Genomic DNA, 59,243 nt, shown 5'->3' with positions numbered 1-59,243 from the left:
GTTCCTGTGTACGTGTCTGTCTCCAGATTTGCCCTTTTTATGAAAACAGTGGTCACACTGGATTAGGGTCTTCCCTCCGGTATGTTCCTGCTTTAACTAGTTGTATCCACAATGATCCCATTTCCAAATAAGGTCACGTTCTGAGATCCTGGGGTTAGGACTTCAGTGTGACTTCGGGGAAGGGGGAGACACAATCCAGCCCACGCCACCAGATAATTCTGAGGTGCTGCTATCATTCCTGGTTCACAGATGAGTCAATACAAACTCGAGTTAGCTTGTTCCCAATTCATTGGAAGCAGGATTCAGACCCAAGCTTCTGCTCCCAGGGTAGGTGTCCTCTGCATGACAGCCTGTAAAGTTCATAGCCTAGGATTCTGGACTGGGAGTGACCATTGGTAGTGAAACCTCAAGCAATGAAAACCATGGTCTTCTTGTTCCCAGAAGACTGGCAACGTTGGCTCGGCTCAGTTGAGAGAAACCAGGGGGGCTGTGGAATCAACAGTGGCTGAATCAGAAAGCCAGCCACCAGGCATGTGTTTTCTATTGGTCTATCAGGTCCCATCAGCAGGCAGGAAGACTGGGTACATGAATGCAAGGCCCTTTGCTCTTTGTCACCCACTTCATTGTCACTGTAAGAGGCACTGCTACCACAAACCCAATGAAAGAGTTGCAGGGTCTTACGATTGCTCTGCAGGGGTAGATGCATCTGCATACCCAGGAACAGGAAATGCAATAAAATCATTTAATCATACCTTACACGAAAAAAAACTGTTGGGACTCTTTGTTTCTAAACAGTTTGCCTTTTGGATTGATCTGCCAAAAGAAAAGAGAAAAATATGAATCCCGAAGGCCAAGGAAGTGGAAAATTCCAAATAAGCCAGATTCTTTGTACATTTACCCCCACCCACCTGTGCACTCTTGCCCAAGGATTCCACTAAGGGGAAGGCTGTGAACCCACTCACTTCAAACATTTGTCTAAAAGAGAAACACTGCTCTACTTGGTATATTTTATATATAAAATCGTATCATAAATAAGACAAAGGGAAGTAATGGAATTGAGACCTATGGGGAGGCTGTACGTCTGTTCAGTACTCACCAAATATTTTGAGGGAGCCCCCCACTCATTGACCCACACCTGACCAAGGCACCTCGCTAATCAGAAGGTCACCTTGCCCCTGGGTTCAGAAACCTTCCTGGGTGATGTAGCTCAGATCCCAGGCTCTTCCCATGCAGAAGTGGCCAGTGAGGTTACCGGCGCTGGAGGGCTCCTCCAGAAGATAGGAGCGCCGACCCGCTTGGTCCTTTCTCACCCTCCCTGGCTGGCTGGGCAGACAGGTGGGCTACGTCTCTACCTCGTCACGGATGTTCAGAGACCCCACATCTGAAAATCATGTGTCCCCCCTGTTCCTCTGATCCCTTGTCATTGTTCCCATAAACTCACAGGTGCATAATAAAAAACTTGACTCGATGAATTAAAAAAAATTAAAAAATTAAAAAATAAAAAATAAAAAAAAAATAAAATAAAAAAACCCCCAACCTTTCATTTTAGAAAACCATAAGAGGAGGGGTACGAGCTGGAGGAGTCCTAAGTAACCTCCCAGCCCTGTAATTTTGTTACCTTAAATTTACAGTGGCTCAGATTTGCTCCATTAGTGGACTTTCTCCAGCAGCACCCCAGAACAGAAAACTGTAACAAAGCTCAGGCTGAAGCGGAGAAATGGTATGGGGCAATGGGCCAAGCTGACCAGGGTAAAACTGAGCTTGTACCACCTATGGGTGTCAGGAAGCCCACCTGGCAGAAAGACTATGACTACTGATACTGAGTGAGATGAAGCTGAGATCTGTGGAGTCTAAATATCAAGCAGTGATGAAATGAAAGGTTACTGGTGGGTCATTATTGCTGTTACAAAAATTGTACTCTAATATTGCAATGGTTGGAAGTCAAAATTTGTGATGCTGACAGCATGTATAAGCAAGGTACTACTGAATTCCCTCAGTGAGGGAACTGAGGGAGCGTACATTGTCAAGTATCTGACTTTCATTCCCAGAAAGAACAATAATCAGATTGTAATCCTCAGAGGTAAGCATAGCTAAGAAGGAAGAAATTCCCTCCTGCTGCATGAATGTCATCTTTCACACAAAAATCAATGCAAAAAAAAAAATCAATGCAAAGAACTGCTTTTAAGTTCAGCCTCCATCATACACAATATGTGACAACTAGTGAAATGACTTAAATGATTCCTACATAGACCCCAGTGCCACTTTTCTTTACCTATATGTACGGGAGCCAACTACTGTCAAAACAGGATCCCATGGCTACAAATTCTTCCATTTTTTTTCCAACTACATAACTGCATACGCTTGGCTCCAGTAATCGAGACCAAGAATTTTATAGAATTTAAGAAGCTGACATAACTTTTAGGGAGAAGTAACTCATAGTACCCTCCTTGTCTCTTTTGCAAGTCAGGAAATACTTGTCAAGCACTTATATCCATTTATTATACATTGCAATTCTCAAAGAGGGTGCTGGCATACAGGAATTAATAATGCGCTCTGTAATAACAGATGTCCCCACCAATTTCCTTCTGAGTATTTTTGGTAATAATATTCCTTCCTGAACTTGTCATTGCCTGTCCCAATCCTACCCAACCTGCAAGCTTAGCTCAAGTCCCCTCCAAAAAGCTCCAGTCCACAGTGGCCTCTGCTGCGTGGACCCTGCTCTATCCCAGAGCACCACTCCTGCTGGTACTTCATCAGACATGCTCTGCTTTTATACACTAACAGCTAGCATCTCCCATATGTCAGAACTGTTACAAGCACTTTTCTTTTATGAATTTATTAGTTCTCACCTTAACCCTATAAGGGTTATATAATAACCCTATAAGGGTATATAATAACCCTATTATAATCTGCATTTTGCAGAAAAGGAAACTGAAGCCTAGAGAGGTTAAAAAAAAAAAACAAAAAACTTTTCCAGCATCATCAAGGTTATTAAGCAGTGGAGCCACAATTAAACTGATGAATCTGCTTTCCCAACTTGTTTGTGAGCATCCAGAGGACAAGAACTCAGTTGTAAAATTCTTTTGCGTTCTCACAGTGCTCAGCCTAGTGCTAGAATCTTAGGAGCTGGTGTTTATAGTTTTATTACAGTTTACTAATTTTCCAGGAAGTCAGAAGACCAAAGGAAGAGGATTGTTTGGTCCTACTAATCAACTTGATTTAAAACAAGTCTGACAAGATACTACAAAGAACTTGTACTGAGGATGTACACTGTGCTAAGTTTTTAAAAATATATTAATATATTTAATCCTTTTAATAAGTCATTTCAGAGGAGTACTAGTAGACCTATTTTATCAATGAGGAAACAAGCACAGAGAGGTGAAGTAACTTGCTTGAGGTCACACAGACTCCAGCCTGTGCCTAACCTACATGCAATCGTCTCACACTTACTGTAAAGGAATGCTTATCTGCCAGGAGATTTAGAAACTGTGGAGAACATACAGTGATGAAGACGGCCTTCCCCATAGAACACCAACTCTAACCTCGTAGGAGTGACGCCGGAGGGAGAATCTCCCCACAGGACTGCACAGTCCCCTGGGGATCCCACTGGTTACTGCTGCCAGCACTGAGCCGGCCTCAGGGGGGCACTGCTCCCCTTTTAACACCTCAGCTTTTACATGCTTATTTTTAAAAACTACAGCAACCCTGGAGCAAGGCTGGAACATTTAAGTCAGGATTTACCAAAGTCCGGGGTAATAACACAAATAAAGAAAGGGCATAAGGGAGAGAGAGGACCGTAATCTGGTTACAAGATGTGGCCCCTATCTAAGGCTCGAACAAAGTGGAGACTCCTGACCTTCCTTCCTGCAGAGGTGCCATTCTTGTGTCTACCACACAAAAGCACTCAGCCGGCACCTCTCCTCTTCAGAGTCAGGCCCTTGGAGGGCTGGGTCCAGGAGGAGGTGGGACTTCCTGTGGGGTAAGACCCAACTCAGCATTCCTAATTCCTGTATGGGGGCCTGCCTTTTCCACAGAGGATGCACGTTGGAGATGAGCGCTCTCTTGGGGCCATGCCTCCCCTCCAGCTGCTTCTCCAGGAATGAGACTTGTTCTTAAGCCTGTACAGGACAACATCACAAATCTAACTAACGTCTGTATAAGATAAATACGCGTATGGTCGCAGGTGGCCACAAACCAGCCCCTCTGGTTAGGGCATCTAGAAATGAAAGGAATCCTCACAACAGGACGCCTGAGAGACCAGAGAAGACAACAAAATGAATGGAGTCGGACCAGAAGCACATCCTGACAATCAAGTATGCACGAGTACATGCACCCAAGAGCACAGACTAGGGGGCGGTGATGTGCGTTTTTGCTTCCAGATACTGTAATCTGAAGTGCTAATGACTGGGAGATCACCGAGAAGACTGCATGTGGAGACAAAATCAAGGACAGCGCACTCCTGATGATGCTGCCTCCAAACCTGTGTGTCCACTGCTGCCAGGAGCCTGACTACCTCGAGGAGAAGGGGACTCATAATTGTAGATGCTCAAAAAGCTATTTGTTAATTTCACTAAGTGCTTATTTAATGCTCTTATTTTTTTAAAACCAACCACTTCTTTTTAAAAATTTTTTGCACAAAGAAGCATAAAGATAGATATAAATGTGCTTACATAGGCATAGAAAAATTCTAAAAGGACACCCAGAAAACTCTTCATAGTGGAACAAAGATATTGACTTTTCCCTTTACATGTCTCCATATTTAAATTTTGGACATGAGCGTGATTACTTTTATAATTTAAAATGCAAAAGAATAAAGAAGATAAAATGGCAATAATAATTTGAAGCGACTTATACGTAAAAGTAAGGGAAGGTTTAAGTAAAATACAATCCACTGACTAGGGATACCATGATGTGGTTATTAAAATTCCTATTTAGAACACTGGGTAATAGCACAGGGAAAAGTTTATGTCATAATATGAAGCAAAAAAAAGGGATAAAGAATTATACTTCTATACTTCTGAAAAAATAAAAGCCACTACTTAAGAAAACAACTTAAAACCAACTATTTCTGAAACTGGCAACAACGCTTTACCTAGAAGTTTTTTTTTGGAGCTTGCCTCTGGCATCAGTTTGGTCTTTGCCTCTACAATCCACCCCTTCTAGCCCCAGGATAAACAGACACACAGAGGCTCATGCATTCCAGCCATTCCCTCTGATACGGAGCATACCCAGGGCACAAGGCGCTGCAGAGCCAGCGATCACTGATGAGAACAGATGAAACAGTTTCTTCTACTTGAGAAGCATTTCCTTCCTGATCATGTAGAAATAATGTTATCAGTCATGTCTATTTTTAAGATGCAACTGTTTTCTAAGAAAATCTTCTGCAGACATAGTTATCTGTGAAGACTTCACATAAAGATCTGCAAATGACAGGCTACAGGCCAAGTCCATCCCCCTGCCTGTCTTTGTACAGCTTGCAAGCTAAGAATGAGTTTTAGACTTTCTTAAACAGTTGAAAAAAGCAAAGAGCAATAACATTTTGTGACATGGGAAATTAAGTGAAATTCACATTTCAGTGTCCCTAATGAAGTTTGATTGGAACATAGCCCCGTTCATCCTTCATGTTGCCTAAGGCTGCTTTTGCTCTAAGACAGTGGACTTAAGTCATTGCAACAGAGATGGAAGGGCCTGTGACACCTAAATATTCATATCTGGTCCTTGACAGAAAAAGTTTAGCAACCCCTGACATAGCGTAACAGGCACTCTGATGCACAAACTATGTCGTCATTCTTTCTCAAATCCTCTCTGTGACCTTACTTCATAGATGAAGAAATCAGAGGCCCAGAGAGGTTATAAACAGTTTGAATAACACAGAGCCTGAACTAAGACACTTGGCCAAATCATTTAAGCTAGCTAAACCTTAGTTACACCACTTATCAAAAAATTGTGCTGACCTCATATAGTTGTGGTGGAGGTGAAAGGAAATAATGCATATATGGGGTTTAGCACTGTGTCTGGCATAAGTGCTTACTAAACACAGCTATTTTTCTTAGCTAATAATATCATTATTACTATTAAAACTCAGATCATCTTCTGGTTCAGCCTAGCACCTTTTTCACTACAATAAACTGTATCCTCCTCAAAGAAAAAAGGTTATATAATCATTGATTTTAAAATGTCACTCGTGTTTTATCAAGACTCGAGATAGTTTCCACTCACTCCCATATACCTGATCCACTTATATCCTTGAGTTTCTACCAAGGTGACATTATGATGGCCACAGAACGTCTTGGGGAGATGGCTATCACTTATTCAGGAAGCCCCTATGACCGTTTTACCTCTTCTGGTCTGTAAAAGGAGGAGAATGCTTGTTTGGCACAATTGAACGCTCAAAGGAGATAAGAGATACAAAGGCGCTTTGAAAAGTTAAATGTCTTTGCAGTACCTTTATACATCAATGAAATCTTTTGCGAAAGCAGGCAATTCCTAAGATCATTATCCATTCACAAGCCATCAAGAATTTTGCCATCACGTGAACTATGACCTAAATATAACCCTTAAGGTCCTCTTTATTCCTTGGTTTGAAGAGGAACAAGCAGTACCCAGCTCAAAACTTTGGACAGGGTGCCAGCAATGGAAGGAGAGAGAAAGCTGTCAGCAGACAGAAGTGAACAGATCAAGGATCTTCTGAAGTTTCCTGTCATCTGTGCACCTAAGTGTTACTTACCTCCTCACTGTGTCTCTCTCCTAAGCACCCTCTACCTCCATCAATCTGCTGTCTTTTCTTCCTCAGCTTTCTTTCTCCTCCTGTCTTCTCTGTTTCTTTCTCCCACCTCCCAGCCCCCACTCCATCCTGTCTTTACTTCGCTCTCACTTTGTCTGAAGAATGCTATTTATCGCTAGTTTTTATATGATAAAACACTTGTAACCCATGTCCTCAATGTTATATTACTCTTCCACTCATGTAAATTGTTGTTCTATGTTCCTTGAGAAGAAAAAATTAAATAAATAGAACTTTATTGTTGGCAAAGCCCTTTCACATGCGTTATTTTGTTAATCCTTAGGTCCTCTCAAAACCCCATTAGAAAACAGGATTCTGAGTTACAAAAGGAATAATGACAGCAAAAGCTTTCCCTCTACTTTTTTCTAAATAGGAAAGTGTCTCTTGACTGAACAAAAGAGCCTCCTGCAGTATGAGCTTCAAGCATCACTTGGTTGATTTAGCTCTTTACTTTCTGATTTTACTGTGGACATCTTTCTCTGATCCATTTTGAAGATGTTCACAATCAGGTTATGGTAAATAAATTCTGAATTCTCTAGTATGGTGTTAGAGAGCATCCGTGATTAATCCTGGCCTCTCTTTTCAGCCTCATGTCTCACAACCACTACTTCATGTACCATAGGAGATTTACGTTTTTCCGACTGTACCTTTCCTCCTAAACTTCACTCTTAGATAAAGGCTTAGATTAGCCAACTTCTCACCAAATCTGCCAGTTGAGGTTGGACTGCCCCATAAAGGCCCACATCAAAACTAGCCATTACAAAGCAACCTAAATGTCCATTGACAGATGACTGGATAAAGAAATTGTGGTATATTTATACAATGGAATCTACTCAGCCATAAAAAAGAATAAAATGCCATTTGCAGCAACATGGCTGGATCTGGAGATCATCAATCTATATGAAGTAAGACAGAAAGAGAAAGAAAAATATCATATGATGTCTCTCATATGTGAAATCTTAAAAAGAAAAAGAAAAAAAGAGGACAATAATGAACTCATCTACAAAAGAAACAGACTTGCAGACATAGTAAACAATTTTACAGTTACTGGGAAAAGGAATAAATTGAGTTTGAGATTTGCAAATGCTAACCACTATATATAAAAATAGATTTAAAAAAACTAATTTTTTTTCTGTATAGCACAGGGAACTATATTAAATATCTTGTAATAACCTTTAATGAAAAAGAATATATGTACATATATGCATGACTAGGATATTATGCTGTATACCAGAAATTGACACATTGTAACAGACTATACTTCAATTAAAAAATAAATAAAAATTTAAAAAACTAGCCATTACATTTCTCTGAACTCCTACCCTCCCTTTGTCAGTGCCTCCATTGGGGCACTCCCCAGATTTGGAATTATGTTGTATCATGGTTTAGGAACCCATCGTCTCCCACTACTGTCTGATACATCTCTGTAATCCCCACAAACTTAGCACAATGACTACATGCAATAGATTTTCCATGAATACTTACTGAATGATCAAACCTACTCTGTCCAGCCCAGATTCCCTATTAAGATCTGAAAAAGATTCAATTAAAAAATCATTTATTTATATGTTCATTCCATTTGGGAACCAAATCACTTTATTTAATACCCAATTTTAACCTTAGCAATTATGACATGAAGTTCAATATGCCACTGCTAAGAGTTTCTCTCTCTAAACTCCTAGTTCTGGGGAAAATAAAAACATCTGCCACAGGCACTTTTTCAGGCCCCACAAGCACAGGACAACTAGGCAAACATGACTATGAATCTGATGCTGACCTTTAGGATGGCTTTAGGTTTGGCAAAACTGTTACATGACTTCAAAGCTGGCTTTACTTTTAAATTCTAGTAATTCAAAAAACACTCTGAATTATTTATTTGTCTGCAATGGGTCTTAAAATGTGACATTAACATCCTGGAAAAAATTACATTCGAATCCATTTATAATTGAAAGAGAATATGGTTGATGCTTTTTGGAAGCTCCACTCTCTACGAAGAAAGTAGGAATAGGCTATATAATCGTTTATTTAAAAATGCTAGGGTGCTTTATTAAGTAAGATTCAAGACATCTGATCCACGAATGTCTTCAAGTTTCTGCCAAGGTGACATCATAACGACCACAGATGGTCCTTTGAGAGATGGATATCACTGACTCAGGAAGGAAAGGAAGTATGTTTTTGGCTCAGATTTCTTAGCAACATAGGAAATTAATTTTGTTAAAATAGAAAGTCATTCTCTCTGAAAGCTACTGTGTTTTTTCTTTTCAGGTTCAGCAATTTCCCCCAAAACCCAGTCTTTTTCATGTTTCCTTTTAAAGATTTTTATAACCTATCCTGATGACCTTTTATAAATAGACAATCTTTTTTCTTATAAGACTCTATATTTAAATAGAAATAAATGTATATGGTAGCAGAAATACTATATTAAGTCTATGTGAAATAGGGACCAGTGAAGCCAGCTAGGTGGTCTTGGCGCTGGGCTCATGGAGGGTGGGATGTGTCCCATCTTCCTTTGCAGAAAACCTCAGCATGTCCCTGAGAGCGCCCCTAGTGGTGACTAAGCAGGAATGCAAGCATTCCTAAATCAGGGTCCCTGATGCTATTCTTTGAGATTAAAGAAGGCTAAATACTCAATAATATTCCTCAAGTTCAGTTCCTGGTCTCAATAATATTCAAGCTCAGTACCTATGCCTCATTGGTTGAATCTTCAGAAATATAGCTTAGGAGTAAAAGCTGGCTGATTTGTTATGCGTTAAAAACCCCCAAATCTGTCCTCTCCTCTCGGCAACATCCCCAGCCCTCCCGGACCCTCTCTCAACTCCTGTCCTGCTCCTGGCCCACGTAAATATAGCTAAGTGCTCATTTAAGGTTTATCACAGTCTGAGGGGCAAACATAAAAGGCTATCCTCCATCTGATTTATTTAAACATTCTCAAATGGCTTCTAATACTTCAGCAGTTTTGTTTTTCCTTCGTTTTTTGTTTTTACTTTTAGCCCTTTGATCCACTTGGAATATATTTTGATATATTACAAGATAGGATTCAATCATTTCTGACCTTAATGACTATCTAGTTACCTCCAAACCATTAATTAAATAAGGTATCTTTTTTTCACTACTTCAAAATGCCATTTTTGCCATGTGCTAAATTAGTAAGTGACATTAAAGAGATTTGTATCGAATATTCTATATTTTGAAACAGTGTCCCAAAGTTTTCCCTATTACATTTTATTCTCAAATTCTATTCTGTGCCACTGATTCTTGTGTTTATTCATGCCCCAGGACTGCTATTTCACGTTTCTTACGGCACAGAGTGAAAAGGTTAGTGCCCACCATTGCATTTATTGTCAGAATTTCCCTGAAAATTCTTGCTGCTTATTTTTCCACCTGAAATTTAGAATCAGCTTGCTACTCCCTCTCAAACAATGCTAAGACCACGATCTAAAACAACAGTAACAGCAGACCTGTGGTCTCTCTGTGGGTTCCTATTACATTCCTAGTCTCCAGTTCCAACCTTAGCTATTGCCTTCAGCATAACAAAATCACTGAAAAACAAAGTCTTTTCCTGTTTCGTCTCTAAGCTAATTCTTTCTGAATTTCTGGTGGCAGGGGCAAGCATCATTTCATCTTGATGACGGCCTTGGGCTGTTGTTCTGGGCTCTGAGCCCCAGCAATCCTGATATCCCCCTGTGCTTTTTTTTCTTACCAGTTCATGCTATAGCATAATTTAAAGCGGTGTGTTTGAAATCACAAGGACTTACCTTAATACGTCTTTTATGAACTTCTTTTACATAAAGTCTTATAATCCTGAAACAATCTTGCAGTCATTCCAATTCAATCTGAAGTTGTGATCCTGCCCTTTAAACTTGTAAGCATACTGTCCACTTGAGTTCTTAAATAGTCAGACACACGACCGGTTTCCATGCAACCACTCAGGTGAAGTACATACTCTATCTTGAAGCTTTCTGTTCCTCAGCAAAGTGTTTAACATCTGTAATCAATAAACATACTCCACGGGGGCATCAAGAGAAAAAATGAACTGAATAAAACACTTTTAAAATAAATGGCAGCAGGCATCTCATAAAATTAAATTTTTAAAAGCTAAAATAAAGTCCTGCCCACCATTTTGACTAAATATATTTCAAAATCTATAAGCAGTGGATAAACTACTTCACATCCATATATATATATGAACCCATAAAAAGACTGAAGACATAAAAATTAATGAAACTGGTACATTCTAAAGATTACAGTCCATGGCTCTAGGATCTGCATGAGAAATACAGAGCCATTTATGACTTGTCGTCTCATTTTTGTAGGGATGAAAAATAATAACAACTGACAGTCGAAGTACTTTGTCTCAGGTGCCAGGCTAAGCATTCTACTGAATCTTCACCAAGACCCTATGGTCCGGGTATAATTATCATCTCCATTTTGTAGATGAAAAAAAATCTGAGGCTGAATAAACCAAAGCCAGCCAGTTACCAACTGGTAGACTAGGACTCATCCCCTAGGAAGTTGGACTTAGCCCACAAAGCTGCTACCATGCACACATGAGAAGCTAGAATGGGAGCACATGTAGGGCAGTTCAATAGAACATGAATTAGGAAATGAGCTGTGAGCCTATTACTGCTGCTTCTCCAGTTCTCGACAGTATTAACACATGTACTCACTATCTTTCTGTTCACTTCGCTAACGTTTTAATGGAGGTACTGGGGACTGAATCAAGGGCCTCGTGCATACTAAGCATGCACTCTGCCACTGAGCTACACCCACTGAGTTTTCTAAGAGAAAGGACCACTACCTGTTTCACGTACCAAGAACCTGAGCATCTAACACAGGCACCAGATATACAGCAGGTTGCTTCCTGGTGCATGCTGAATAAACAAAATCAGTAATTAATATCCCGTATAGCTCTATGACTTTTAGAGATACAGGTTCTTTAGAACAGATTGTAGAGCTTCTAGAGATGCGTAGACTTCTAGTTGAAATGTACAACTCTATGGATAATTTTATTTTGTAATTAAATAAAATTCCTTCAAACGGGCCAATGACACAAATAGGCCTCCTTGGAACACTGAGTTGGTGGGTGAGTGGATGAGAAATACTTGCGCATAGAGCGGTATGTCAAGGACACTACCTGGTCCTGGAGTTTGTTATGGGTGCAGCAGAGAAAGTTCTCTATGGTCTTAAAGTCCAGCAGTGGAAAATAGACATCTAAAGCAGGTAAGAGGGGAAAAAATGCTACGAAAAATAGGAAATACCACATATGGCTAAAAGTAAGGACAAGCAGACCAATAACCTTGGATCCTTGCTAACTTCAGCACCTAACACGCACTTGCTATGTATAGAAGGAAAATTTTAATTTCATTCAATTCAATATGAAAGTGTTTCTATTTAGAACTAGAGTAAAAACACTTATTTTCAATCCTGATTTGGAATCAGAGAGCAATGGGTTGATTGTGTCTGCACTTTTCAAATGGAATGACTTGATGAGAATACCTAACCTCAAGTGCCTGAATTTCTTTACCTGCTTGCTGTGAGGCAGGAATAACGCAGGCGAGGTGCTCACACATTGCCTGGCTTCTGATAACTAGACAGCAAACGGCAAGTTATTTGTTACCTCCTCTGTGATCTCAGCTAAGCAAACAGGAGAGTTTATTAGAGGCAGCAAATGCCAAAATTCTCTGTTCTGTAAACAAACTTACGTTTTGCCAAACAGTGTCTACGTGGTTTCAGTGGAAGTAAGGTCCCCAAAGCTAGAATACGGAGGCTTTAAATAGGTCAAATGGAATCAAAGTCCGAGAAAGACAATACTGGAGTGACTCCTTTGCAATGTAAAGGTCCACTGATTATTAAATAGCATGACATCTGTGCTTTGTGACTGTTGTGGGGGTGAGGGTAGCTTCTCCATCTCTCCTACGGATGCTCAGCACCTCTTTCCCAGCCCATAGGTCTATTTTCCCTAAAAGCAAGGTTCTTTTTTTGGTGGGATGACTTCTAGAAACTTAAACTGCAATAATTTCTTAGAGTCCTCAAATTAAGTTCCCAGATGGCCTGTAAGAATTAACATAGTTTCCTAAATACCAGAAACCATGGGAACTGCATGCACTCCTCCAGTGTACAGGGAGCATCTAAGACAACCAAGAAAAACGCACTCTTTAAGCTCTTTTTAAAGTAACTCTCCAAAATGTTTACAATTTTAGTAACTTATATGGGGCTTAGTATCTGAGGCCCATAGTGGCTTCTCCAGGTATTGTACTCAAAATAATTGGTACCAGGAGAGTTACTAAGAGTTCTCAAGTCAAGTTATACTAAAAATTGGTTCACTCAGTGAATCTTTCTTTTTGAAAACAGCCTGATTTAGCTTCAAACAGGTTTTGCTAAAAAAAACTGGAGTAAGGGTCCCACTGAGATTTCACAAACATACCTCACTTTCAATTTTCACTTGACCCTGCAATTCTCATCTTTGAGCTACAGGCTTTTGATCCCTCTCCCAAACCCTGAGGAGGAGTCTGTCCTTCTTGACACTGGAATGGTGAGGGGGAGCTCCAGGGGCGCCCCTCCATACATTTATCCCTGGGGCTCCGCATGGGGAGGCACCTTCAGCCACATTCAGGGAAGCGTGATTAATTCTTGGCTCCCGCAGCCCATGTCCACCGGAAGAGTTTGTGTTCTACACAGTCATTCAGAATTGCCTGCTACAGTTCCAATACATTTTGGAAGCAGTGCACCCCTGACGCCTACTCAGTGTTTACACAGGCACCACATGAGGCTGACGTGCTGCACTCGTAGAAAACACCCAGGCTTCGCAGTCAAATGGTCTTGTGACTTTTCAACATGTGATTTTACTCCTCTGAGTCCGTTTTCTAATTCTCAAAATGTGGATAACAGGAGGCATGTTATGGGGTTGCTGTGAGATTTCGATGAGACAAGGTTTAGTAAGGAACTTGGAATAATACCTGAGATATAGCAGAGGCTCAATAAATGGTCACTGCTACATTTTCCATTGTTTCTTTTTTTATCCACAAGGATCATCCTTACTCAGGGCCACAGAACAAGAAACTGTGCAGACGCTCCATAGATGGGATACTGGAAATATGAGTGAGGTCGTATTTTTAGTTTACCATCAGCTTTTTCTACTCTTTGATGCAAATTATCCATCCACTTTAAACTTTAATTCTCAGGGGTATATTACCTGGGAGACATTCAAGCTAGAAAGAACTGTGGGTTGAGGGGATCAGATCAAAGTGAAGGATTTGGGTAAGAACAGAGATGCTGTTTCTTCACTTTGGCCTTAGGACAGGTAGAGCTGACTGAGAAGAGAGGACTGGAGAAGTCCCTCCCCGCATGGCTGGTACTGACTCTAGGCTGTAAGGTGAGAGGCAAATGGGGGTCTGGGATCAGGTCAGTCTGTCCTCATAGGATCCCCTGTGATCACCCCTACAATGTGAGGGCTGATTAGCACGTTGGGGGAGTGGGTGGGGAGCCCTCTGGTGGGCAGGGAGCTGTCTGGGGAGGTCAAGCTGGGATCAGGACAGTAGTAAGATCCCTAACTCTTCCCTTCTCAGAAGCATGCAGATTACTTTAAAAATCCTAAGGAAGGTGTTGTTTGAGTTTGGGGTGGGAGCAGAGGGTGGAGTATAAACAAGGAAAATACTAAAAACATGCATAATTTAATTTATTCCAATCTGGCTGAAGACTGAGAAGCTAGGTGCCTTTTTCCAAACCAAAAATAAGTTGCCTGCTTCCTTTTTGTTACTCACTGTGTCACTGATGCCAAAAGAAACACCTCAACTGTGGCCAGGAAGTGAACTGTTCAGAAGACAGTTTCTTTTCGCTCCCATATGTTGTGTGCTCAACTGTGAATGTAGTGGACGACTCCAATAACTCAGACACCACAATTCTAGATACAACTTCCTTTCACTTCTACAAGAGAAAAAAACGATGCTTGACATGGACATACCATGTCTTTCCAGTCCTCATCACAGAACCCATGAAGACACACATATGCAGTCAACAAACCAGGCACCAAGGCCTTTACATCCAGCTGAACAAAATAATGATGAAAGACATGGGCTGAAGACTCACTTTATGGATTTGAAACTGGCTCTGATGCCTACTTGCTGTGTAACACTGAGAAAGTGACTTAACCTGTCTGTGCCAATGTTAATGGTTCCTAGCTTTCACAGAATGCTGTGAAAATGACTGAGTCCACTTGTGTACGTGTGCCTGGCACACGCTAGCACTCCCCAGTGTCAGCTGCTATTCTTATCTATTCAATTCTGAAAAACCCAGGTCTCTCTCATGCATCCATCTGCCCATGCCTTGCAATATTTTGAATTCCGACTCTGTGTGCCTGGGGAAAGTTATTGAATCTTCCTGAGCCTCGGTTTCCCACCCCCATAAATTTGGGACAATGATAATAACTTTCAAAAGGTGCTGTGAGGATTAGAAATTAACATTTTTAAAGTGCTTCACGTGTAGAGAAAAGAGATCTCTCCTAAACTGTTGGTGGGAATGTAAATTGGTGCAGCCACTATGGCAAACGGTATGGAGCTTCCCTAAAAAACTAAAAACAGACTTACCACATGATTCAGCAACTCCACTCTTGGGCATATGTCCGGAGAAAACTCTAATTCAAAAAAGATATATGCACCCTAATGTTCATAGCAGCATTATTTACAACAGCCAAGACATGGAAGCAATCCAAGTGCCCATCAATAGATGACTGGCTTAAAAAGATGTGGTGTACATACACAATGGAATACTACTCAGCCATAAAAAAGAATGAAATAATGCAGCACCATGGATGGACCTAGAGATTATCATCCTAAGTCAGCCACACAGAGAAAGACAAGTATTATATGACATTACTTATAAGTGGAATCTAAAAAGTAATACAAATGAATCTATTTACAAAACAGAAACAGATTCATAGACACTGAAAACAAATTTATGGTTACCAAAGAGAAGAAGAGTGGGGGAGAGATAAATTAGGAGTATAAGGTTAACAGATACACACTACTATTATAAAACAGATAAACAGCAAGGATTTACTGTATAGCACAGGGAACTATATTCAATATCTTACAAGCTATATTGGAAAATGATCTAAAAAATTATATATATATATATGCACAAAACTGAATGACTTCACTGTGTATCTGAAACTAACACAATATTGTAAATCAACTATACTTCAATTTTAAAAAAGTGCTTCACCCATGTAAATACTTTAGTACCTAGTAGTTTTTATCATTTGTCAAAAATGCAGTAACAACCACCCCTCCCTGCCTCTCCCGCTGACTGCTGTGAGAAAAATGTACTGGAAAGAGCAGGGTAAAGCACTGGGTTAAACGCTCTTACTTCCGGCCCAGAGGCAATCGAGGAGTATGGACGGCAACAGTCCTGCAGCACCAGGAACCCTAGGAGAGTGCGGACCATTCTGCAACTGTAAACAAACTGCTGACCTTCCCACCAGGAAACCCCAGACCTGGCAGTGTAAACAAACTCCCTCAGGCTTACCTGGGAACAGCACTTTTTAATATAGTGAAAACTGCTTCCCCAGTACTTCATTTTAAAGCCAATTTTAAAGTGATTAATAACTTAAGGATGCTACATTAAAGTGGATAGATTTTTTGGAGAGGTCTTTTACAAACTTGAGTCTTCTTCCATTTTAATTTAGTAGATGTTGACATGTGTTGGTCCTGAGCACTGTGGTACATAACAATTTTCTGTATTTTGACCCAAAGGAGATGAGTTCAAAGCACTCCCAGGCCTGGGTATAAACACAAGAGGACTCCCCATCCCTCAGGCAGGGAACCTGACTTCTAAAGACATATTTTTCTTTCACAGATGGCAAATATAAGTGAACCTTTTCTGAATTATATTATACAGGGTTCCCAGATTTTAAGTTTTATCCTATTAAAATTTGAGCAACATTGCTTTTTTCCCTCCAATGCTATTGCCGTTCACCAAATAACAATTTCTAGACTGGATTCCTATAAGTCCTGGAAGTTGGCACACCTCTCCACAATGGGAACAATCTAAGATCATGTCCCTGTACTCGTTTTCAACTGCAACAAATACTAAACTACGTCTGATGTAAACATGAATAAAGCCAGATATGGAAGTTTGCTTAAACTTCTTCCAAGGGCCCTTCCTCCCTCCTAATCAAACAGCCTCCCCACTGTTATCTCTCCTCAGTTAGACTTGGAACTCATTGTTGCCTGGAATGTACTTTCAAATGTTTTGGTTTTCCACCAAAATGTTTACAGCTCAACAGTTCCTGTATATAACCCGGGGGTCAACAAATGGTCTTTGAGTGAATTTATTTAGTCTTTAGAACAATGTCTTTTGTAGTGAAATTTCAGATGAAGACTTCTAGTCAAGAGTTGTTTCATTCTCCTGAGGGATAAGACTGGAAGGTGTTTTCTTTCTTTCGGGCAGAAGGAAATCTGCATGCCCCGGGGAGAGCTTAGGAAATGTATAATTGATGTATTTTTGAAATGCTGCCCTCGTTTCCTGTAACTCTTCCTCCAGGAAATCTTTCCAATTTGTCATAATTCCCAGCTGTTTCGCTATGGACAGCAGCTCCCCCTGCGTGCTGACCAGTTTATCCGTCACGTTTCCAAGCGCGACCTGATGTGTCTTCTCGGCCTCCTGAAGCATTGCCTGCACCTCCTCGTGCTCCTGCCTCTGAGCCATGCAGTAGTAGACGTTCATTTCATGCTCCTTCCGCTTTATCCATTGGCTCACACTCTTCTGATCCTTAACAACCGTGACACCAGTATTCACAAGCTCCTCCAAGGCCTTTCTACAAAAAACCCATATGGGTTGAATATTAATATTAGATGGATTAGCTGCTGAAAACAGAAAGATTTTGTCTCTCACCACAGACGTATGAGAAATGACTCCGCTGTTTACATGAGTCACCAGTCTGAGTCAGGCTGGTAGAGATAAACTTTTGGCTTAGATGGTAACAATCAAAAAGACGCTTTCCAGAGCAGGGAAGTAGCACATGGACTTCCCCACTGAGGGCTAGGGTGAGGCCGCTGGTCTAGTGTCTGACACTAACTTCAGGGATCTGAGTTGGAAGAGTATGAATGTACAGTTCTTAAAAAATGAAGAAACAGGGTTCCAAACCCCTAGGGAAGGTATTTCTATATATCAACACAGCTGCTTACCTTTGGCCAGAGGGGAGGAAACCCTACTCACAGGGTGAGTTTAACTCTTATCTTGATTCTGCCTGAGCGATACTCTGGCAGCAGTCTCAAACTTTTTGGTCTAAGAACCACTTTTCACTCTTAAAATGAACCAAGAAGCCCAAAGATCTTTTGTTTATATGGGTTATTTCTAGTGACCCTAACAGTTTTAGAAATTAAAAAGTCGGACATTTAAAATACACTTGTAAATTCACATGAGGTATCAATAAATCTACTCAATGTTAATGTGAAAAACTTACCTTTTCTGAAAAGTATATTTTCTAAATCAAAAAAACTTTTGGTGAGAAAAGTGGCATCATTTTACATTTCTGGCAAAACTCTTTACTGTCTGGCTTAACAGGAAAAAGCTAGATTTTTGTATTGTTTCCATCTGTTGAGCTATCTATCACATATCATAAAAACCCTGGAAAATGCCACTATATACTCAAGAGATAATGAAAGTGAAAAGGCAAATAACATATTATTATTAAGAAAATAGCTTTGACTTCAGGGACCCCCTGAAAGGGTCTCAGGAACTCTGAGGGGTTCTAGGGCCATCCTTTGAGAACCACTGCATTCACAGACCTCTGTTATAATGTATATAATCATATATAATTTACAGCAGCCAATCACAGTAAATTCTCACCATGCGCCAGGCAGACTGATGAGATTCCATGCATATCCTAACCCAATGATTCCTCAAACAAGTCTATGAGGCAGTGCTATTATTAGGTCTATTTTACAGATGAGGAAACTGAGGCTCAGAGAGGTTAAGTAACTAGCTCAGCTTCACTTAATCAGAAAAAAATGGCAGAACGAGTAGAGCACTACAACCCAGGCAGTCTGGGTCCCTGGCGAAAGCTCGTGGCCCCAGGGTACGTGCCTGGTGGGTGTCTCCTGACAACCTCGTTTGAGCAGAGCCTCTAAAGATTTGAGAATTTAAAACCTACAAATGTGGAATTCAAGTATGTATGGTTATAAGAATCCTTCCTTCTCCGCCCCCTAGTCTAACATAGTCTTTCCAAGACTGACCACCTGCCCTCACGCCTGTCCTCCAAGACTGCCTCTGGTTCTTTGAACTTGACTTTCAAATCCGATAAACCTCCCCAACCTTCGGGTAAACACCATCGGTCGTCAGCCTCCCCAGCTGCTGTGCCACTTTTCCTCATTCCCCTTCCCGCCAGCTAGGCCATAACCACTATTAATAACAAGGGTTAACATTTGCTGAGCATGAACTGTGTCTTAGGGACTGTGCTAAGCAATTCACATGCAGTCTATCTCATTTAGTTTTCACCACTGAAGCTGGTACTATTTCTTTTTTATTACCTCTTATTATTCCCATGTATCAGGTGAGGACAGTGAGGCTCAGGGATTTAGTTCTTGTTCAATGTCACACAACTGAGCAAGTGGGAGAGTGCCTGCCCTTCAACAGAAAACAGTACCAGCTTCTATAGTGTAAGAGAGCACTAGACATTTTTTATCAGGAGGGCAACACAATGAAAATAACATTTTAGAACTGTTATTCTGACAATATCTGAATCTGAGTTGGTTGGGTGAAGTAGAGAGATCAATTTGTACAATTTTGTAATATTCTGAGCATACAATGATTAGGGTCTAAATTAATGATGAAAGAGAAAGGGATAGGAAGAGGGAGAGAAAGGAATAAATCCAAGAAACAGTACAAAGTCACACGTGCCAGGATTTGTTACTGCTAGGATTTAGGGGCTGCAGAAAGAAGAGGAATCAGAACCAACTTTCCGATTCTCAGCCTGCGTCACAGGAGAACAGAGGCATAGACAGAGTTCACAAGGTGCATCTACACACAGTCTTAGGATTCAGTCCTATGTTTTATAAAATCTTCAGGCTGTTGGTGAGACTGTTAAGGTATTGATCAGAGCCCCAGGGCTTAGATCAGAAAGAACTGGAAGGAGCTTCCTTGAGGCAGCCCCAAATCCCCAAAGAGGAAGCTACACTCCTCCAGAGTCACAGCTCTGTCACCAGCAGGTGGGGGCTGCCTTCCAGGGCGTCCTGGCTTTCTCTGGACCCATACAGAGGTGCCCATCTGGGGGGCTGACTAGGAAGCCCCACCAGAGCTGATCTCAGGTACATCTGCCAAACAAAGTGTACCTTGAATGACCAGCTCCCACCCTCCATGACAGCCCCCTTTAAACTCCTTACTATCAAAATCTCTTCTTGCTAAAAGGATCTGGTATTTTTTGGAGTGTCCTTTCCAACTTTCCCCAGTTATCTGCCCCAGTGTTGGTTCAGTAAAAATCATCACTTCATTTCTCCAGGGGTGATTCCTAAATTATGAAGGGATCTGTTCCCCAAATTCACTTGTACATCAAATGTTCGGAGCAACGTTGGACACAGTCAATCGTTTGCCTGGTGAGCAAATCTGTTTTTCACTTAAACTACAGGATACTTAGCACTATTTTAGCCAGCTAAAACCATTTTGTTTATAAGGAAAATATATCCTGATGTCCTACCTGAGACACTGGGAACCTATTGCACCTGGTCACAGGAGGAGGATCAGTGATACCCTGAGCTGGGGCTGCAGGCATCATACAGGTCAGGGGGAGCATCCCCAGGAGCCAACCTTCAGCGGCAGATTTTTATCTCAGGGGTATTAATACACCCAACTTCCCCAGGCTCTGCCTCATTCTTCTCCCACCTTCCCCCTCCATGTGTTTGCTCATGCTGTTCCCACTCTTTTCAGTCTTTCCCAAATGAGACCTCCACCCTTCTCTCTAAGATCCAACCCAACACCAACTTCCTCCAAGACACCCACCTCACCACACAGTCCACACACTCTTAGCTTGATCCTCCCAGGACTGAGAACTCCTCCAGCCCCCATGTGTTCTTTGCACAAACCCATCTAGCCTTGCTCACATGGACTGCCCTGCTTTAGTTACTTCACATAATATTGAGAAAAGAGCCTTATTCTTCTGTGCTCGAGCTCAGGACCACATCCACAGAGGGTACTGGGTAGCATAATGGAAGGTCACAGCTTTGGCATCATACAGACCAAGGTCACATGGTCTGTGACCTCCTCTCCCCATGAATTTGGGGCAGGTTGCTTAGTCTCTCTCTAAGACTCAAAGTATTCATCTGAAGCTATTGAGGATGACTGAATCCCCTAGGAAGCAATGTGAGGATTCAATGGGAAGCACACAAAGGGCCTTGCATGTGCTGGTGTTGAATACAGGGTCACTGTCATCAGGAATTACAGCCACGACCACCAACTCCTGAGCAGCCACTCCACTTACGCCTCTGCCTTGGGCTAGAAAACACTTAGAACCTTTCCAGGCAAAGAATTCATTTCTTTTTTAACTTTAAGAGTACAAGGTCTCCTAGATAACCTGTTTAGAATTTAATCACCTCAATCTACAAAAAAAGTTTTCTGAGCATTTAACAAATGTGTCATAGATATGTCAGTGTTCTGAATTCTTAAGTCTTGAGTGCAAGTTCATAGCCGAATAAGAGATCTACAGTGGAATTCTAAACAGTGGCCCTTCTCCAAATATTAGTTTCTGCAAAGGCTCTAAAGAGTACTCAAATCTAGCAAGGTCTAGAAATGAGATCTGGTGTGCTGCAGCGTGGTTTCAGCTGACTGGAACAAATCTGAACCTTTGATAAATATTTAAAGATCGCCTACCATGGGCCAGGCTCTCTTCCAGGCACTTGGGACACAACAATGAACAAAATGGACATTCTAGTTGGATAAACTCAAACAACAAGCATGGCATCCCCCTAATCTTAAGTCAACCAGTTCAGTGAAAGGTGGCCACCGAAAATCTTCCAACTGGAACCTCATGGAGGGAAGGGCCCAAGGGGGAAAAAAGCAAAAGGGCGAAGGAGGGGGCAGGAGGCTGCAGGTGTGTGTGGGCCCGGAGGTTCCTTCAAAACAAACAATGCTCCTGCAGACAAAGGGTAGGGAGCAGAGGGAGAGGGAGTCCCACCTTCCACTGCTTTGGACCACAACTCACTAGGGAGTTACTGCCTTCTTGAACCTTCTCCTTGACCTCGACAATGACTGACAGCCTGTGCAAGAACAGAGGTACCACCGAAATGGCCCCATTCCGATCTACCCGCACCTCCTACAGGCTTTTACCTTTGGCCCTGTTCTAAACAGCTCTGACGAGGATGAGTTTATCCATTAACTATATACCAATAGATTTGCTTGTTAACTCAGGCAGCAAAGCAAGAGACAAGACCTAGGCCAGGACGCTCAACACAGAGGTTTCAGTCTGGGCTCTGCTGCAGCAGCTCCCTGAGCTTGGGCAGGTCACTCACTTCATAACTGGCAGCTGAGGTTTTCTCCTGGTCCTGATAATCACTAGGGTCCTGACTGCCGTCCTGTTAAAACTAGCCAATTCCATCAAATGTTCATTACACATATAAAATGGTTGGTATTTTTCACACACACACATATAAATATGATCCAATTTATGTAAAAATTATTTATGATTATGCACATATATAAGGCTGTAAACACATCAACAGGGCATAGAAGGATATAGACCCCATTATTTAAAGTGATTGGTGGGGGAGGGTATAGCTCAGTGGTACAGCGTGTACTTAGCATGCACGAGGTCCTGGGTTCAATCCTGAGTACCTCCATTAAAAACAGAATAATAAAAATAAAGTGATTGTCTTCCGGATGCAGGGAGTGGGTAGGAAGCAGTGACTTAGCAATTTGTACTGTATATGTTTCCATATGTCAACTTCATTCAGAGCATTATGACTGTGTAATAAGAAAAAGACCCAAATAACACACCCACAATAGTGTACGATATGGGCTACAGCATGTGGAGATTAACTTTTATGTGTCTGTGGAAAAATATTTCTTGATTCCTCTCCTCACCTAAAGCTGGAGACAGAGTAAAACACAATTTTGAGGACAACAGTTATTACTTGGGAGAGGAGAGAGGAAAGAACTGTGATTGAGGATGAACACATAGCATATCAGAAGTGTTAGCAATTTGCTGTCCTTTCAGAGGGCTGGGAAATCCTTGAGTATTAGTGCTATTATTTTTTTTAAACACACACACATACACACATTCTACAACATATTGCATATGGCTTTCTATGTTTAATATATGCCATAATAAAAATGCAGAAACACAAAAACTGAGAAATATCCACCTATGTGCCTCGATCTTACGCCTTTCCCCAGGGGGACCTGGACAGAGAGAGATGCTGCTTTGCAGACATGCTGCCTCGAGTACCTTCTCTGGGCCTGGATCTCCTCCTGGGCCGCCCGCCTCTCCTCCGCCCGGGCCTCCTGCACGGCCTGGACCTTCTCACAGTGGCATTCCATCATGATCCGCTGGATCCTGTGCACCATGCGCTGCTCGGCAGCCAAGTGTTCCCGCTGCAGCTCGTCCTCCATGTTCTGATGCAACTCGATCTTGGTCTTAGCTGCCATTTTCTATAGCAACAGGCAAACTAGGTTTAGATGTTACAGCTCTGAGGGTTTGAAAAAGCACACTAAAAGGTTACTCAAGTCATAATTAACCTACCCGATGGAAGGTACACTGGTTAAGCCTGATGATTTGAAAAAAGAGTGTGCAAAAACAGCAGACTCACAGATCTAGAGATCAAACCTGAAGGGTTCCTGGTGGGGAGAGGGGAGGGAAAGGGACAAGATGGGTGGAAGAAAGAGTTATGGGATCATATGAAATCATGTGTGTGAAACTTTTGAAAATAGTAAAGCACTATAGAATTTAAAGAACCCTGCATTCAATAAAAATTAATTTTTTAAAAGTGAAGGAATACAGAGAAAATGTGAAAAAAAATTGGAATGGAAATCTGTAACATGGAATACTATATGACTATTGAAAAGAAAAAGAAGAAGAGTGTACACTGTATGGAAAGGTTTCATTTATGACGATGCTAGGTAAGCCAGAGACAATCTAGCCTAAGTATGTGTACAGATACTACTGGAAAGGAATGTGCAAGAAGAAAAGGAATTAGGTTACAGGTATTTTTTTCTTGATTGCCCAAATATTCTTGAGTGTCCTATTATCTTTATCTGTGATTGGAAATACATAAAATGGTGCTGCTTTAGGAAGTCAGTCCTGGAAGATGGCCAAAATAATGGCTATGCCTCATGAGAGTCTCCTGGGTAGGAGGGGGCCTGAGGCTCGGGCAGCACAGGACTGCAGTCACAGGAGCCTGCCTGCCAGTCCCCACTGTCATTCTTGACCATTCCAGCTCGTTCACATTGAGGGGCCCTTCCTTATTCCCAGAGGTGACAGGAACAGGGCTCCCCCACTCCAGGATATAAGGACCTGTGGAGGCTTCAGCCAAGTAAAGAGAGGTGGCACTTGCCAAACCAGGACTTGAGGGAAACAGGCTCACAAGAAATACCCTGCATCCTTGGAAATGCCCACTGACAGCTCGGCTTGCAGGCACAGTGCTCGGACCAGCGCTACAAGCAGGAAGAGGCTGGAATCCCTGTCTTCGGACCCACTGACTAGCGGAGGAGACCAACAACCTAATCCTGCCACAGAAACACGTGCCAGAAAGGAGGAGTGATTAATGCCGTCCAGGAGTTTCAGAACTCTCATGTAAAGGTAAATTTGTATCTCTATTTTAGAAATAATGGGAGAATATAAAGAAACTAAGTTATTTCACATGGGGGAAGAATGGCATAGGGAACTATATTCAATAGCTTGTAATAAACTATAATGGAGAAGAATCTGAAAAAGAACATATATATTTTTCATATATATTTCATATAATATACATATATATCACTTTGCTACATGCTTGAAACTAACACAATATTGTAAATCAACTATAACTGCAATAAAACAAAATTAAAAAAAAAAAAAGATCCAGGAACTGAAAGCAGGATTCTCGCCCACCAGCTTCTCACTTCATTGCTGGCTGTGATGCGAGGGTCTTTCCAGAGATTCATCAGTTTATTTTCATTCCAGAAACCCCATACAATCTTACAAGACAGTATGGTGAGGTTCCTCCCTCTTTTCCTGACTCACGGCTTCCCACCTGCTCCCCGTCTCCCGGAGACCATCACTGACTGGGGAAAAGAGAGGGTCTGCTATGGGTAATAAGCCAGAGTCCCTATCTTGTAGTCAGAGGCTGTTACTTAACTTCTTAGTGGGTATTTTAACTTCTTACAGATTATTTCAAGTACATTTTCAGCAACTGAGATTGCCACATGGTTGAGCCCTAGATAGATGAAGTATTATCATAATACATTTCTATTTGAATCACAGATTTTAAAAATGACAGCCCAGCCCTTTTAATCTGACTGGCAGCTGAACTAGGATTCAGAGACTTAAACCCAATCCCTCTTTTATGTAATGATTCCATAAAACCGAAATCACTTTACTGCCTCACATAGTATGTCCAACACATATTTAAAGCTACAGAAATCATTCAACGACCTACTGTTTGGCAGTTTTCTTCTTCAATGGAAAGTCTTCCAGTTAAATTACTTTAACTGAAATGCATTTTGAGTGAATCAGCCCCTAGATGGAAATGAGAGACAGCCTCGGGAAATCCATCCTGTGTACTGTGTGGATGTTTGATAGGCATTTACTACACAATGTCTCCCTCAGGAGAAGCTTCCCTCAGGTCTCAGATGCAGGAAGGTCTGGGCCATCTGAGTGCCTGATTTGTTTTGACCTTATGGACGTGGTGATTCGTGGCATTTTCCTTACTGTGCTGACTGCCAGAAAGCTCAGGGCCCAACTAATGATAACTGCACAGGACCTTGTGGTATACATAAATTTTTAAGTTTTAGATTCACATCTGACTTCATTGTACCTCTTACTCTAGTTTTCCCTTAGATTCCATTTTATCATTTACTATTTATATTACTGTATTTGAACAAGGAAATATGAGCACCTTTTCAAAATACTAGCTCTCCACTGGATGAGACCTTGTAACTTTATTTAACAGCAAGTACCTGAGACTTACCCCAAAATCTTAACATCACAGAAGAGCCATGCCTGGTGATATCTGTGTATCAGAGTGTAATGCTATTTGGTCTAGAAGAACTTGGCTTTTTGCTCTCTATAATCTCAAATTTTAACGGGTGTAAGAATCACATGGGCTGCTGGTTACAAACACTGCCATTGACTCTGTAGGTCAGGTGGGACCCAGGAACCTGCAGCTAAGTAGATGCTAAGATAGGAGGTTCAAGACACCCCTTGAGGAACTACTCATGTCTATGTCCTGGTACCCTACAGCTGAAATAACCCTACGCATCTCTCTTTGACAAATCTTTGACAAATCACTCCACTACATAGAAAAAGTTTCTGAGACTTTTCCCTCTAACTTTTCCCCTTTAAATTTTCTTAGGACTTCTATTTTAACACTATGTGCATCAACTGTACCCAAAGACTATATGAGGTAAGTCAAATTACTTAAAATAAGACTAGGATGTGACATTCTTGAAACGGGCATCATATCTAAGTTGTCCTTGTATCACTACACCCTAATGACAGGAGTGACATTCAAACTGTGTCACCTCTGGCTGAAGCTTTGAGCAGGGTCCCAGAGCCCCACACCAATGGAAATGGTTGACCCTTCAAAGTGCTGGGTTGGGGGAGGTCTACGGTAACGAAGGTGTTCGGGGGCTTAGGGAGTGGTTATTTATGAACTGATAGAGAAATATTTTACTATTCAAGAACCAGAATGGCCATTCTGGTACCTGCTAGCTGACTGGCAGGCCTGTCCAATGTGCTGTAAATGTCTCTCACATCTGGAACTGAAAGCAGGGACGGGCAGTGGGCCACCGCAGCCGCCCTCAGGGACCATGGTCACTGGAGCCAAGCAAGGAGGGCCCCACCATCCTGTAGGAGCCCTGGGGTGGACTCCCTTTCCTGCCAGCAAGTTTTCCAAGGACAAGGACAGTCCCTTTAATCTCATCTAGTACAGATCTGAGAAATGGCAGGTGCTCATGGCTGAAACAAGGGACAGATGGGCCTGTAGTCCCTGAACTGTTTGTTAGTTATGTTCTTATTAAATGAGGCCAAACCTGGGGTCAGACGTCTGCCACTTTCCCTCCAGCTTCTGCCCATGAATCATCACGCCGGCACTGTGTCTTGTCCTGTCCCTCCCAAGGCCCACACGTGAAGAGTTCTGCATCTTTTTCTTTGAGGAGATTTTGAACTCAGCTGTTTAAAGGCCTGGGCCTCTGCCTGGCCTAATTTTGCTAATTACCTAGAGCCATGTACTTAAACAGGTTACAGGTTAGAAAGTGTTCCCCTCATTTGATGACCTCTGGTCCTGCAGGAAATACTTGAGAAACAGCTCGGGGGTCCCTCTCGGCACTGTTTAGGAAATTTAAGAAAAAGGATACAATCAGAGAGCCCAGGAGAAGGGAGAGAGGAGCCTGCTTCCTCTGTTCAGCCTCCGCTTTTGCAGTTACGAACTCAAGGCACCGTACTGGCACTGGGACAAGGGTGCCTTGTAGCCAGACAGACATGTCTTTTGGAGGCTGCAGGCGTGTGGCCATCAGACATAATGAGTCATCCTCCAGTCTGTTTACTGATCCCAGTGATGGGTGGTGACTGCAGGAAAGAGGATGAGGTGACAAGAACAGGGCATGGGGGCAGGGCTGTTGGGTAAGGCTTCCCTTGACCAGAGATGTTTGATGTCTGATAACATGCAGGAAGAACATTCCGGCAAAGCCCCCGAGGCAGGAAAGAGTATGGTGCGGACAGGTTCGAGGACCCAGAAGGGTGGTGAGAAGAGGGAAGAGTCAGTGGCAGGAGATGTGGGGTCCGCCAGGTACAGGTGGCTCCTTCATGCCTTGGAACCTCATAAAGATTTGGGTTCATCATGTCAAAGGGATTCTCCTGCATCCATGCATCACTGCCACCATGGAGCCCAGCATCTCTTCCGAGAAAATCACAGACCTCCCAACCTACCTCCATAAAATACCCACCTAGATTTTAAGTATGACTGTCTTCTTCTCCCATTCCCCTGCCAGAGCTTTCTACTATCATAAGCACGTCTAAAAAGACAACGAACAGCCACTATAAAAACCTGTAAATCTTTTTGATGTTCTTCTTCCAGGACCTGAATTCTCTTTTTGTACATGTCCTTTGCTTCTTTGAGGGCTTTCTTCACTGCTTGTCTTTGGCGTTCATCAGCCTTGGAAAGAAAGAGGAGTCCATTTATTTATTAATATGTCAAGTTTTTTATGTTTAATGAAAATGAACAACCGCTGTGGAGCCCCTGATTACTGGCTCCGTTCCATCTCAAACCTCCCTTTGCAAACTGGCTAACTCGGCCAGAGATGCTGTAACTCAGCCCAAGCCTTGGCTAATATCAATGTTTCAGGAATTGCTAATGAGAGCTTTACTGTAGGCTGCTGGGTTGTCTTTTTCTTTGGCACTTTATTTCTTGCTTGATTGACTATCAAAGTAACGTATGCTAATTGCAGAAAATCTGGAAAATACAGAGAAGTGGAAAAATGCCAAAGCTAGAAATTGCTGCGAAGGGAGGCTTAGTACCATTCCAGATCCCCTGTACCATGTCTTCAGAAAGACGTTTCATTATCTTATTTGAAGAGAAAGCATTCGATATACTTAAGTGGCAGATTATTCACAAAAGCATCCCATTGTATTAGGGTACATAAGTAACAGTTCACAATCAATTTCCATTTTATCATTATTGATAAGGAGAAATGACTACTAAGATTTTATATGTATTACCCTTTGCCTTGGAGCATTTTGTACCTTCAAAGTACTTTCATACCAAGCTCTTGCTGGGACTAATACCAGATAATTCCAACACTCTTTGCTATGGTGTCTGTTTTATAGAGAGACCAAGAAATAATGTTTAAGCGCTGTGGCTTGTCCTGCTCTCAGGGGATGCTGATTCTCTTTAGGAAGTCATGTATGGTGTTCTCCCTCCGGCTGGACGAAATAGGGGTTGGAGGATGAAGATTCTGCTTCTCTTCAGTGTCTGGGATCTGACCGTGAGCCCCAACACACTCGAATTGCCTTATGGCCCTCAGTAGTCATGTGGACCAGGTGTAAAGGACTTTGGAGTAAAGGGGAGCAGGCAGAGAGGGTGAAAAGGAGTCAGCTATGATGCAGCATTTGGGGACAACATGCAGTTAAGGGTACTACACACTGCACAAATGGATGGTCTACATGTTAAATATGAAGCAATAATAAACAATTAACAAGAGTATCTTTTTAGAAAAGTTTTAATCCAATGAGAATAAAGGCACAGGAGTCATCCACATATAGGGGCAATTTAGAAGGAAGCTCATAGCGAGGAGGGTATAGCTCAGTGGCAGAGTGCATAACTAGCATGCACAAAGTCCTGGGTTCAATCCCCAGTGCCTCCATTGAAATAGATAGATAAACCTAATTACATCCTCCCTCAAAACAAATAAACAAACCAAAAAAAAAAAAAAAGGAAAGAAAGAAAAGAAAAAGAAACAGAAGCTCCTGACAATGCCTGCTTCATCTTAAGCACCTGCTCTCTGTGGCACGTTATTCCATCAAACCCTCTCAACAATTTCATAGCGTGAGTATTACTGTTTCTGTTTTACATCTGAAGAAGCCAAGACAACGGAATTGAAGAACTTTCCCAGGGTCCCACAGAGAGCCGGCATTCAAAGTCAGTTCTGCCTGACTTGACCATTTCTGACAACTCTGAAAAGTCAAAGAATTGGAAAGATGCATTTAGGTCGACTTTCAACCTCTTTTACCTGAGCCCATATTTCAGCTTCTGCTTTTGCAATACGTTCTTTGAGCATAGCCTCCTGAAACTGCTCTTCCTTACTCAGGATATCTGTCCCGATATCTGTGTATTTGAAGAAAACAAATGATAAATATCCACAGACTGTTTCTTGGCTTTCCTTTTCAGTTACTGAGTTTTTTTTTATTGGAGTCATCTGAGATATACCCTTTTAGGAGATGTCAATCTTCAAAGATTCAGGCAGAGGGGTAGGCTTTTCCCTAATGGTTAGGAAGGAACTCATGGCACTGTTAGGCCCAGATTCATCACCTCCGGTCCACATGGAGGCGGCTGGGGGAGTAAAGTGGCAGAAAGGAGTACATACTGTACCCACAGAGTGGTGAGTCCAGCTCCTCTCTCCCTGCTCCGCTCTTGGCGTTGGTGTTAACCACCACCAGGAAGGCAGCAGCTGAATGCTTTCTTTAATAGGCTGTGTGTCTCTTCAGTGTGTAGGTCTTCACGGAGTTAGCTGCTTCAGTTGTGGAATGAATTAAGGGGCAAGAGTTCAGCACTTCTTTATCAATGATCTCATTTAATTTCCAACTAATAATATCCTCATATTACCCTCTCCACCCAGGCAAGAAAATAAAAGCCTGAGGAGGTTCAAGGACCACACGCTATCAAAGAGCTGGGGACAGAGCTGGACTGAGCTCACTAAGCTGGGCCCAGGCCTTTCTCCAACTTCTCCTGCCGGAGTGGATTGTGAGAGGCGGCTCACGACCTGCGTGGGGATGCGAGCCCTCTGAGTGCTGAAATCACACACACCGTAATCTTTATCTCCAATTCAAATTATGACAGTAATTAGTCTTTGCTCCATTCATTGCTCACATCTTAGATGCACTGAATTATTAACTGTCTGTGTGATTAGGCCTTGATGACCAACTTCGTAAAATTAAAATTACAAATCACATCTCAAACTGTAGTACATCTCTTGTGGTGCCTCACTTGGTAATAAACACAGATAAGACACTGGGGACATACATGTTTGTCTGACCAATACTTTTTCTGCCCCTCTGGGAACAGGACCCATCTTCCTCAAGAACTCTCTCTCACCTGCTCTGGGACTGCCAATTGCAACAGCCAACCTGCTTCGTCCAGCACATTATCCCCATCCTCCGGGCCCCATTAAATGACCCAGGATTGGGCACATGCTGGAGGATTTTAGAGATGGCTATAAGGAGAACATGGCTCTTTTTCCTCTAAGGTCTCTAAGCTGGAGGTGTTAGGTGATGAGAGCTGTTGGAAGCTACTTCTACTCCTTTCTCAGCTGCTGGAGCAAGCCTGGCCGCAGTAGTAAAGGATTAAGCCAGCTCACTAAGAGAGCGGGTGTGGACAGATTTACAGCCCTGATGCCAGGTCCCCCTGGGGTTTCTCTGTTAAAAGGATCGAGAAATTCCCTTTTATACAGTCTAGTCTGAGTGGTGTTCTTATCACCTGCAACTGAAAGTCCACGTTTGGTGCCACTGATTGAGAGTCTTTGCTACTAGATTATCAATGAGTCTAAAAACATAAGGCAGTGAATACCATGAGAGGGGTGGACACGTATTGCACAGGCTGAGTTGTGTGGGCATAATTATGAAAGATCTGGGAAGAAATGTGACAAAGCAGGGACCATTAACGTGTTGAGTTTCGTAAAAACGTGATACAAGTGTAGGCTGCTATTACCTTTTTTTTATACTGAAGTCCCACTACTTTATACTAGTTGTGCTCAACCCTGATTGTACAGCAGGATCCCTGCACAGCTTTCTAAAAATGCACATGCTGAAAAAGGAACAAACTATGCACACAAAGAACAACACAGATGGATCTCAAGGGTAGTATGCTGAGTGAAAAAAGACAGTTTCAAAGCGTTACATCTGTTGGATTCTATTTCTGTGACATTCTCAAAGGGCTACAGTTACAGTGATGGAGAACCGAGCAGAGTTTCGAGTTATGGGGCGTTAAGAGGTAACATGAGGCAACTTCTTTATAGTGAAGAAACATTTCTATGTTCTGGTTGTGGGTGACAGTTACATGAATCCACATGTGTGATACATTTCATAAAACTATACACCAAGGAGAAAAAGTGCATGTAAGGTCTGCACCTGAATTAATATAATAGTATTGTTCCAAACCCAGTCTCCTGGTTTTGACAATGTACCAGCGTCATGTAAGATGTCAATGAGAGAAGCTGGATGAGGGGTACCTGGGAACTCTGTTCTATTTTTAAAACTTGTCAGCCTTCATCTATTTCCAAATAAAAATCTATTAAAATATGTTTTAAAATATTTAAAAATTAAAACACACACACATGTGCTAAGGCCTGATTGTGAACATTCTAATTTAGTGGGTCTGCATTAGATTAGTATTACAGCCAATGAGACTGTGGATTTAAAAGCTCTGTAGGACACTGCTGGGTTGAGAACTATTGCCCTACGCAAAACTCGTTAGCATTTATACAATATGCTTTAATTTACCCACTTAATGTTTGGATTCAGATATCCTAGAAGGCATAAGGAATCAATCGACAGAAGTATATCTAAAAACTGAGATCCGTTGTTCTGGGTGTAAAAAGTTCATTTAGAGGTTATAATGAATAAGTCATACTGAGCATCTGTTAAAAGTTAAAAATCAGTAATCAGCTTTGGTACTGGTATTTTTAAGGGATGATCCCAATTTGATCTCCTCTGCATTTTAGTTTTTCCAAAACTAAAGTTCTCTACTCTCTAGCTTATGTTTTCAAAGATCAGAAGTGAAATTTAATCACCACTCACTTAACACAGCAGAGGAAGAAAGGATCAGAGAAGCATTTTGGAAGTCCTTAGAAAGCACTTCTAAGGCTTAAAGTCAGACTGAAAATATCTGACAGGAATGAGGAGAGAAGGAAATGTGTAATCACAACTTGATCTGCTTATTAGAAGTGTACTAATAGTACCTAGTCTCATGTCATCTGTAGCTATCTACTTTCATGTCACCAGCTACTAATAAAGACTATAGTTTCTTTCAACCATTTATTAAGGTGTTACTTAGAGATACTTCCTCTCCCATGTGTATGGGCAAGGGCAAAAACAACTCCCAGTTACTATTATGTGCCAGGCTTTAGACTAGGGACAAATACTTCATTAAAGCCTCATAACATAGCTGCAAGATAAGTATTAACGTCCTTATTTACATATAAGGAAACTCATATGCAAAGAGGCTAAGTATCCTGTCCAGGGCACATAACTGGTAAGAAAAGCCAGATTTCAACCCATATCCTTCTCTTGTCAAACAGGCACCCCTGCAGGACAGGCAGCTTTAATCAGGAGAGACAATAAAAGTCTATCTAACAGGAAGAAAGACATACAAAGCTATGAAAATTTAGAACAAAGGGAAACAGCAAAGTCACTTACCCAGTATATCTTTGTGAGTGTAAAAGCGTGTCTTAAATGGCTTATATTCATGGATCCGTTTGAAGGTTTCCCCAAAAGGGGCTGGTGGAATTATTTTATTACAAACAGCACAGCAAACAAAGCTTGTGTAATTCGGAGTTCTGATCATAATTAGATTTGAAGTATCTTTTACTATGTACAGTTAAAACACTCTTAAGAACAGAAAAAGGAGTTTGAAGAAAAGCTAGAAGTTTAAGAAAGCTGGAAGAGGTTCAAGGTTTTAGGACAATGCTAGAGGCTTACAAGGATGAAGTGATTCTCCATGATGAGGGAATGGTTACGTGCCTAACATCAGAGAGCGGTACCGAAAGCCTCTGCCATATGAGGTGTGGGCACTGGGTTTGGGAAGATCTGAGCAGGTGCTCCCTCCAAGACTCTAGATTACACTGTTAACTTACTTAGCAACTGTTGCTAGGCAAGACAAGCTTTGCTCATAAAAGCAACCAGAAATAACAAAAGGGAGCATGGTACAGCTGTTCATTTCCCAGACACATGCTGTATTAGTTTCCTATTGCTGCTTTAACAAATGACCACATAGTGATTTAAAACAATACAAGTTCATTCTCTTGGAGTTCTAGAGGTCAGAAGTCCAAAATGAGTCTTACCGGGCTAAAATTTAGGTGTATGCAGCACTGGTTCCTTCTGGAGGCTTCAGGGGAGAATCTGTTTCCTTGCCTTCTCCAGCTTCCAGAGGCTGCTCACATTCCTTGGTCCATGGGCTCCCATCAATGTTGCCTTTCTCCCACTCACGGTGACATCATTTCTTCCTCTGATCATCTGTCACCCTCTTATAAGGGCCTTTGCGATTATATGAGGCTCACCCAGATAAAGGATAATCTCCCCATCTCAAAATCCGTCACTTTATCACATCTCTCAAGTCACTCTTGCCATCAAATGTAACACATTCCCAGGCTCTAGGGATCAGGAACCAAATGTCTCCAGGTGGTGTGGGGAGAGAGTAGTGTTATTCAGCCTACTACACTTTCTGTTAAATGGTTTATTTAACAGATTGGTTTCCTTTAGGCCAGGAAAAGAGGGAGTTTAACTTTTTTCAAGTTATCTATAAGTGTGATGCTTTTGTGTCATGGCAATAAAACTGGGAAATATCACAATATCTTAAAGGAAAAATTACTTTCATTAAGTCAGCACTCAAAATTACAAAGCTTTGTTTTTAAAATCACAGTTAACTCATTTGTTGTCCCTGCTTTAAAATGGGAAGTCCTGAACCATTTTAAATCTCAAGAACCCTCTTGGTGCCTGGGATAGGTGGGTAATCCTACAGAAGGTAAGGCTATATAACAATAAATAATTTCACTGTTTACATCAGGAAATTCTTGAAAACTAACTTATCTACTGACCTGCTTTCTCCTCTGGGCAAATAGCTCTTCTATGAGAAAAGATTACTTCCCTGGGCAGAGGTCACTTGCTGCTTATCAATAGTTTACTTATCAAAACTTGCTTCAAGACCTCATCTGCTACGTTACTAAATTTGCCCAATTTCAGTCAGATTCTTGCATCGAAAGACACTCCTTCTACCCCTTAAACCCAGATTCCAAACACGCTGTCACTATCCCGCCCTGAGCACCCCCTTCTTAGACAACTGACTCCGTCAGTGGCCTTTTCCTTTAGAGAGCACACAGCCAGGCAGCCGGTGACACTGCACACAGGAAGACTGTGCTGTGTGACTTGTAACCACCTCATAAACAGTATCGCAGTCAGGTTACCTGTTTCTAAAATTCAATGTGATTCTTCCCCTGTGCAATTTTTCCCAGCTGGGTGCCCTGCTGAATCTTCTGCTACCCTGGACCAGTCACATGTGTTCACGTGGCTTAAGGCTGCCCTCTGTCCAGTTCCTGCTGCCCTTCTTTGCTGCAATAATCTCTGATAGTTTCCCTAAAATCTCCCCCACCAAATAGCAACTTATTTTGTTAACTAGTAGAACTCTAAGGATGACAATGTGACATTAAATGCACAAGTTGAAAACAGAAGAATTCTAGTTCTGTAACAGCCAACGGCAAAAGATAGTATTTTAAAAGGCATTTTATACCACCTGAGTGCATTTTAAACTATATGAAGTGCACTATATAGAGAAACATAGCAAAGAAATTTAGGGTTCAGTAGTAAAGATTTAATTTAGTTGCATGTAGATAACTCAGTTAGCTAAGCTCTTCTATTTACAAATCAGACATAATTACATTTTCGTGTTTCTTGCAAAACCACCATAAAGCACTAGAAATTAAAAACTTACATCATGATAAACTCTGCCTGTACAGTTATTACTACTTGTTAAAAATATATGAAACAAAACTTCAAAGGTGAGATTTATTACTGACCTCTAATCCCAATGATTTGGAGAATGGGGCAAATATCTAGAAGTGAAACAGGTCTAGAACCCTTATCAGGAAGAGTTAAATTATATGAGGTAAACCCAGGACAGTAAGGAGACCTTCTTTTCTTATCTACTGAGTAGTTCTAGTTTTTAAATAACTACAAGAACTCTTGGTCTTATGTTTATAATATCATTTTAACATTAATTTACAAAAACCAAAATAGGTAACATTTAGTTATAGTCAAATAAAAACATCAAGCCTCGGTATAACATACTTAGAAAAAAAAGAAAAGAAAAGCTCCAATTACTTTAGGTTATTCGCTCATTTAATCTTTAACAGGTGTGTGGGAGTATCAGCATCTCTTCAATTATAATAAAATTCTGGGCCAAAATTAGTTGAAATGAAAAATCAAACTATATGAATGATTTGTTACCCTGTAAAAATGATTTGCTTTTAAATGAAGGCTTTACAATAATTTACCATTATTTTTTCTTAAAATATAGGTCCCATGCCAGGTGTAAAATGAACACTGTCTTTGCAAATAGCAAAACAAACTAAAACCCTCAAGACAGTTGTAAATGCATAATTCCCCTTAAAATATTGAAAATACTATGCAAATTTAATTCATGAAAATGACTTCCATTCTCCTGGCACTTTTATAAGAGGGTTTAATAAAAGAAAATATTGTGAAGCTCTTTCTGTGGAAAAAGAATGAGGTAACAACTATAGGACGACACTCACTCCAGTTGTCTGGCTGTAAGTGCCACCCTGCTCCCTTACTAGCTAATCCCAGAACAAGAAACATCCTATTGTGCGGGTATAACCTTGAGTGGAAGATTTCAGAGCCCTGCCATGCAGCTCCGTCCGCAGTCACCAGCACTGCTAATCCCACTTAGACGTTCTCCTCCTCATGTAACTGTGCCCCTCACTGTCAACAGCTTCACAGAGGTCCTTCTTATTCTCCTGTGTTGCATGTAGATAACCAATATAAGCCACGCAAAGGGAAAGGGTTATCAATCCAAAAGCCATTACAGGTTTGTTCTGTCAAAGAAAACAAACGATAAGGCCTCATTAAGACTAAACATTTGAGGAGACTCAAATATCTGTCTTGGTTCCCTGTTCATCTGCCATGTCTTTATTACCACACTGGCATTCCTATGACAATATTTTCATTTGTAATAATTTACTCAGTTCTCTATTCAATTAATTCGACTCCTGATAAAGACCATACAAGACTCTTGCCCCTCCTCTCCAAAGCCAGGACATCGCCCACCTTCACCTTCAGGAAGGGGAGCCTGGGAGAAGCACAGGGGGAACTAGAGGCCTGGAAATTGGTCCAGCGCTCAGTTTTCACTGCTATCTGTGTGATGTGGAAAAGTTACTTAACTTCTCTGGGCCCAAGGTTCCCATTTGCAAATCTTAAATTAGGTAATTTTATTAGGAAGTGAGGAACGAAGTATACATGCTATTCTCACCTGAGTTACACAGATAATTAGCAGAAAGCCTCATAAACAGGTACAGCAAAACGGATACACTCTTCTCTGGGAACTTATTCTATTCAAGAAATTTAGTGATTACAACAGATATGCTGTTATGATAACCTTGATTTGCTGCTGAAAAATCCAAGACCCTAAGAGGTACAGTGATGTAGCTTTGAATATTTTTTTAAAAGCTTTTTAAGTTTGTCTTTTTTTTTTTTGCTTCTGTCACCATACCTGTTGTATTACTATTATTTCAGATCTTAATCATCAAAAAAATAAAGGTCAAATTTTTTCACTTGGATGGACATCTGAGAAAGGCCACAAACACAGAGCAGTTTAAATCTGAAATCCCTGTAATGTATTTGGCAACTGAAAAAACACATTAGTTCAAAGTTTTTAAAACATTCTACCTTGATTTAATGATTTGATTGTTAAATTGAACTATTTAACTCACAAATAGTTTATACTGGCAACTATGTTACTAAAATTCTAATCAAATTCAGTATATTTAAGTACATTTTATAATGATTTGATTTGATTTAATTTATTTAAAAATAAAGTATGTCAAGTCAAATATACTCAATAATTTGCTCCAAAAATATCGGTAACTCCCTAACAGTGTACAAAAGCATGTTCTGAAATTTTTCAAGAAATGTTTGCAATATCCCATAGGTTAAAATATTAATAAAGCCTGGAATTGTAGACTATAAGAATGTTCAGATTTTCATTGTTTTGTTTCAATGGAAGGTCCTGTTTACTCAATAGCACATGAGGAAATGATAAAAATTTCATCAAAATTAATGCAGCTATTAAAATAAAATTTTAAACAGGTATTTGAGAAGCTGATCCATTAAAATCCAAACATTTTCCATTAAAATTCTCAAATACTCTCAAAATAATTAGTTTTACATGTATATTTAGTTAAACAGTATTTAAGATTTTCCTTGGGGGAGGATATAGCTCAAGTGGTAGAGTGTGTGCTTAGCATGCACAAGGTCCTGGGTTCAATCCCCAGCACCTCCTCTAAAAATAAATAAACCTAATTATCTCCCCCACCCCCACCAAAATAAAACAATTAAATAATACAATAATTAAATATATATATATAAAAGATTTTCTTTCCACCTGCCTTTTATTCACAAAGAGGTCTTTTAGTCAACATAAAGTTTCCATTATAAAATCCAATGATATAGGAAAATAAGATTTCTGACAGCCTAGTTAAATTAAACATAAATTCTCATCCTAGATGTATTTCTTACAGGTTTAATAAAGAGCTCTGGATTCACAGCTCGAAATAAGGTTGTGGTGCGGACCCCTCTGAGCCCTGGGTTTCCAAAGTCTTTCTCCTTGGGTGTCTCCTTTTTAAAGGCTGGAGGCTCAGGTGCCGAAGACATCTTGATTTATTTAGTACCTAAAAATAAAATAAGAGACTCTTTTTCCCTTCAAGATTATTATTATTTTTTTTGGATAACGCTTTTTAAAAAATCATCCTGTATTCATTCCTTTTTAAAATTCCAGTCCAGATATACACCAAAAGAAACTGTCAATTATTTTATTACTTTGTATAACACAAACCTTCTAAGTGGCGCTTTAAGTTTTGTTGGGGGAAATGGTTATTTTTACTTTTCATCTCTTAGAACAAGCTAGTGAGGTACCCAAATGTTGCTTTCCTACTGCGCCCAGAGCCTGGAGCACTTATTTTTTGGTCTGAGTCACAATGCATCTTGTTCTATGAAGAGGGTACTGTGGGTGGGAGTGGCCAGAGGGTTATCCACACTTTTATTTCCTTCCATTCTTTCCATCCTCACCTTCCAACAGCCCCACCAGGACACCCATCTGAGAGAAGTGCGAGTGTTCCTTTGCTCAATTTCTCCTACAGATCCACTCCTGTCTCACCTCCCCTTCCCACTCCGCTGCCGCCCCCTCAGCACTGGAACCAGGCAGGAAGGGGCAGCAGCTGTCTGTCCTCACTCCCCTCTTGCCTGTCGGCCACTCTGGGAACAAGTGCTCTGCTACCTCCTTAATCCTAATATCCTTCTTTCTCTTAATTACTCTAAATCTATCCTATCCAAGTATGTCTTTGGCTTCTCGTCCTCCCAGCTGCAATATCAACATTTTATGAATATTTTTCTCTTCCAGATACTATTAGACAAAAGCATATTCCTGGAGAGGGGTGTGAGAGAGGGGAAGGTTGGAAGAGAGCAGGTGGGGAAAGAAATCTTCCAAAGAAAGGCTGAAATCGACAATAAAATTCTTCAGGGGAAATGCTGAACCCTATGGTACAGTAAGGTCAAACACATTTAAACACTCTTTGGGGCTTTGTTCATTCAAGTATTCTTTAAGTCTTCCATTTTACATAGTCTTTATAAGAGCAATTATTTTTGTAACACTATTTCTTATGGAGAAAATCAGTTTAGTTTTTCTCAAGTTTTTGAAAAAGACTAAAAAATCAATGGGAAAAACTCAGCATATGCACTACCTGAGCACAGGAGTGTGTTGTGGGCAGAGCAGCTGTCCCTCAGGGAGAGGATATTGCATTTCACTCCTTCCATCCCCTGGCCAACCATTTTCAGCCCTTCATTAAATAACCTCGCCTCCTCTGGGTATGTGTATTGGCTTCATAATCACAGGGAGCAAATGAGGGTTTCTGAAGCCCTGGGGGTCAGCAGACTTGCCAATGACAATGTTCTCATCTTTTCCCTCCAAGCATGCATCACAGCACAACAGAGCAGTAGTCAATCTCTGTTTACCTCCTTTACAAAGTCCACCCTGGACACAAAGTATATGAAGTAACAACTGGTAAAATACTCATTTCATCAGCATTTAAAACATCATTCAAGCTGTAACTAGAATTGTTCTTTTTTGTTTGTAATTTCAACTATATTCAAGTCACTAATTTTCTGTGCTGGAACAGTGATTTTTTTTTTTTCACTACTGACAACTTCTGAAACAATTCCATAATATGCCTAAAATTTGTTCAGCAGGCATACACTTGTTTGAAACTTATCACGCCTAAGGTTGGCCAAAAAAAAAAAATCCAATGTTTTCTGCTGAATCAGCAGTCCATTCATATGCCCATATGTTGCACAAACTTCTTGAAACTGTTGACTGAAGAAACACACACAACCTAAACGTTGTGAGGTAAATTTTATTTGGGGACCTTACTAAGAACTACACCCTGGAAGACATCCTCTCAGACAACTCCGAGGAACTGCTCTGAAGAGGTAAAGGAGGAGCCAGAATATAAAGGATTTTTTGCTGGGGGAAAAAAATGTAGTTAGTTGAGCATCAAAAGATTACTGCTAATCGCAAAAAAACAGACATCTCAAGTTATTTATTTTTGCGCTTTTCCACGTATGGAAAGATGCAAGAGTCTGGGCTCACTTAAATGATTCTTTAGATATGCGTCTTAACTACCTAGGGCCAGAATCCAGAGCACAGACTACTTCCTATTTTTCTCCCTCCTGAATTCTCCTCAGGTGGTCATCTTCACCATCGAGGCCAATCTCCTTTTTTAAACAAAAAAATCTAAACCCAAAGAGTCTGTTTTTGCTGATGGGAGAGTGAGCTAATCCAGGTCTCTCAATTTCCAGCCTGCCCCTAGTCCACCTCTCCAACCTACCCTACTCCTAAATCAATAAGGCATATAAACTATTACAAGCTTTAAGAAACATACAACTGTTATCATTTAAATTTTAAAAATGAATTCTGCATTTGTTGTTTTATTTATTTTATTTTGAGGGGTGTAATTACGTTTATTTATTTTTTAGAGGAGTTACTGGGGATTGAACCCAGGACTTTCTGCATGCTAAGCATGCACTCCACCACTTGAGCTATACCTTCCCTACTGCATTTGTTGTTTTTAATGTTAAAAAGAAAAAAAAAAGCTATTAAAGTACCTTTCCATCTCTTGAATGTATTGTACCTAAACAAAGGAGAAAGGATTTGACAATGGAGGTTGCAGACTATCTGAGGGCTGGAAGGAATTATTTGGGTCCGCTCTCCTTCCCTCCCCATATTGTGCTACCTACCCCACAGCTAACTTACAGACAGATTTTTAAAAGCCTCCAGAAGAAAGCAACTGCACGCAATTAAGTTCCAGACATTGTGTCGCAGGGGGAACACAAGTCCGTTAACAGCTAAAAAGGAAAGAGGCACCTTTGGTGAAAACAATTACAAAACCATTTTCCCCTAAGTAGGAGTTTGGTGAGATGGGATACCAAAAAACCGTCCAGGAAACGGGAGGGTTCTTGGGGGTGGAGGTGCCCATAGATGGGGCAGGTCCAGGCTCTGGGATGCGAGGGGCGGGAAAGGCGCCCCATGGGGTCAGAGGCCTCCGTGCCCTGGCTCGGGGCGCCCACAGAGTGGCAGGACTCGGGCCCGAGACAACACCGCCGAGTTCGGCGCATTTGGGCGGCCGGGCCCGCCAAGGCCAGAGTCAAGCGCGCGGTGGGGCAGCCGCCCTGTCCCCACCCACAGGCCCACGGCCCCGCCACCCCGGCCCCGCCACCCCTGCTCGGCCACTCACCCGCCGCGGGGTCACCTCCTCTCCGCGTTCGCGGCGCTCCGCCTCGTCTCCTCCAGCAGGAGAGAGCGGCTCAGCGCGCCCGCCGGCCCCGCGCCACAGCGGCCCCTACAGCCCGGAGGCCGCGGCGCAGGCGCGCGGAGGCAGCAGGGACCCGGCCAGCGCCGCTCCTCCACTTTCCAGTCCCTCCTGCCCGCCTGCGGGATTGGCCAGCTGGAGTTTACAAGGAGCGGGGCGGGGGTGATTGGTTTCCTCCTTTTTTTTTTTACCTTGAATTTTCAGCCTCCTAGGTTCAAATTACTTTCCAGTTTCGCATGTGTGTTTTCTATAAATGAAAGGAGACATCACCTCGAACTACATAAATGTATTTAGTGGAAGAGGGAAGCTTTCTGATTTGTGAAAGAAAGCTTGGACCTGGTCTCCTAGCCCCATTTTAGGGGCACAGTCAGTGAGATGTACAGTTAATGCTCTGCCACTCTATTAGTGCCTTGAGATTCCATGTGAAGATTTGTGTGGCTACGGTTGCAATAAGAATAGATACAGATGTACCAGGAGCCAACCCAAGCACCCTGATCCTGGACCTCTAGCTTCCAAAACTATGAGAAAATAAATTGCTATCGTTTAAAAAAAAAAAAAAGAATAGATACAGATGCCGGTTTGCATACTTTGCTGACATTGAAGTTTGTTGGAATACAGGTTGTGTTAAAATAAATGAAAGAGTATCAGGTGTCCAGATTTTGGCATGGATTTATGTAAAGCTTTGACAAATGGATTTTGAATTTAAAACTGGTTCTCTCAAGACAAATTAATTTTAATTTGATGTTTAATTTTTAAAAGTTCATTGACATCTAATATTAGAAAGCAGTCTTCTGACAAATAAGTTAAATTTTAATTAAAAATCTGTTTGTAGTGTGAAAAGGTGTTTGACATCATTAATCATTAGGAAAATGCAAATCAAAAGCACAATGAGATATTACCTCACACCTGTTAGAATGTTTATCATCTAAAAGACAAGATAACAAGTGTTGGCAAGGATGTGCAGAAAAGAGAACCCTCATGCACAGTTGGTGGGTATGTAGATTGGTGCGGCTACTATGGAAAACAGTATGGAGGTTCCCCAAGAAATTAAAAACAGAACTACCATATGATACAGCAATCCCACTTTTGGATATATAGCTAAAGGATGTGAAATCACTGTCCCAAAAAGATACCTGTACCCCATAATGTTTATTGCAGCATTTTTACAATAGCTGAAGTATGGAAACAACCTAAGCATATTTCAATGGTTGAATGGATAAAGAAGACATGATATACATATATAAATATACTATTCAGTCATGAAAAGGTCATCCTGCCATTTTCGATGACATGACGGACCTTGAGAGCATTATGCTAAGTGAAGTAAGTCAGATCAGAAAAGACAAATACTGTATGATCTCACCTATATGTGGAATCTAAAAAAGAGAAACACAAAGAAACGAAGAGTAGAATGGTGATTACCAGGGGTTGACAGCGGGTAGGGGAAATGTGGAGATGTTTGTCAAAGAGTGCAAGCTTCCAGTTATAAGATAAGTAAGTTCTGGGGATGTAACCGTAGTAATGAGAGTTAATAATACCATACTGTGTACTTGAAAGTTGCTAAGAGAGCAAATCTTAAATGTTCTTAACACAGAAAATAAATAGTAATCATGTGATGTGATGCAAGTGTTAGCTAATGCTATGACGGTAATCATTTTGCAATATATAAGTGTATCAAATCAACACTTGTACACCTTAAACTTCCACAATGTTGTGTGTCAATTCCACCATTAAAGCTGGGTTGCGGGGAAGTTGCCCACAAAATCAGCCAAAAGGCCTACATATCAGACACAAAAGTCTCTCCAAGAGTGGGTGGGAGTGGGAAGGCTGTGTAGTAAACACAGAACAACTGAGAGCCACAAAGCTTTGTTGTATTATGTGATCAACATACCCATTTGTTCTTCTTATCCCTTAGGGTTCTCTTCACTAATGAGTTAAATGCCAAATATTACTATGTAAACAAAAGCACTTTTACCTTCATGATTAATCCAAAGTGATCAAATAAAAGAATAAGGACTAAGAACCTGCAAAAAAAAAAAAAAAGAAGCATAAACTGTGGGTAAAGATAACACAGAAAAGCCTAAAGGCCTTGTCAATTTCATGGATATGAATACAACACAAATGATATGAATAGACAATAGTTCTTTCCAGTTTATGATGCTTTTAAGACATTACTTGGAAGAATGACGCCAGTCTGAATACAGCTTTTATAATCCTCATTTTAAATAGCACCATCAATATTTAATAACGTTTAACAGGAGATCTGGTATTTGCTAGGATTAGGAGATTTTATATTTGATGGGATCAGCTGCATAGAACAAAGGTTCATCTGGGGGAAAATACATTCAAATTTACAAAAGATACGTGTTTCAATCAGAAGTTCTCACAGTGCGCTCCGGGGATCATGCTAGTGGTCTGTGCGCCTTCTCAAGGGAATCTCATATGTGCTGGTACTTGTTGTTTTCAGGCAAGAATCAATAGTTGATTTACAAGATATGATAAAAATCATATTAATTTATTGGTGTTTTGTCAAAGGTAGGCTTTGTTTTGTTATTGTTGCCGTAATTTTTATAATATAAATGCTGGCTTCTTTTCCCTAACCTCAAGCCAAATCAGAGCAGGTGATATAATTGATGTGGGCTCAGGGAATATCTAACTCCACTGAGTGAATTATTAGCTGACAAACTGGAAAAAATTAATCATGTTGTGGTATAAAGCAAAAATAATCTCAGTTCTTCGCTCCCCTATCTCCCACCTCGCAACCCCTGTGTCCACATCCTTATCCACACCCTCCCACTCTGACTCTGGGATTGAATTTGTCAACTATTTTGGTTAATATGATGTTAGCAAATGGGCTCCAAGCAGAGGCTGAAAAAGTGCTTGGACTGGTGGGTATGCCCTAACTCACCTGCTGGAGATGAGAAACGCGCAGAGCCAAGCCAAATCATCCCAGCCATTCCAACTCAGGCCATTCTAGACTGGCCATCAGTCAGCTTGCCCCTAGATGTGTGAGCAAACCAAGATTAGCAGAGCTACCTGCCCAGATCAGCTGAGCCTAAATGTGTCTTGTCGTTTTGTTACACTGAGATTTTGTTGGTAGTTGGGCAGCATTATTATGGAAATAGATAACTGATACACATGTCCTCCATTGTCAATTCCCTGGAATCTAAGAGCATCTGCCTAGAAGCTTGAGGAGTAATCTTTGTTTCCAGTGGGGACTGTCAGAAGAACCAAGGTCTTGTTATTTATGAAAACTTTCTTGTGGTTTGATATCATAGGAATATCTGTTATGGGAAAGAAATAAAATCTATCAAATGATAGGAGACAAAAATGAGTAAAAAAAAATTAGAATGGGGGAACCTATTATTTCTACGATCACAATTTCTTATCACTGTTTTGCTTCCATATAGCATTTTTAGCAAAACTGTTTTTTGATACTTTTCAGGTTATTACATATTTGTTTCTATCACATTTCAAGATACCAGAATGAACAATGTTTATTCTATATGAATTCTTCGGAAGTCTCATAATCTCAAAGTATCTTAAAAAGAAGACAATGGTAAAACATTTTTTATTCAATTGTTCTTTTATAGAATGAAGGAGCAGAAGTTTGTTATCACTGCAGTTAGGTTCAGTTTAGTGAAAAAAATTTTGGTGCATTCAACGTGACAGGTACTATACTGGACACTGGGAGGGACTCAGACATTGACATATAGCCTCTGCCCTTCAGCATCTTAAAGATCTGTGAGGGAGACAGATGTGAAAACAGGTCATTGCAGTATAATGTGGTAAGTGATACCACAACGATCTGCACAAGAGTTTATGGAAGCTCAGAGAAGGGTATCTGGCTTGGCCTGGAGGTTTGTGGCTGGGAGGGGCTGATGACTGAGCTGAGAGTTGGAATCAGAAGTGCTAATTAAGGCAAGGAAATTAGGAAGGATGTTTTAGGGCAGGGGAACCAGAATGAACACAGGCCTCAAAGTGTTCAGCCAAGTAGCATGATGTGCTGTGTTTAGTAGTCACTGGAGAGTGAATAATAAAATGAAAAATGGGAAGAAATGAGGTTGGGGAACCAGGGGCTAGCCTAGGAGGGCTCATACCCATCATAAAATACTTGGACAGTGATCTGAAGCCATTAAACGAGGAGCGACATGGTCAAATTTCTGTTTCCCATAGACCTCTGTGAGAACGGGATGGGCTAAAGGGCACAGAATTAGTTGAAAAGCCAATGCGGTACTCCAGGAGAGGGAGCGTAAAGGCCTGAATTAGGCCAGTGATAGGCACTACAGAGAACAGGGGCCACACTTTGGTGGCATTAGCAGGGAAAGTTAATAAGACTAGTGACCGATTTAGATGGGGGCAGGAGGTGGTAACAACGAGGAAACTAGGATGATGGCATGGATCCTCTGGGGCTCCACCCAGATCCCCGCTTTGGGGCGTTGCAGAAAGATCTGCTGCCAACCGCTCAGAGCTGCTCCTTCGCGGGGCATTCCCTCGGCTTCAGGAAACTGCCTCACATTGTCTTTCAGCGGTGGCCTGTGACCAGTGATTGGTGAGGAGGGCACAGAAAGGCCTAGCCCTCGTCTCAGTGTGAGAGAACTCTGATGGGCCGTCTTAGCCTCAGAGCCTCCGGCAGGATCTGCTGAGACCTCAGTTATAACCACCCGTGGGACAGCTGCTCCCTCTGCCTGATCCTGCCTTTCCACTTCCTTGCAAGTGTCTTACAAGCATGTCCCAAGAGTGCTCCCCAGCCAACCTTCTGCACACAATTCTCCAGCTCAGGGCCTCTTGCTAAGGCATTTAGTCTCAGACAGATGACCATCAGGGCTTTGACTCGGGCAATGGTGCCATTGGCCAAGATCTTAGCTGCAGGAGGAAATGCAGATTGGGGAGATGCAGGCAGACAGAAAAAGAGTCCAGTTTGAGCTACCTGTGGGATATCTAGATGCATATGAGGAAGTCAGTGTAGGCATCTGAAGTTCAAGGGAAATAAATATTTAGGAACCAACAGAAAGATGATAGTTAAAACCAAGAGCATGGATGTGAATATGTCAGGAGGGGAGACAGAGAAAGAACAGTGGGCCAGGACAAGCCATGGGGAACATCAAGATTTAGGGAGTGAACAGAGCAGGAGGATGTCATGAAAGAGTTTGAGAAGGAAGGATCAGAATGATGTGAGGAGGACAAGGAGGCAAATATATTGACAGCTAAGGGAGTTGAGATGATCAAGAAGAGAGTAGATGAACACAGAGGCTTCTTTGCCACCAAACTCCCTTCCAAACTATCATTCTCTTTTCTAATGCAAATCTAATTATGTCAGTCTTCTGCGGAACCTTTCCTGCTGGGACCCTCTCTCCTACCCCTGCCCTTTCTTTGCCTCACTCCTCCCTCCATAAGGGTAGTCAGGGAGACATCACACCCACAGCTCAGCTTGGTGAAACAGGGCCTAGTGGAGGCGGGAAGAGCTTCCAGGACAGGCCTGCAGGTCACGGTTGTGAAGGAAAATAAAAAATGGAGTTGGTAGTGCTAAGAGAGCTCTCTAAAACAGAGCCAGAAGGCCACTGGGGAAGTGTGACTTATGCTGGTCTCCAGCCTGGTTGGAACCTGACCTTGGACCTCTCACTGTCTAAAGCAGGCATCTAGAACATCTGCCCAACTTTCCAGAAATTTGAGATACTTATTGGACCCTTATCCCAGAATAACTGGTGACAGCTTATCCCTTAAGGACAAATATTCCCTTCCTTGCCTCAGAGTCAATTATAATTCTTGAACAATCCTGCGGCATTTGCCTTATAAGCCCTTAACTCTTTCTCTTACCCACAACAGCCTTTCTGGTTTTTACCCAAATGTGTGTGCCAAATTACAATTTTTAGGACCCCTAATAAAGCTCTTTGTCCTTTGTAGCCTCAATATCAATTATTGTTTCAACACAGTCAATTCCGTAACTGTGAGTGAATCAAGGCAAACAGGGTAACAGAAATGGGTAATAATGAGGCATTATTTTCTTTGGTTCAAATTTTCTTTAATGTTATTGTTGCACTTGTTTTCTATAGCAATTATTTCATATCAACTGGTGCTAGAATTAACCCTTTCCTTTACTCATCTCTGTTTTTTTAAGTCATCTTTTTGTTTAATTGAAGCATTTGTTTAACTGAAGTGTACAAATCCTGAGTGTACAGCTTGGTGGATTTTCATAAAGCAAATACACTCAAGTGATCACCACCCAGAGTGGGAACTAGAACATCCCAGAACGACATCCCAGAACCCCTATCACACCTCCTCTCAATCATTCTCCATCCCCTCCCCTGGTAACCACTATTTCCACTTCTATCAACATATATTAAATGTTTTAACTTTCATGTTTTAAAATTCATTAATATTGATGCATTTATCAGTCAGTTGTTTGTTTTCATTGCTATATAGTATTCCATTGTGCTGAGAAGTGAGATCCCTGCCTTGATATAGGCTTAACTGATGGTACAGGTTGCCAAGACAACCCAGTGTCAATAAAGCTGCTTCTATTCCCCAGGAAGTTCTTACCAAAGAAGATACCTTTTCAGATCAATAAAGTACTTTACTGTTTGCATCAGGAAAATTTTGCAAACCAATTTCTACAAGCAGTTTTCCTATCTGGGTTAATGACTCACTTATTGGGATGATGTTTTGCTCTTCATAAAACTCATTTCCAGACCTTTGCTGTACTATGACCAGCAACTCTAAAATTCTGTGTCACACGCACTCGGCGGCGGCCACTGCGTAGACCGGATTCAGCTCGCTCGCTCCTCGCTCCGCTTCCTCTGCAACCGTGTCTGACAAACCCAATATGGCTGAGATTGAGAAATTCGATAAGTCGAAATTGAAGAAGACAGAAACGCAAGAGAAAAATCCACTGCCTTCCAAAGAAACGATTGAACAGGAGAAGCAAGCAGGCGAGTCGTAATGAGACGTGCGCCGCCAATATGCACTGTACATTCCACAAGCATTGCCTTCTTCTTTTACTGCTTTTAGCTGTTTAGCTTTGTAAGATGCAAAGAGGTTGGATCAAGTTGAAATGACTGTGCTGCCCCTTTGCACATCAAAAATGGTGAACTACTGACAACGAAGGCCGCGCCTGCCTCTCCCATCTGCCTGTCTGGCAGGCAGGGAAGGAAAAGAACTTGCATGTTGGTGAAAGAGGAAGCTGGGTGGGTCGACAGTGAAATCTAGAGTGAAATGCAAGGTGATCCAAGGTGTCCTGCAGGCTGTAAAATGCAGTTTAATCAGAGTGCCATTTTTTTTTTTTGGTTCAAATGATTTTAATTATTGGAATGCACAGTTTTTTTAATATGCAAATAAAAAGTTTTAAAACCTGGAAAAAAAAATTCTGTGTCATGAACTTAATCCAGTCCCAACCAGTTCCCTATCTTTTTTTTTTCTTAAATTTAGGGTTTTATTTTTTTTGGAGAGGATAATCAAGTTGATTTATTTACTTTTAGAGACAGTACTAAGGATTGAACCCAAGACCCTGTGCACGCTAAGCATGACACTCTACCACTTGAGCTATACTCTCCCCTCAGTTCCCTGCCTTGAAAGACATGCCACAAACCTTGTGCATCCAGAATCCCAAACCCTAAAAATACTGTTCTCTAATTTCTCCATTTAGAGACACTACTGAGACTCTGGAAGCTTTGCTTGACCCACAGGTTTTCTGGTGGTCTTTGGGAGGAGGTTGACAAGATGAACATTTCATAATTCACTTACTATTCTTATGTTGATAGGCATTTGGGTGTTTCCAGTTTGAGACTACTATGAACAGTGCTGTTATGAACATTAGTGTATTTTGATGCACACTTCGGATTGGAATTGCTGAGTCATCAGTGGGTGTTTGTTCAATTTTATTACGTTGTATAGTTTCCAAAGTGGTTGCACTAATTTATACCCTCACCAGCAGTGTATGACAGTTTGAGTTGCCACGCACTCCCACCAATACTTAATATTGCCAGTCTTTTTAATATTAATCATTTTAGCGGGTGTGTAGTGGTAGCTCATTGTGATTTAATTTGTATTTCCTTTATGATTATCCCCTTTTCAGATGCCAATTTTTAAACTTGAAAAAACAATGACAGACTCACAAGAAATTGGGACAATGCAGAGATCCCACATATCTGTTACCCTGCTTCCTCCACCGATGATGACATCTTATATAACTCTAGTGTATTACCCTCTTTGCAAAAATATCTGTTCTTTTGCCTATTTTTCTATTGGGTTTTCTAACTTATTCTTCCTGATTTGATTACCTTAGCAGTTAAAATAGTTTATATTTGCAAATTGTATAGAAACATATGACACTACGAGAACACACTGGTAGGGTCTTTTCCAGGGCCTTGGAGGCCTTAAGGCTTAAGCTGCATTAGCTTCAGGGTAAATCTGCCTTGTATTTAAATATTATTAAAGACCCCACCTCCCCCCCCCAAAAAGAGTTAGCTTTTTTAGAATTGGGCTTTGGAATAATCCTTCTTTCTCTCAAGTGCCTGACAGAGGTCATTACATATGCTGGGGTTTCTTCTCAACTTTTCTAATAAGCTAAAGACGCTGAGCAGTCTCTGGGGTTCAGGGTGTGGCTCCGGATGCTGTGGTCTTAGTTCTATGTACAACCATACACAGGCTGTGTGCAGAATTAACTGTGTTTATTATACTACAAGGAGCAAAATGTAAGCACACTTAGACATCAAAACTTAGAAGAATGGATGGCTATTTTATGTCCATGTTTACTTTACAGAACACCATTTGCTGAGCCATTCTGACAACATGCAGCATGGCCGATCCACAGACCTTGAGCCCCGAACAGGATCTGAAGCGTGTGCTTCTCATCGGAACCACATCAAATGTGTCTAAGTAGTTTTTTATGTAGGTTTTGTTTTCTTTTGATTTTTTTTAAAGTTTAACCAAGCACTGGAGGATGTATTTGACCTAACTATTTCATTTTCTACGGTTATGCATGTATGCATATATTAATATTTTTACCCATCTATTCCATTGGAATAACAAACAGCTCCTATTTTTGACACACTGAGGTCCCCTTTCACGTGGAAATCTCAAATCATTTCATCAACTATTATTCATTAGTTTGTCTTTTCAACCTTAAATTTAACTAATGTTAATGCCTATTCTACGTCAGACACTGTTACCCAATGCTTGCACATTGCTGCCGGATCATCAGAGCTACCAGTTCCCAAGCACATAATGAAGTTACAGTTGAAACGAGTCTATTCTGGCCACTCTGGAGTGGGAGAGCCTTATTCATGTCTGTATTTATTTATATTTCACATTATTAATCTGCAGGGTACATTTATGGATTTATATAGATTTTTCTATACAAAATGAGGTTTTGTTGCCTGTATTTACATATTCCATCTAGAATTTAACTATTAAAATAATATTCTTGGAGAGGGTAGGTATAGCTCAGTGGCAGAGTGCATGCTTAGCTTGCACAAGATCCTGGGTTCAATCCCTGGTACTTTTATTTAAAAGATTTTTAAAAAATAAACCTAATTACTTCCTTCTCTAAAAAAAATTTAATTAATTACTTTAATTAAATAAAAGTGAAATAATATTATTTTTCAGAAGGGTGGGGAGGCATGCAGGTGATTAAATTAGGAACTGTTTTTTGGCAAAAGTTGGTGGAGAAGAGAGAAATTTGTGGTTTGCCCTCCAATATCTGTATCTCAATAACGTTTATATGCACACAAAGCCATTCACAGTGTTGTTTTTCTTAAAGAAGATTCAAACAATAAGGAACGAGAGCTAAAACCTAGGCTTACCTGTTTTACAAGCGTAGTCGCTGTTGTTCTCTGTGTGCTGTGAACATAGCAGTTGCATCTAAACGTCTTCTGATACCACATACTTATTTCCTTAAGCAGAGGTGTACAAAATACAGCCTTCGATCTGTAGTCTCAACAACAAGAAAAATGAACTAGAGCTAGAGGCCCAGGCGCTTGTTAACTTTAAGCCCAGTCCAGCCCTGAAAGGTTTGAGAGGCTGATCGTAGGTCATACGTGAGTTCCTCTTTCTGAGGAAAAACAGTGTCTCAAACATTTCCTGGACATGGAAAATGCTTAGAAAATATTTGATGCTTTGAGTGCAAATACTGAACCTGGAGTGCTTTCAGTGCCCTGGGGGGAGACGTGGTGCCTAGAAGGGGCCAGGAGCGGGGGCTCTGCTGATGTCGGCGAGGCCTTCAAGCTACTGCGTCCAGACAGGGCCGATTCAGGAGCGGCTGCGGCCAGGAGATGATGCTCACTTTTTCATCTGGAAAATGTTGAAGACTCATTTGAGATATAGAAATTGTGCTAACACGTGACCTTTTGGACTCCTCAGATACTGTGGACTCACGAAGCACTTTTTCCTCGATCCTTTCCTGCATCAGTCAGAAGTCAGACGATGCTTCTTTGGCACCAGAGGAAGAGGCTCAAGACACAGAGCCCTGCAGCCCACACTCCCCAGGACACAAAAACTCAGAAGCACATGTTACTGTCAACAACCACCACTATTCAGTAATATGCATATATTGTGTTCCTGGAGCTGTTCTAGTTGCTGCCAATCTCCCCTGCGCTCCTGGTGTGACTGAGAATTGCTGCATTAAAAAGAGACAGGTACTTCTTCACGTAGAATCCTGTGTTCATAAGTTGTACTGAAAAGCAGTTATTCCGAAATGTGGATACAGCTTCTCCCCACAAGGGCTTTGCTGCCCAGGACAAAAGACAGTTTTGGTTTTTTTTCCCAAGTCTATGCAAGTTTCTCTCATTTCTAGTCCCACATTCTTGACAGGAACTCTCACAACCCAAAGTCCGCATTGCCTTCAGTGGACAAAGATAACCACAGCTATTGTCGAGCACTTATTATTTCATTTAAGCAGTAGAAGAAAACTATAGGAGGGAATGCGTTTCCCATTTTGCAGACAAGGAAACTGAGGCCAGGAAAGCTCAAGCATCTTGAGCAAGTTCACAAAGTTAAATGAAAAACAGGTGCAGGATTCCCTGCTTTGTCTGAACTCAAGTCTATGGAATTTCTACTATTGCAAAAAAAAAAAAAAAGAAATCTTGATATAGAATTGACATAAATTCTGATTAAGTAACTTCCTTGAACCTTGCCCCTCCAGGCCAAGCACCTTCAATCCATCTTTTTAAGACATCTTTAGAGACACCTTCTCTACCCTGGTCACTGTCTTCTAGACCTGCTTGAGTTTGTCAAAGGTCTTACTGGGGCCAGAACAAAATGCAGTGCTCCAACTGTGTCTAAAGGGTGTAGGGAAGACTCCTGACCTCCCTTGGAAGGGACACGGTGCTGAGAAACAATAAAGGTCAAATTCAGAGCACACTGCTATGTGCATGAGGGTCCCCAGTGCACGTAGCGCTTATACCTCCATCGCTGCAGCCAGCTATGATGTTTACTCTTAGACCCTGGTCCTGTTCTTCCCATACAGGGTCTGCACTCAATACAACTCTGCTGTCTTACTTAACATGGTGCTCACCAAGCAGGTCTTCCTGCAGCCCCACTCCTGTGTGGTTCATCCAGGGGGATATGCTGGACATTAGAAGGCTCTGGTTTATATGGTGTCAGTCTGTTCTGGGCTCTGCTCATGCTGACGTCCTGCAGGAGAGAAGAGAAGAGAACAAGGCTGACAGCATTCACTCCATTGTCTTTCCAGCTCTGTCTTCTCTGATCTCCCATCATCCTCAGCTTTCTGACTTCAACTCCTTTCGCTGCCCTTACTATGCTTGTTTCTTCAACAAACAATGGAGGGGGAAGAATTAAATCTCTTTGTCGACAACATGGAAAGCATCATGAGTCTCACTGAGAAGGTGGGGATTCAGCAGAGGTGCTGTGTCCAGCACACACCCACGTTCCTGCCTCTTGCTCCACAAAGATCCAACCCATACCTCTCCTCTTCCATAGAACCTCTCCTGACTGTCCGCCACCCTCACCGCCAGCAATTTCTCCCTCTCCTAGCTTGTGTGTAAGAAGATACAAGACCCTTGAGGCCAGAGACCTTGGTCTAGAAAATTACACCCCTGCCGTACGCTCCCTCTGTTTGTTGGTGCTAACTTTATTGGAAGGCTGGGGTCTTCTGAATCATTACCCGCTGGGGTTTCACTGAGGCCATCCTGATGGTTGCCCTAACAACAAACCACCTCGGTCCTACTGGCAGAATGTGTTTTAGTACAAACAGGTAATGTTTCTTCAGGCTGTGGATAAAGTTTGATAAGTGCTCATTTATAAAAAAAGTGGTGGAAACTAAAAGGGAAGCTCAATCCCAGAGACAAGACTTTGGGACCTTATCGTGAGAGTAATGCTTTAGAAATCAGGCCACTATTATGGGATCCTGAGATCTCTGTAAAAACCAAACCAAACCAAACCAAACAAGATCTGCTTTGCTGGGTGTGGAAAAGCTTTAATAGAATTAATAATGTGGATCGCTGCTTTTTCAGAAATAAGCTGCACTCTTCTGTGAATTTTGGATTAAATATATGAATATATGGAGTCATTTTGAAGATTCTGTGCGTTAAGAGCAGTAAGAGAGAAGGGAAATCCACGTGGTCTGTGAGAGCGGGGGGGGGGGGGGTGGCTGTCACAGTGAGGGAGTCTGGCACTTGGTTTCCGCACTTTCTGTACTGGCTCTGGGACCTGAGGCAGGTCCCTCTCTGTGGTTCTGTTTTCTCAACTCTAAAATGAAGGCATTACATTTCATGACATCCACTGTCATTGCCAATGGTAAAATCTGTTGCTGAGCTCTTCTTCTTCCAAGAGAGAAGGGACTTCATTTTCGCTTCTACATGTCTTTAATTTCAGCTGAACTCATGCCTGGAAATGGTGCAATAAAAAGATAGTCCTTTCTCTTTCTTTTTCTCTCTCTCATCCATTTGTTACATACATAGAAAATGTCTGTTAGAAATGAATGCTTTCTGAGTTTAGAAAAGTGATTTTTACTATGCCTTTTCCTTACTGAATTTCTAAGAGAAGGACACCTGAAACTAAAATAAGCTTATTAAAGATAGATTGTCTCAAATTGTCCTTTTGTCTACTATTATTTTTTTTTAATCCCCTAGATGGCTTTTGATAAATAACCTTGGGAAATCATTAAAGAGATGAAACGCTCTCTCTCATTGTCCCAGATTCTCTGTATGGAGGATGACAAAGTTTTATGAAAAGGGATGTTCAGTGAACTCTGGGTACATGAATGGCTTTGAATTCATTTCCCTAGTTTCTGTTCTCTTTGAATGTATATTGTAAACAGTGGGGACACAAGAATTCTCATCAACATTATGAGCCAAAACAAATGATCAGGTTACACCTGTTTGGCTTACACTACCTTGGAAACCACTCGACTCCATTCTCCTCAGCTTAAAGCACTAGTTCCCTCCCAGGGAAACAATATAATCAACTCATGACTTTTTTAATCGCCTGAGCAACAGACTGGCTCTCTTCTTAATCTCCACGTCTGGGTCAAGAGGTAAGTTAAGCTTTCGTTCGCTTACGGTCGCACCTGTTTCTTTAACGGGGGAAGGCCATTTTTTGCTATTGGGGAGTCATTACCTCTTTCCAAGAAGCTTCTGTCAGAGAAGGTGTCCTAATTATTACAAACCTAGACATACTGCTGTGCAGTTTTGTGCCCCATCACAGGTGCCCTTTCTGGATGAGCTGCTGCTCTGAAAAGTTCTCCATTTGGAATGTGGGAGTGACGAGGGCTTTGGGAGGCCATGGCCAGGTCAGGAGCCTGGCCCAAGGACAGGGTGTGGGCTGATGTAAGTGAGGTGTTGGGGGTACAGGTCAGGACCTTTCAGTGGCCCTTTCTGTGTGGCCTGAGGACAATCTTTGCACTGTGCCTAAGAGAGAATCCTCTGAAAATGCCACTCTTTATTCATACAGGAAACTGAAATACCAGGCCAGTGGTGTGTAGGTACACATGTCAGCCTGGGTGGGCACTGCTCTACTCAGCACTGCGCATGGACCCTCAGTATTGACCATCCATGTTTTCAATGTAAAATATAAAGTTAGATCTAAAATAATTTTACATCTACAGGCTAATCCTTAGACTTCTGGCTTTTATGCAATTAAATGTATATAAGGAAAACCAAATGTCACAAAACCAATAAATTAAATGAAAATTTAGTAAAGTTTAATGGACAAAAGAGGTCACTTTGCTGAAATGAAATTGCTCCTCATTGAGAGAATGAGATTGTGACTGCAGAGCCCAGGCGATGGGCCCGCCTGTCGCACCAGGGCTGGTCCAGGCTGCTTCTTCCAGCCCTGGTCTCCGGTCCAGCCACTCGCAGCCTGGTTCATGCTGCCCTCCCCATGGCTTCACAGGGCTTTCTCTTGAGCACAACCCATGGTGTGTGGGCACTTGTAGGCCTAGCTGATTGAAGTTCTGCAACTTGGTTCCAAGGTGATTTTAAACATGATGTAAATATCAGAGGTCAACAACATTTTCTGCAAAAGTCCTGATAGAAAATATTTTAGGCTTTGAGAGCTGTTGTATCTCTGTTACAACTACTTAACTCTGCCGTTTTGGGGTGAAAGCAGCCATAGACAATAGTCAATGACTGGGCACGGCTGTGTCCCAAAAAACTTTATTTACAAAACAGCTGGTGGACTGGATTTGGCCTGAAGGCTATGTAGTTTGCCAAACCCTGGTAAATATGAGCACTAAGTCTCAGGGCACCCCTTGTCATCCAGCCTTGCTTTTATTTGTTTAAAGATCAGAAACACACACACACACACACACCAACTTCTCAAAGACTCCTGAGAATCTAACAACAGACCCTCAGAGGCCACAGATCCTGGTTTGAGAAACTCTGCTTTTGGGACTTTCCAAATAGGCTCTCTCTAAAAATGAAAGTGCCTTACATTCGAACAAGGGATTAAAGACTTCACTAGTGTCAGCGGTGAAAAGAGAGAGAGAAAACTTTTCTTTAGGGGTTAAAGATGATTTGTGATGATAATTTGTGTGCAAGGAGGACAGAGATCAGGCCCAGGGGCAGATGGAGACCAGTCCTGCAGGACGGTCCTCCTGCTGGATTTTCTGCTGATTATTAGGAGTCATGGGCAAGCTGCTTCCCTCTCTGAGTTTCAGTTTCTTCATCACCGCGTTGAGGGTCACACCACACCCAGTGCCTATGGCAGAAGATGGGGTGAGGGCCTGGTGAAATGCTGTGAGATGTTTGTAAAATGGTCCAGGGCTACCTGAGCACAGGTGCTGTTATCACTGAGATGTGAAAGAAGCTGGGGTGGAGACTTGATGGCTTTTTCAGGGCTTGTCACTTGTGGTCTGTGAGGCATTGGAAATCCATTGTCCCATTAACACAAGTTTCAAAACAGCACTTCTTGGTAATTACAGAGCAGGTCTCCAGCTTCTGGCTTCTTAGACAGTGTTTGTGGCCATCTGGAGCACACAGAGGGAACTTGCTTGCTGCTGCCTGAACCACACAAGAAGTGAAGACCCCTATTCCTTAAAAAACTGAAAACAGACTTACCCTGTGACCCAGCAATCCCACTCCTGGGCACATACCCAGAGGAAACTCTAAATCAAAAATATACATGTCCCCAGTGTTCATGGCAGCATTATTCACAATAGCCAAGACATGGAAGCAACCTAAATGTCCATCAACAGATGACTGGATAAAGAAGTTGTGGTGTATTTATACAATGGAACACTACCCAGCCATAAAAAATAATAAAATAATGCCATTTGCTGCAACATAGATAGACTTGGAGATTGTCATTCTAAGTGAAGAAAGCCAGAAAGAGAAAGAAAAATACCATATGATATCACTCATATGTGGAATCTAAAAAAAAAGGTGGGGGGAGACAAATGAACTTATATACAAAACAAAAACAGACTCACAGCATAGAAAACAAACTTACAGTTAACAGGGTGGTAAAGGAGGGTGGGGAGGGATAAACTGGGAGTTCAGGATTTGCAGATACTAACTACTATACATAAAATAAACAACAAGGTCTTACCATATAGCACAGGGAACTATATTCAGTACCTTGTAATGGCCTATAATGAAAAAGAATAGGAAAAGGAAAATATATATGTATATATATAAATGAATCACTATGCCATATACCAGAAATTAACACTTTGTAAATCAACTATACTTCAATTTAACAAAAAAAAAGCCTCCCGTGTGGGGACAAGTTACTGGCATGCCAATGGCACATCCTGCAACAAGGAAAGGACAGGCACTCTGGTTCTCAGGCCCAAAGTTTCAAAGGCCAGATGTATTGTTAGTTCATCCCGAGCTGAGTCAGAGCTAAGGGACTCATCCACATTTACCAAGCCTGGGGGAGCCTGATTTATAAAGCACCTCTCCAGGGACTGGAACTCTTGTATCGAATCTCAGGAGAACTTCCTTCAACACTTGAAGGAATCTTGGCAAGAAAATGATTACTCAGAAAGTTGCTTGATAATTTGGAGTAGTGAGAATCAAGTGACTGCAACAGACATTTGATCCAAGGTGCAGAGAAGCCAGATGCATTAGCTGTCCTTGCACCTTCCAGATGGTTACTGGGACCCATTGTTTGAACTGAAGACCTGCAAACGTCTTCACTAGATCTGGCACTAGCTTGCATGTTTGCCATAGAGGTTGTCCCAGAAAATCCAGGATCCTTGGTTGCAGAAGAGAGAGTGGTGTCCGCACGTTACAGCATTCTCTCCACGCAGAGAGCTATGTAAACTCTGAGCATGTCTATGTAGTTTCTGTTCGCCTCTCTTTCATGCAGAGCTCTGAGTGAAATCTTTACTGAGAGGTTTGGACTAGAGGTAATTTGGGGAGTCACTGCCCTGTATGTAGAGGCAAGAAAGATCAAAGAGGATTCACCACATGATTTTCCCACATGGTAACCCTCCAGACGTATATTGATTGGCTTGATTTGTAAATGTTGATTGTAGAAACAGCCTTCTTCAATTGTTATAAAAACATATACACATGAAACAGTGGTGGCTCTCTGATTTCCCAGTGCTTCTGTATTAGGTTTATTTTTTTTTCAGATTTAATTTTGTAGGCTCTTATTGTAAAAATGTGGGCAATACAGGAAATCATTAAAAATCATACAAGAATTTTTTTCACTGATACACATTATTATCAATATTATCGATATTTTGTTATGCTTCCTTGTATCCCTATTTCTACTCCCTATATAAATAGTTCTCTTTAAATATTCAGCTTATAAGGGAACCCCTATTATTCCCTTATATTCCAAATAAACTTCCTTCCACCTACATTTTTGGGGACAATTTTTCAATGTGGTAAAATACATATAACATAAAATTTCCCATTTTAATAATTTTTAAGTGTGCAATTCATTGGCACTAACTGCATTATCAGTATTGTGCAACCATTGCCATTACCTAGTTCCAAAGCTTTTTCAACCCTAGACAGAAACTCTGTAACCATTAAGCAGTAACTCCCCATTCTCCCTTCCTTCTAGTCCCTGGCATCTCTATGAACTTGCCTGTTCTAAATACTTCATGTAAGTAGAATCACACAATATTTGTCCTTTTGTGTCTGATTTATTTCAATTACTGTAATATCTTCAAGGCTCATTCATGCTGTAGCCTATATCAGGGTGACTTCATTCCTTTATAGGACTGAATACTATTCCATTGTATGTGTATACCACATTTTGTTTATCCTTTCCTCTGCTGATGTAA

The 59,243-nt window shown here is 41.4% G+C and overlaps 3 protein-coding genes across 5 annotated transcripts; 1 reads left to right on the top strand and 2 right to left on the bottom strand.

Annotated features, from left to right (window-relative positions):
• Positions 1-17,092: 17,092 nt before the first annotated feature.
• On the bottom strand, positions 17,093-35,093 carry C8H6orf163 (chromosome 8 C6orf163 homolog). 3 transcript variants are annotated; one of them, XM_072965579.1, is made up of 5 exons: positions 33,737-35,093; positions 29,693-29,787; positions 28,012-28,119; positions 23,214-23,416; positions 17,093-17,594 (listed from the first exon to the last, which is right to left on the bottom strand). In XM_072965579.1, the coding sequence occupies exons 2-5, from the start codon at positions 29,738-29,740 to the stop codon at positions 17,162-17,164; spliced, it is 792 nt and encodes a 263-aa protein (XP_072821680.1). In that variant the 5' UTR covers positions 29,741-29,787; positions 33,737-35,093; the 3' UTR covers positions 17,093-17,161. The 3 variants fall into 3 exon arrangements, with proteins under 3 accessions (XP_072821680.1, XP_031536099.2, XP_072821679.1); XM_031680239.2 differs by lacking the exon at positions 33,737-35,093 and adding an exon at positions 33,093-33,519; XM_072965578.1 differs by lacking the exon at positions 33,737-35,093 and adding an exon at positions 33,375-33,517.
• Positions 35,094-35,237: 144 nt separating this feature from the next.
• Positions 35,238-41,622, bottom strand: SMIM8 (small integral membrane protein 8). Its single transcript, XM_006200311.4, has 3 exons — positions 41,471-41,622; positions 38,202-38,353; positions 35,238-36,502 (listed from the first exon to the last, which is right to left on the bottom strand). The coding sequence occupies exons 2-3, from the start codon at positions 38,334-38,336 to the stop codon at positions 36,344-36,346; spliced, it is 294 nt and encodes a 97-aa protein (XP_006200373.1). The 5' UTR covers positions 38,337-38,353; positions 41,471-41,622; the 3' UTR covers positions 35,238-36,343.
• Positions 41,623-48,310: 6,688 nt separating this feature from the next.
• On the top strand, positions 48,311-48,904 carry LOC102540567 (thymosin beta-4). Its single transcript, XM_072965577.1, has one exon. It carries the CDS (start codon positions 48,369-48,371, stop codon positions 48,483-48,485), a length of 117 nt encoding a protein of 38 aa, XP_072821678.1. The 5' UTR covers positions 48,311-48,368; the 3' UTR covers positions 48,486-48,904.
• Positions 48,905-59,243: the final 10,339 nt, after the last annotated feature.

Source organism: Vicugna pacos, chromosome 8, assembly GCF_048564905.1.
Source record: "Vicugna pacos chromosome 8, VicPac4, whole genome shotgun sequence".
In the NCBI taxonomy this organism is placed as follows: Eukaryota; Metazoa; Chordata; class Mammalia; order Artiodactyla; family Camelidae; genus Vicugna; species Vicugna pacos.
Note: the sequence above shows the minus strand (reverse complement) of the source record. Positions and strands in the feature narration are given on the sequence as shown.

What these genes read in the sequence shown, in the direction of transcription:
- C8H6orf163 (XM_031680239.2), bottom strand. Translation starts at nt 33,240, where the DNA reads ATGATCAGAACTCCGAATTACACAAGCTTTGTTTGCTGTGCTGTTTGT. An exon ending in AACATCAAAAAGATTTACAG is followed by an intron (nt 23,417 to 28,011) that starts GTTTTTATAGTG and finishes CTGTTGCTATAG; the next exon opens with AAAATGGCAGCTAAGACCAA. An exon ending in GAGATCCAGGCCCAGAGAAG is followed by an intron (nt 17,595 to 23,213) that starts GTACTCGAGGCA and finishes GGTTTTTTGTAG; the next exon opens with AAAGGCCTTGGAGGAGCTTG.
- SMIM8 (XM_006200311.4), bottom strand. Translation starts at nt 38,336, where the DNA reads ATGTCTTCGGCACCTGAGCCTCCAGCCTTTAAAAAGGAGACACCCAAG. An exon ending in CAGAGCTCTTTATTAAACCT is followed by an intron (nt 36,503 to 38,201) that starts GTAAGAAATACA and finishes TTTCTTTGACAG; the next exon opens with AACAAACCTGTAATGGCTTT.
- LOC102540567 (XM_072965577.1), top strand. Translation starts at nt 48,369, where the DNA reads ATGGCTGAGATTGAGAAATTCGATAAGTCGAAATTGAAGAAGACAGAA.